Raw genomic sequence first — 72,089 nt, 5'->3', positions numbered from 1 at the left:
GATCTGCTTGGGGTTGGGGTTGGGGAGTGCAGAGAAATCATGATCCCTTTTCCACTCCACACTAGTAAGATGAGTTTCTGTAACTGGCAACCAAGAGTTCTGACTATTACCTCCTGAGATAATTCCTCAAATGTATTTGGGAATTTCCCCACCTCCACCCCACTGCCTATGTCATCAATATGTAGATTTCTTAACAAAGTTTAATGGTATTCTTTGATCAACCTCAAGTTTCACAAAACACACTGCACTTTCATAAGGGCTCCCCATGGCTGACAGATCAGCCGTGCAAAAGAAGGGAAGTGTCAGAGATGGCTCTGCTAGACTCACGTATTTTTCAGTAGAATCTGGGTCAGGATGTTGTGATCGGGAGATGCTTCTGGAGCTCTGGGACCCAAAAGCCTGCGTGTCATGGTGGAGTATTAGGACAACTTGAAAACATAGTGGAAGGAGGAGGCTTCCTCTCTCCCCTGCAGTTCATCCTCCACCACACCCAATGCGCTCAATAGATATTGGTTAAATGAATAATGGGGCCGGGCATGGTGGCTCACGCCTGTAATCCCAGCACTTTGGGAGGCTGAGGCAGGTGGATCACCTGAGGTCAGTTCAAGACCATCCTGGCCATAGAGGCAGAAGAAGCACTGGAACCTGGGAGGCAGAGTTTACAGCACGCTGAGATGGCACCATTGCACTCCAGCCTGGGTGACAGAGCAAGACTCAAAAAAAAAAAAAAGGATTTATTCCTTCCAAACTGCAACTCACCAAAAGAAGACCAACACGCATCACAATGTTGTGGCCATAATCACCACAGTGACAATAATAAATATAATCAACTGTCAAGCCGGCCACCTCCACTAAACCTAGTGGTTCACATCTGGTGTTTCACTTTGGGGATATTTTAGTGGTCATGATAGATTGTCGCCTGACTGCTGGCTGTTTCTACCATGTTTCAGGAATATAGAGATGTGTACAGATGACCCCTAAAATTAATTAGTATGCAATTCTCAAAGAGCCAAACTGTACCCCAAAAGCTACTGGAATGAAAAAAAAAAGTTTTACTTCTCAAAGAGACAAACTAGATAGTAGAAGCATTTATGTTCCCTTGGAGAATCTTCCCACCAAGGACTCAAAGTTGTCTCCAGACCACGGAATGCCTGGGGCCTTGGAGGTTCCCAATTCTGGTATCATCTCCCATTCTCCTTTAGGTCCAGTTTTCTCAGAGGGGCATGCATTGTTCATTGCCACCAAGGGTATCCAAGGACACAAACTGAAGATAATAGTGCCTTATTGTCTCTCAGTCATCTTTCTCTCCCACGTGCTGGAAAGAGAGCCAAGTCCAATTTATCCAATTACAAAATAGCAACATTGGCATCATGAGATCAGCTAACAAAACTTTCAGAGGCAATCTATCTTCCTACCAAAAGTAACCAACATCTGTGGAGCACTTACCATGACTAAGGGTCAACATAAGTGGTTTGCATGCTGCATGCATCAGGATGGACTAGGTTATGCTGCAGTAACAAATTAACGCCAGAGTCTCAGCAGCTTAGCAACCAAGTTTGATTTCTTACATTCCATGTCCACAATGGGTTGGCTGGGTATGATGTGCTCCATATGGCCACTCAAAGTCCTAGAATGATGGAAATTCTACCATCTTAATGCAAGGATTCTCCCATAGTTACTGCACTAGGAGATGAGAGAATGAGATAGTTATTCCCAAGCCCTCAAAAGCTGTAGACTAGAGGTGATGTCAGTGACTTCCAGTTGTAGAGCATTGGACCCTGGCATGGATCCATCTAACTACAGGGGGTCTGGGGAATACGGGGAGCACTGGAAATCCCATGAGCAGTAACCATTCCTGCCAGCATGCATTATTTCATCTGAACCTCACAACCCCATGGAATATAGAACAGAGGCTTGGAGAGTTATGAGACCTGCCCCAAGGCGTCATAGATAATGAATTTCAGAGCTGAGATATGACCCTCGGCCTGGCAGGATTCAAACCACTATGCTGCATACTCATCACAAAATTCTATGAAATTCCTCATACAGCAAAACACCACACCAAGTAAAAAGAAAGCCAAGTTGTGCAAATACAAAATAGAATTCCCCTGACACTTCACCTCCTCACCCACCCCACCCCCACCGAAAGAATCAACCTACGCAAATAACTGGAATGAAATTCCCAGGCAATTTCAGCAGGGGAAATGGGGTTATCTCATCTGGGTCTCACATCCGACCTCGTCAAGACAAGACCTTCCCTAAACTTCACGTGAACACCTGGACACACCATCATGTCTTGCCGCTTCTTGTTACTGGAAATCCAATGATGATGTCTTTATACAATTTATAGGTCGTTCTATAAGTGCCAAGATAAATGTCATCTCTGTACCTGCATATCATTCAGAGGTAGGCAAGCTTCTATGTAAAGTGCTAGATAGTAAATATTATAAACTTTGCAGGACTCATCTGATCTCCATCCTATATATTTTTTTGTTTTTGTTTTTGTTTTACATTTTTTTTTCTTTTTAGATAGCGTCTAAAAAGAAAATAAAACGTATCCATGTTGTGATACGGATGAACGTTAAAAACATGCTCAGTGAAAGAAGCAGACATGAAAGGTCATATATTGTACAATTCCATTTATATGCAATGTTCAGACTAAGCCAATCGACAGAGATAGAAAGTAGATGAGAGGTTTCCAGGGGCTGCAGGAGGGGGAGTGCAGAGTGACTGCTGAATGGATATGAGGCTTCCAATTGAGGTGTTGAAGAAGCCCTGAAACTAGGTAGTGGTGATAATTGCCCAACATGATAAATGTACAAAATGTCACTGAATTGTACACTTTCAGATACACAAAATGGTAAATGTTGCATATATTATACCACAATTTTATTCATTTATTTTAGAGATAGAGTCTCACTCCGTCACCCAGGCTGCAGTACAATGGCACAATCATAGCTCACTGCTGCCTTTACCGCCTGGGCTCAAGCAATCCTCACACCTAGTCTTCCAAGTTGCTGGGACTACATGTGAACCCTACCACGCCCAGCTTTTTAAATTTTTTTATAGTTGCATTCTCGCAATATTGCCCAGACTGGCCCAAACTCCTGGCTTCAAGTGATTCTCTCATCTCAGCCTCCCAAAGTGCTGGGATAACAGGTGTAAGCCATCAGGCCAGGCACTTTTTAATTCTTATGCGAAATTTTCAACTAATTCCTAGGATTAAAAAAATGTCGATCAACATGGGGATTAGAGGAAAAAATAATTTTAAGCAAGAGAAAAATTAAATGAGGTGATGTACATGGATACAGTGCCTGGCCTCATGATCACTGAGTCCACTGCAAATTTTTATATTTTTTCCATACAGGGTCTCACTCTGTCACCCAGGCTGAGTACAGTGGCATAATCGTGGCTTACTGCAGCCTCAACCTCCCGGGCACAAGGGATCCTCCCACCTCAGCCTCTCAAGTAGCTGGGACTACAGATGCACACAACCACACCTAGCTATTTTTGTTGTTGTTGTTGTATTTTTTGTTAGTGGCAGGGTCTCACCATGTTGCCCAGGCTGGCATCTTGAACTCCTGGGCTCAAGCGATCCTCCCACCTCAGCTTCCCAAAGTGCTGGGATTACAGGTGTGAGCCACCATGCCCATCCTGTTGTAGCTATTTTAACAGTGCTGGTGAACAATAATTTGCTCTCCCTATAAAAACAGAACATACTAAGCCAAGGAAAACACCAATCTAGTTTGTTCTCCCCAGATCTTCAAAATGTTGGAATTAGTATAAGAGTCCAAAATATTTCATGTGGTTTCATTTTTTTTTTTTTTGGAGATGCAGTCTCGTTCCATCGTCCAGGTTGGAATGCAGTGGCGCAATCTCGGCTCACTGCAACTTCCGCCTCCCGGGTTCAAGCAATTCCCCTGCCTCAGCCTCCCGAGTAGCTGGGATTACAGACATGTACCGCCACGCCTGGCTAATTTTTGCATTTTTAGTAGAGATGTGGTTTCTCCATGTTAGCCAGGCTGGTCTTGAAATCCTGATCTCAAATGATCTACCCGCCTTGGCCTCCCAAAGTGCTGGGATTACAGGTGTAAGCCACCATGCCCGGCCAGTTTGATTTTTTATTGTGGTAAAATACATACAAAATCTATTATTTTAGCCATTTTCAAAGGAAAAATTCAGTGGTTTTAAGTACATCCACCACATTGTACAGCCATGTCCCCCATCCATCTCCGGAACGCTTTCATACTGTCCTGCAAATATGCAGCTCCTTGCTACACTCCAGTTTGTTTGTCCCACAGCAAAGCTGGGCTGAATTATTAATGTGGACTTTGTTCAACAACGGACTAAAGAGGGAGAAGCCCATGAACTCTGTTAGGAGTGCATGACAGGTGCTCGTGGGATGACATGGCTCAAAGCCCTCTAGCTGCTGCTGCCGCTGCCTGTCCTGGGCGGCCACCCCATCCCAGGGAAGAAGAGAACTCACAACTGCTGCTGATCTCCTTCCAGGGCTTCCGCTGGGACTAGGATCAGGAATGTGGACACCCCCAACCTGGATCGTCTGGCCGGGGAGGGCGTCAAGGCCAAGTACCTCATGCCGCCCCTTGTCACAATGACCTCCCTGTCCCACTTCACTGCCATCCCTGGCAAGCGTCACTCTGCCCATTTCACCTGATGCCCATCAAAGCCCCAGTGTCCGTCATTCCCTGTGATAAGAAGCAAAAGCTCGGTCAGCTCTAGGGAGGCTGAGGCGGCTCCGGGGTCTCACTCTGTTGCCCAGGCTGTAGATCAGTGGCATAATCACAGCTCAGTGGAGCCTCAAACTCCTGGTCTCAAGCAGTCCTCCCTAGCTCAGCATCCCCAGTAGCTGGGGATACAGACAAGCTACCATGCCTAATTTTCTCATTTTCTTAGAAATTGGGGCAGGGGGTGTCTCACTATGTTGCCTGGGCTGGTTTTGAACTCCTGGCCTCAAGTGATCATCCCACCTCAGCCTCCCAAAGTGCTGAGATTGGAGACATGAGCTACTGTGACTTGCCTGTTCTTTTTTAAAAAAGTAAATAAGGCCGAGCATGTTGACTCACCCCTGTAATCCCAGCAGTTTGGGTGGCTGAGGCAGGTGGATCACCTGAGGTCAGGAGTTCAAGACCAGCTTGGCCAACATGGTGAAACGTCGCCTATCCTAAAAATACAAAAATAAGCTGGGCGTGGTGGCAGATGCCTATAACAACAGCTACTTGGGAGTCTGATACAGGAGAATCACTTGAACCCAGGAGGTGGAAGTTGAAGTGAGCCAAGATCATGCCATTGCACTCCAGTTTGGGCAACAGAGCAAGATTTTGTCTCAAAAAAAAAAATAAAAGTAATAAAAATAAAAAGGTAAATAACTAAAATCACTTTTAAATAACTGTATAAAAATAATAAAACATTGACATTTACAGAGCTCAGTTAGATGAGGTGACTCATACCCTCCAATGGTGTCCTGGTTCTCTTACATAAGAATTGAAATGTCTTTCTTTGGCCCAAAAGATTCCACACAGCCTGGCCCCTGGCCCATCTTCTGCCAGTCTCTCTCATCTCTCTCCCTCTCCTTCACTTCCTTCTGGATCACAAAGACCTTTTGCCTGTGCCTTCTGCCCTGCTCCTTCCAGCTCCAGGGCCTTGGCCTGTGCTAGTCCAGTCCCTCCAGCTCACCAGGAGCATGCAGTCCAGTTGGGGAGACAGACACCAGACACCCAAACAGGCACATACATCCCGTGACAACTCAGGAGGCATCAAGGAGGAAAACGAGTTTTCCAGGCACAGACTACAGGGCTAAACTGGCTTCAAACTAGAGAGGGAGAAAGGGGGTCTCTGAGCATGGGGCAGTTGAGCTGAAAGAGATCTCAGGGGACCACAGCAAGGAAAAGTGTTCCAGGCAGAGGGAGGAGCATGTGTGAGGTCTCTGAGACAAAGACCTGGTCATTTCAGAGTTCCAGTGGCCACTAAAATGGAGGGATTCCAACCTAAAAAGGAGGAAGGGGAGGCTGCTGGAAAGCAAAGGACTCTGTGTAAGAATCATAACAGCAGGGGTGGAGCCAAGATGGCCAAATAGGAACAGCTCCAGTCTACAACTCCTGGCGTGAGTCACGCAGAAGACAGGTGATTTCTGCATTTCCAACTGAGGTACTGGGTTCATCTCACTGGGGAGTGTCAGAAAGTGGGTGCAGGACACTTGGTGCAGCACACCAAGCATGAGCCCAAGCAGGGAGAGTCATTGCCTCAGCCGGGAAGTGCAAGGGGTCAGAGAATTCCCTTCCCTAGTCAAAGAAATGGGTGACAGATGGCACCTGGAAAATCGGGTCACTCCCACCCTAATACTGCACTTTTCCAATGGTCTTAGCAAATGGCACACCAGGAGATTATATCCTGCACCTGGCTCTGAGGGTCCTAAACCCATGGAGCCTCACTCATTGCTAGCACAGCACTCTGAGATCAAACTGCAAGGTGGCAGCAAGACTGGGAGAGGGGCGCCCACCATTGCCTAGGCTTCAGTAGGTAAACAAAGCAGCTGGGAAGCTCCAACTGGGTGGAGCCCACCACAGCTCAAGGAAGCCTGCCTGCCTCTGTAGGCTCCACCTCTGGGGGCAGGGCATTGGCAAACAAAAGGCAGCAGAATCCTCTGCAGACTTAAATATCCCTGTCTGACAGCTTTGAAGAGAACAGTGGTTCTCCCAGCATGCAGCTGGAGATCTGAGAATGGACAGACTGCCTCCTCAAGTGGGTCCCTGACCACTGAGTTGCCTAACTGGAGGCACCCCCCTTAGGGGCAGAGTGACACCTCACATGGCCGGGTACTCCTCTGAGACAAAACTTCCAGAGGAACAATCAGGCAGAAACATTTGCTGCTCACCAATATCTGCTGTTCTGCAGCTTCCACTGCTGACACCCAGGCAAACTCCAACAGACCTGCAGCTGAGGGTCCTGAGTCTTAGAAGGAAAACTAACAAACAGAAAAGGCATCCACACTAAAACCCCATCTGTACGTCACCATCATCAAAGACCAAAGGTAGATATAACCACAAAGATGGGGAAAAAACAGAGCAGAAAAACTGGAAACTCTAAAAATCAGAGTGCCTGTCCTCCTCCAAAGGAATGCAGCTCCTCACCAGCAATGGAACAAAGCTGGACAGAGAATGACTTTGACGAGTTGAGAGAAGAAGGCTTCAGACGATTAAATTACTCTGAGCTAAAGGAGGAAGTTTGAACCCATGGCAAGAAGTTAAAAACCTTGAAAAAAAATTAGATGAATGGCTAACTAGAATAACCAATGCAGAGAAGTCCTTAAAGGACCTGATGGAGCTGAAAACCAAGGCACGAGAACTACGTGACAAATGCACAAGCCTCAGTAGCCGATTCAATCAACTGGAAGAAAGGGTATCGGTGATGGAAGATGAAATGAATGAAATGAAGCAAGAAGAGAAGTTTAGAGAAAAAAGAATAAAAAGAAATGAACAAAGCCTCCAAGAAATATGGGACTATGTGAAAAGAGCAAATCTACGTCTGATTGGTGTACCTGAAAGTGACAGGGAGAATGGAACCAAGTTGGAAAACACTCTGCAGGATATTATGCAGGAGAACTTCCCCAATCTAGCAAGGCAGGCCAACATTCAAATTCAGGAAATACAGAGACCACCACAAAGATACTCCTCAAGAAGAGCAACTCCAAAACACATAATTGTCAGATTCACCAAAGTTAAAATGAAGGAAAAAATGTTAAGGGCAGCCAGAGAGAAAGGTCAGGTTACCCACAAAGGGAAGCCCATCAGAATAACAGCTGATCTCTCAGCAGAAACTCTACAAGCCAGAAGAGAGTGGGGGCCAATATTCAACATTTTTAAAGAAAAAAATTTTCAACTCAGAATTTCAAATCCAGCCAAACTAAGCTTCATAAGTGAAGGAGAAATAAAATCCTTTACAGACAAGCAAATGCTGAGAGATTTTGTCACCACCAGGCCTGCCTTACAAGAGCTCCTGAAGGAAGCACTAAACAGGGAAAGGAACAATCAGTACCAGCCACTGCAAAAACATGCCAAATTGTAAAGACCGTCAAGGCTAGGAAGAAACTGCATCAACCAATGAGCAAAATAACCAGCTAACATCATAATGACAGGATCAAATTCACATATAACTATATGAACCTTAAATGTCAATGGGCTAAATTCTCTGATTAAAACACAGACTGGCAAATTGGATAAAGAGTCAAGACCCATCAGTGTGCTGTATTCAGGAAACCCATCTCACGTGCAGAGACACACATAGGCTCAAAATAAAGGGATGGAGGAAGATCTACCAAGCAAATGGAAAACCAAAAAAAGGCAGGTGTTGCAATCCTAGTCTCTGATAAAACAGACTTTAAACCAACAAAGATCAAAAGAGACAAAGAAGGCCATTACATAATGGTAAAGGGATCAATTCAACAAGAAGAGCTAACTATCCTAAATATATATGCACCCAATACAGGAGCACCCAGATTTAAAAAGCAAGTCCTTAGAGACCTACAAAGAGACTTAGACTCCCACACAATGATAATGGGAGATTTTAACACCCCACTATCAACATTAGACAGATCAACAAGACAGAAAGTTAACAAGTATATTCAGGAATTGAACTCAGCTCTGCACCTAGCGGACCTAATAGACATCTACAGAACTCTCCACCCCAAATCAACAGAATATACATTCTTCTCAGCACCACACCACACTTATTCCAAAGTTGACCACATGTTTGGAAGTGAAGCACTCTTCAGCAAATGTGAAAGAACAGAAACTATAACAAACTGTCTCAGACCACAGTGCAATCAAACTAGAACTCGGGATTAAGAAACTCACTCAAAACTACTCAACTACATGAAAACTGAACAACCTGCTCCTGAATGACTACTGGATACATAATGAAATGAAGGCAGAAATAAAGGTGTTCTTTGAAACCAATGAGAACAAAGACACAACGTACCAGAATCTCTCGGACACATTCAAAGCAGTGTGTAGAGGGAAATTTATAGCACTAAATGCCCACAAGAGAAAACAGGAAAGATCTAAAATTGACACCCTAACATCACAATTAAAAGAACTAGAGAAGCAAAGAGCAAACACATTCAAAAGCTAGCAGAAGGCAAGAAATAACTAAGATCAGAGCAGAACTGTAGGAAATAGAGACACAAAAAACCCTTCAAAAGATCCATGAATCCAGAAGCTGGTTTTTTGAAAAGATCAACAAAATTGATAGACCACTAGCAAGACTAATAAAGAAGAAAAGAGAGAAGGATCAAATAGACACAATAAAAATTGATAAAGGGGATATCACCACCAATCCCAGAAAAATACAAACTACCATCAGAGAATAGTATAAACACCTCTATGCAAATAAACTAGAAAATCTAGAAGAAATGGATAAATTCCCTGACACGTACACCCTCCCAAGGCTAAACAAGGAAGAAGTTGAATCTCTGAATAGACCAATAACAGGCTCTGAAATTGAGGCAATAATTAATAGCTTACCAACCAAAAAAAGTCCAGGACCAGACGAATTCACAGCCGAATGCCACCAGAGGTACAAGGAGGAGCTGGTACCATTCCTTCTGAAACTATTCCAAACAATAGAAAAAGAGGGAATCCTACTTAACTCATTTTATGAGGCCAGCATCATCTTGATACCAAAGCCTGGCAGAGACACAACCAAAAAAGAAAATTTTAGACCAATATCCCTGATGAACATCGGTGCAAAAATCCTCTATAAAATACTGGCAAACCGAATCCAGCAGCACATCAAAAACTTATCCACCATGATCAAGTGAGCTTCCTCCCTGGGATGCAAGATTGGTTCAACATATTCAAATCAGTAAACATAATCCAGTATATAAACAGTAACAATGACAAAAACCATATGATTATCTCATTAGATGCAGAAAAGGCCTTTGACAAAATTCAACAACCTTCATGCTAGAAACTCTCAATAAATTAAGTATTGATGAGACGTATCTGAAAATAATAAGAGCTATCTATGACAAACCCACAGCCAATGTCATACTGAATGGGCAAAAACTGGAAGCATTCCCTTTGAAAACTGGAACAAGACAGGGATGCCCTCTCTCACCAGTCCTATTCAACATAGTGTTGGAAGTTCTGGCCAGGGCAATCAGGCAGGAGAAGGAAATAAAGGGTATTCAATTAAGAAAAGAGGAAGTCAAATTGTCCCTGTTTGCAGATGACATGATTGTATATCTAGAAAACCCGATTGTCTAAGCCCAAAATCTCCTTAAGCTGATAGGCAACTTCAGCGAAGTCTCAGGATACAAAATCAATGTGCAAAAATCAAAAGCATTCTTAAACACCAGTACAGACAAACAGAGAGCCAAATCATGAGTGAACTCCCATTCACAATTGCTTTGAAGAGAATAAAATACCTAGGAATCCAACTTACAAAGGATGTGAAGGACCTCTTCAAGGAGAACTATAAACCACTGCTCAATGAAATAAAAGAGGACACAAACAAATGGAAGAACATTCCATGCTCATGGCTAGGAAGAATCAATATCGTGAAAATGGCCATACTGCCCAAGGTAATTTATAGATTCAATGCCATCCCCATCAAGTTACAAATGACTTTCTTCACAGAATTGGAAAAAACTGTTTTAAAGTTCATATGGAACCAAAAAAAGAGCCCACATTGCCAAGTCAATCCCAAGCCAAATGAACAAACCTGGAGGCATCACACTACCTGACTTCAAACTATACTACAAGGCTACAGTAATCAAAACATCATGGTACTGGTACCAAAACAGAGATATAGACCAATGGAACAGAACAGAGCCCTCAGAAATAATGCCACATATCTACAACCATCTGATCTTTGACAAACCTGACAAAAACTAGAAATGGGGAAAGGATTCCCTATTTAATAAATGGTGCTGGGAAAACTGGCTAGCCATATGGAGAAAGCTGAAACTGAATCCCTTCCTTACACCTTATACAAAAATCAATTCAAGATGGATTAAAGACTTAAATGTTAGACCTAAAACCATAAAAACCCTAGAAGAAAACCTCAGCAATACCATTCAGGATATAGGCATGGGCAAGGACTTCATGTCTAAAACACCAAAAGCAATGGCAAGAAAAGCCAAAATTAACAAGTGGGATCTAATTAAACTAAAGAGCTTCTGCACAGCAAAAGAAACTACCATCAGAGTGAACAGGCAACCTACAGAATGGGAGAAAATTTTTGCAATCTCATCTGACAAAGGGCTAATATCAAGAATCTACAATGAGCTCCAATAAATTTACAAGAAAAAAACAAACAACCCATCAAAAAGTGGGCAAAGGATATGAACAGACTCTTCTCAAAAGAAGACATTTATGCAGCCAAAAGACACGTGAAAAAAATGCTCATCATCCCTGGCCAGAGAAATGCAAGTCAAAACAACAATGAGACACCATCTCACAGCAGTTAGAATGGCGATCATTAACAAGTCAGGAAACAACAGGTGCTGGAGAGGATGTGGAGAAATAGGAACACTTTTACACTGTTGGTGGGACTGTAAACTAGTTCAACAATTGTGGAATTCAGTGTGGCAATTCCTCAGGGATCTAGAACTAGAAATACCATTTGACCCAGCCATCCCATTACTGGGTATATACCCAAAGGATTATAAATCATGCTGCTATAAAGACACATGCACACGTATGTTTATAGTGGCACTATTCACAATAGCAAAGACTTGGAACCAAGCCAAATGTCCAACAACGATAGACTGGATTAAGAAAATGTGGCACATATACACCATGGAATACTATGCAGCCATAAAAAATGATGAATTCACGTCCTTTGTAGGGACATGGATTAAGCTGGAAACCATCATTCTCAGCAAACTATTGCGAGGACAAAAAACCAAACACCGCATGTTCTCACTCATAGGTAGGAATTAAACAATGAGAACACATGGACACAGGAAGGGGAACATCACACACTGGGGCCTGTTGTGGGGTCGGGGGAGGGAGGAGGGATAGCATTAAGAGATATACCTAATGTTAAATGACGAGTTAATGGGTACAGCACACCGACATGGCACATGTATACATATGTAAAAAACCTGCACGTTGTGCACATGTACCCTAAAACTTAAAGTATAATACAAAATAAATAATAAAATAAAAACTTTGGCTGTTGACTCCAAATATCCTGCTTCATCATCTCTCCACTCCAGAAACTTTTCACATGCTTACAAAGGGTGTTCGTTTCTCCTCTAAGTATTTGCTCGCCAGCCCGACCTGCAAGAAGGTGGAAGTAGGGCCTCTGCCTGGGATGGTAACTCTGAAATGTAAGGCAAGACCTGTCTCTCCAGCAGTATCCCCAGGACTGAAGGACTGTGAAAGTCTGCATATTGATCAAGCTTCTCCCTCCCTTATCTGAAGGGACTTACTCCTTCAAGACACTTTTCCTCTTCCCAGCTAGCTCCATGCCCCCATCCAGTCATCTTCCAACCCATCTCTCCCCACCTGCATGCCACACAAGAGGAACGTGACCAGAGCACCTGGAAGTTCCTTAAAATTGAATGGTGTGTCAGGCCGGGTGCGGTGGCTCATGTCAGTAACCCCAGCACTTTGGGATGCTGAGGCAGGCAGGTCCCTTGAGGACAGGAGTTCGAGACTAGCCTGGCCAAAATGGTGAAACTCCATCTCTACTAAAAATATAAAAATTAGCTGGGTGTGGTTGTGCTTGCCTGTAGGCCCAGCTACTTGGGGGGCTGAGGCAAGGGAATCACTTGAACCTGGGAGGCAGAGGTTACAGTGAGCCAAGATTGTGCCATTGCACTCCAGCCTGGGCGATAGAGTGAGAGTCTGTCTCAAAAAAAAAAAAAAAGAAAAAAGAAAAAAGAAATCGAATGGTGTGATTACCTTGTGATTTTCTAAAAATGGAATGATGTATTCATTTTCTAAGCTACATAACAAATCAGCACAAATTTAGCAGCTTAAAACACCCATCTATTCCCTCTCCTTTCCTGTGTATCAGGAGTCTGGGGGTGAAGCTCTAGCTGGGTCCTCTGCTGAGGTTCTTACAAGGTTGTGATCCAGCTGTCGGCTGGAATTAGTGTCTCCTATGGGGCTTGGGGTCTTCTCCCAACCTCACATGGTTACGGGCAGAATTTATTTCCATGCAACTGTAGAACTCATGTGGCTGGCTTCTTCAAAACCAGCCAGGCATGGTGGCTCACGCCTGTAATCCCAGCACTTTCGGAGGCCGAGGCAGGTGGATCACCTGAGGTCAGGAGTTCGAGACCAGCCTGGCCAATATGGTGAAACCCCGTCTCCACATAACTTAGCCGAGCATGATGGCGCACACCTGTAATCCCAGCTACTTGGGAGGCTGAGGCAGGAGAATCACTTGAACCCAGGAGGCAGAGGTTGCAGTAAGCCGAGATCGTGCCACTGCACTCCAGCCTGGGCAACAGAGTGAGACTCCATGTCAAAAACAAACAAACAAACAAAAACCAAAAACCAGGAGGAAGGAATCTCTCTCCTCCAGACCTTCATTGAAGATCTCACCTGAAGATGTCAGGCCCACCCTGAATAATCTCCCTTTTGATTAACTCAAAGTGAATGGATTAGCGGCTTAGTTACACCTGCAAAATCCCTTCATCTTTTTCATAGGTATAGATTAGAAGCAAGCCACGGGTCCTGCCTACACTCCAGGGGAGAGAAGGTTACACCTGGCATTTATCCAGGGCAAGAACCTAAGGGGTCATCTCAGAATTCTGCCTTCTAAATAGATCCTCGGTGGAGCTTACATGCCTGGGCGAGCACCAGCCTTTGTTTAAAGGCAACAGAGAATGGTGTCCTGGCTCAGATCTCCAGCAAGCCTCCACAATGATGGTCCAGTATCCGAAGCCAGGGCCAAGGCAGCAGGAGCTTTGGGTGCACATGGGGGCTTCCCCCACTTTGAAGTGAGTCATCACATCCGTATTAGACCCTAGCTGTTGCTTAGGAAAAATGATGATTTAGAAGAAGATGGAGAGAAGAGGAGAGTTAATTTAAAAGTACTTGTATTCAGCCAGGCGTGGTGGCTCATGCCTGTCATCCCAGCACTTCGGGAGGCTGAGGCAGGCGGATCATGAGGTCAGGAGATGGAGACCATCCTGGCTAACATGGTGAAACCTTGTCTCTATTAAAAATATAAAAAATTAGCTGGGTGTGGTGGCGGGAGCCTGTAGTCCCAGCTACTCAGGAGGCTGAGGCAGGAGAATGGCGTGAACCCAGGAGGCGGAGCCCGCAGGGAGCTAAGATCGCGCCACTGCACTCCAGCCTGGGAAAAAGAGCGAGACTCCATCTCAAAAAAAGAAAAAAAAGAGAAAGTACTTATATTCATTCCCTAGGGCTGCCACAACCAAGTACCAAAAGCTGGGTGACTTGAAACCAGGGAAATTGATTGTCTTGTGGCTCTGGTGGCCAGCAGTCTGAAACGGAGGTGCCAGCAGGGCCACGCTCCCTCCTGCACTTGTCGGGGAGTCCTGCCTTGCCTCTTCCTAGCTTCCTGTGGTCTCCTGGCAGTCTTCAGTGTTTCTTGGTTTGCATACGCATCAGTCCAATCTTCCGTCCAATCCATGGCCTTCTTCCCTGTGTCTCTGTGACTCGGCGTGTCCTCTCCTCTTTTATAAGGACACCAGTCATTGACTTAGGCCCTCCCTACTCCAGGATGACTTCATCCTAATCAATAGCATCTACAATAACCCTATTTCTTTCTTTCTTTCCTTCTTTTTTTTGAGACGGAGTTTCCTCTTGTTGCCCAGGCTGGAGTGCAATAGCGCCATCTCAGCTCAGTGCAACCTCCGCCTCCTGAATTCAAGCAATTCTCCTGCCTCAGCCTCCCGAGTAGCTGGGATTACAGGTATGCGCCACCACACCCAGGTAATTTTGAATTTTTAGTAGAGACGGGGTTTCTCCATGTTGGTCAGGCTGGTCTCAAACTCCTGACCTCAGGTGATCCGCCCGCCTTTGCCTCCCAAATTGCTGGGATTACAGGCGTGAGCCACCACGCCTGGCCCGCAATAACTCTATTTCTAAATAAGGTCACATTCTGAGCTACTAGAATTTAGGATTTCAACATGTTTTGAGGAGGACTCAATTTAACCCATAAGGATACTCTGTGGGCCACACATGCTGCTTCACATCTGTTATCCCAGCACTTTGGGAGGTTGAAGCAGGAGGATCATTGCTCAGGGCGTAGGGGGACACCAGGTGCATAAAACCACAGCGTTGACTGGTGTGGGGGCTCACACCTGTATGTTTGGGAAGCTAAGGCAGGGCGATCACTTGAGCCCAGGAGTTTGAGGCCAGCCTGGGGTACATAGTGAGATCTCACTTCTAAAAAAAAAAAAAAAAATTAATTAGCTGGGCATGTTGGTACCCACCTACAGTCCCAGCTACTCAAGAGGCTGAAGCAGGAGGGTCGCTTGAGTCCAGAAGATCAAGGCTGTGGCGAGCTGTGATTGCACCACTGCACTCCAGCCTGGGCAACAGAGCAAGCCCTGTCTCAAATAAACAAACAAAAAAAATCATCTCCCTTGTCTTCTGATTCCCTGAGCTGTCATAGAAAGGAAGTGAAGCAGTGAAAGCATCCCCCCAAAAGGGACTTTTCAAAACCAGCCTAAGCAACATAGCAAGACCTTGCCTTTAGAAAGTATTTAAATTTGAAGGAAAAAAAAAAAAAAGCAGTACTGTGGCACAGAGTTGACAGCTACAGGTGTGGCTACATCCAGGTCCTAAAACTGTATTATCAGAATGAACCCTCACCCTCCCCCCGCTTTCCATTTTACTTTCTTAAGCATGAACATGAAATTTCCAAGATTGTTTCTCCTTTGGCTAATCTGCTTCTCAGACACAATCACTGTGGCCAGGGTGGTGGAAGGATACTGACATCCAGGCTGGGACCACATGCCCCAGCTCCAGATCAGGGTGGGGAATGGCCAGTCGCACACATGTCGTGGGGGACTAGTGACTCCTCGGTGGAAAATCGGGGACTGTCATTGGAGAGGAGCGATAGAAGAAAGGCTGAAACAGTGCAATGTATCTCCTGCACCAGCCTGGGCCTCCATGTCTTGAGTACTGATGACCCAGTACTCAGTCTAGAGCAATCCCAACTCCATCTGTGGGGCTGCCACAGTACATGGCCCCCACCACTGGATTTGCTGACCACACGTGCAAACAGCCACTTCCCAGCCCCACTCCCCGCAGTCCCCCTGAACCCTGTCAAAATTCCCCTCAGTTCTCACCAAGATTAAAAGCAATTCTGAGGGTGAGCGGCTCATTCTGCTAGTTTAACTCTCTCGATTCCTTCCCTCTCCAGAACTCTGTACTTACTGCTCCGTCACTGGTAATGACAATGAACATCTTCACAATCTCAGGTTTTGTTGCAAAGTGATTGAGGACCAGTTAGAATAAGTTATGCTACAGAAACTAAAGAAATCCCATCAAACAAATGGTATGTAATAGAAAGTCTTAGGGCAGCCGTGTATATTTTCTCCCCCAATGAATCAGTTGAAAATGAGAAGCTGTTACCGCCATGTTCCGGGCAGAAGCTATCAAAAGTATAAGCCATGATATTATAATTTGATGATTTTTCGTCCTTCAAATGGATATGGCCCAGGGGTGAAAAGTGGATGCTCCGTAACTAGATGATGGTCAAGAGTTATAAAAATGAGGTCGCCTCTGTTCAACATTTCTCCTTTCTTGAAAGGATACTCAATGTCATGCTCAGGGCCTCTAATGGCCAGAAATAAAGTTCCTCCTAGTTCCAGAGCGCCCCAGGACAACCCCAAAACCAGAGCAACTGCTTATTGCCATGTAGACTATGTACTGTGCAATTCCTGGGGTGGCATTTTCATAAATATGTGGGTGGCGCCCCCTGGAGGTAGGCAATGCACAACTTGCACAAATGGTAAATCATCGTATCCCAAAGTCCACAAAGAAGAGGTAAACAAAATTCCCATCGATGTTGCCGTCAGTCATGAGTCTGCCTTTTCTTCATGGGACAGTAGCAAAACCAACTTGGGCAACTGTGCTTGGATGATCTCTAAGATGGAATCAGGGTCTGTCACTTTCAGCACTATTGACATTTGGGGCTGGATCATTATTTTGTCTTAGTGGGAGTTGTCCGGGGCATTGGAGGATGTTTAGCAGCATCCCTGGCCTCTACCCATTAGCTGCCAGTAGCACCACCTCCTCCAGCTGCAACAACCAAAATTGTCTCCAGACATGGCCACATGTTCTCTGGGGGGCAAAATCACCCCCGGTTGAGAAGCCCTGAAGTAAAGACATAATACGCAGATCACATGTAAGTAAGAGAGCCTAAGGGCCACACAGGTGATGCTGTACCCATGACAAAGACAGAGTCTTAAAGAGGTTAAAGAGGCGGAGAAAGAGAAAAGAAATGAAGTCCCAGCTGCCGAGAGAAACAGATGCTGACTAGATGTTGTTGATAGTCATCTTTAAACTGAGTTAAAAGATGCTGAGAAGCCATTAGCTCCCATCCTGCTCTCCAGGGACAACGCTGCTGAAAAAGGCCTGGAGATCAACAAAGCCCCAAACACAGGTACACTGAGCAAAGAAACCAGAGATTGAGACAAAAAAGACATTCCCTCAAAGACTACTCATTTCCAAGAGGGGAGAAAAAGTGGAGTCATGAAAAACAGTTGAGGCTGGGTAGAGTGACTCACACCTGTAATCCCAGCACTTTGGGATTACTCCCAGGCTGAGGTGGGAAGATTGCTTGAACTCAGGAGTTCAAGACCAGCCTGGGCAAAATAGCAAGACCTTGCCTCTAGAAAAAGGGAAAAAATTAGCCAGGTGTGGTGATACATGCCTGTGGTCTCAGCTACTCGGGAGGCTGAGGTGGGAGGATCGCTTGAACCCAGGAGGTAGAGGCTGCAGTGAGCCGGGATCGCATCACTGCACTGCAGCCTGGGCTACATATCCTGTCTCAAAAAAGAAAAAAATTAAACAAAATTAAGGCCGGGCACGATGGCTCATGCGTGTAATCCCAGCACTTTGGGAGGCCAAGGTGGGCAGATCACGAGGTCAGGAGATTGAGACCATCCTGGCTAACACGGTGAAACCCCATCTCTACTAAAAATACAAACAATTAGCCGGACATGGTGCTGGGTGCCTATAGTCCCAGCTACTCTGGAGGCTGAGGCAGAAGAATGGAGTGAACTCGGGAGGTGGAGCTTGCAGTGAGCCAAGATGTCACCACTACACTCCAGCCTGGGCAAAAGAGAAAGACTCCATCTCAAAAAACAAAAAAAGAAAATTAAAATTTATTTTGAGACCAAGTCTGACCCTGTCACCCAGGCTGGAGTGAAATGGTGTGATCTTGGCTCACTGCAACCTCCGCCTCCTGGGTTCAAGTGATTCTCATGTCTCAACCTTGTGCCTCAATATGACTACAGGCATGTTGTCACCATGCCTAATTTTTGCATTTTTAGTAGAGATGGGATTTCACCATGTTGTCCAGGATGGTCTTGAACTCCTAGGTTCAAGCAATCTACCCACCTCAGCCTCCCAAAATGCTGAGATTACAGGCATGAGCCACCGTGCCCGACCTCTAACTTTTCATTATGGAAATTTCCCATATGCACAAAAAGCAGGGAGAGAATTACACCATGAACCCCCACGCACCCATCATCCCACTGCAAGAACTTGTCAACATTTCTCCAATCTCATTCCAGTTCCCACTTTTCTTTTCCTTCTTGCTATTTTAGGATATTTTAAAGCAAATTCCAGACATTTCATTTCACCCACATCCATAACACACCAGGGTGCATTCTTGATGTAAGGATTTTGTTTTGTTTTATAATCCCCATGCCATTGCCACAGTTAATAGATTTAACATGAAGAAACTAAGATTCTTGCAGGTGGAGAAAAGATCTAATTACCACCTTAAAGCCTCTCTTACTAGCGCTTCTCAGATCTGAACGTGTATGCAAATCACCTGGGCATCTTGTTAAAATGCAGATTCTGGCCCAGGAGGTCCTTCCCGGTGAGCCCTGAGAGTCTTCAATTCCAAAAGCTCCCAGGTGATACAAAGCTGAGGGTCCATGAATCACACAAGAGGAAGGGTCGACCAAACACCCACAACAACTGGGTGCAAAGTCCTGACTGTTCCTGACTGCAGGGCCTTCAGTGAACGGGGAAGCTGGGGACCATTTGGGAAAGAAGGGAGGTTTTTCGTATTTGCTCCAGGCCTTGTAGAACTGCCAGGGAATAACAGACACAAGGTCAGCAAAGTCTAACCAACAGCACGAGTGCATTCATATTCCACAACCACTGCAGCAAAGAACCATGAAATGGGTGGCTTCAAACAATGTCTGGGCCGAGTGCAGTGGCTCACACCTAAATAATCTCAGGACTTTGGGAAGCTGAGGTGGGTGGATCACTTGAGGCCAGGAATTCGAGACCAGCCTGGCCAATATGGCAAAACCTCGTCTCTACTAAAAATACAAAAATTAGCCATGCATGGTGGCAGGCACCTGTATTCTCCACTTCTTGGGAGGCTGAGGCAAGAGAATGGCTTGACCCTGGGAGGTGGAGGTTGCAGTGAACTGAGATCGTGCCACTGCACTCCAGACTGGGCAACAGAGCAAGTCTCTGTCAAAAAAAAAAAAAAAAAAAGGTCTGGAGGCCAGAAGTCCAAAATCAATCACAGGTCAGCAGGAGCATGCTCCTTTCAGAGGTTCTAGGGGAGAATCCATTCCTTGCGTCTTCCAGCTTATAGAGGCTACTAGAATTCCTCAACTTGTGGTTGCATGATCCAATCTCTGCCTCTGTGATCACCTTGCCTCCTCCTCTTCTTTCTGGGTCTCCTCCTCTGGAGGAAGAGTGTCAGGACTCTGAGCCCAAGCTAAGCCATCATATCCCCTGTGACCTGCATGTACACATCCAGATGGCCGGTTCCTGCCTTAACTGATGACATTATCTTGTGAAATTCCTTCTCCTTGCTCATCCTGGCTCAAAAGCTCCCCTACTGAGCACCTTGTGACCCCCACTCCTGCCTGCCAGAGAACCCCCCTTTTCCTTTACCTACCCAAATCCTATAATATGGCCCCACCCAATCTCCCTTCACTGACTCTCTTTTTGGACTCAGCCCACCTGAACCCAGGTGAAATAAACAGCTTTATTGCTCACACAAAGCCTGTTTGGTGGTCTCTTCACACAGATGCATGTGAAATTTGGTGCTGTGACTCAGATTGGGGGACCTCCCTTGGGAGATCAATCCCCTGTCCTCCTGCTCTTTGCTCTGTGAGAAAGATCCACCTACGACCTCAGGTCCTCAGACTGACCAGCCCAAGATACATCTCACCAATTTCAAATCTGGGAAGCAGCTTCTTTTTACTCTCTTCTCCAACCTCCTTTACTATCCCTCAACCTCTTTCTCCTTTCAATCTTGGCACCACACTTCAATCTCTCCCTTCTCTTAATTTCAATTCCTTTCATTTTCTGGTAGAGACAAAGGAGACACATTTTATCCGTGGACCCAAAACTCCAGTGCCAGTCACAGACTAGGGAAGGCAGCCTTCCCTTGGTGTTTAATCATTGCAGGGGCGCCTCTCTGATTATTCACCCAGGTTTCAGAGGTGTCAGAACACGCAGGGATGCCTGCCTTGGTCCTTCACCCTTAGCAGCAAGTCCTGCTTTTCTGGGGGAGAAGCAAGAACCCCTCAACACCTTCTCCTTTACCCTTAGCAGCAAGTCCCGCTTTTCTGGGGGAGGCACAGGAACCCCGACCTCTTATCTCTGCACCCCGATCCCTTATTTCCATGCCCCACCCTCTTATCTCTGTGCCCTGATCCCTTATTTCCACAACCTGACCTCCTATCTCTGCACCCCAACCCTTTATTTCTGTGCCCCAACCCCTTTCCCACTTTTCTGGAAGGCAAGAACGCCCCACCCCTTCTCTCCATGTCTCTATTCTCTCTTTTCTCTAGGCTTGCCTCCTTCACTGTGGGCAAGCTTCCGCCCTCCATTCCCCCTTTCTTCTCCCTTAGGCTGTGTTCTTAAAAACCTAAAACCTCTTCAACTCACACCTGACCTAAAACCTAAATGCCTTCTTTTCTTCCACAATGCCCCTTGACCCCAATACAAACTCGACAGTAGTTCCAAATAGCCAGAAAATGGCACTTTCAATTTTTCCATCCTACAAGATCTAGATAATTCTTGTCATAAAATGGGCAAATGGTCGGAGGTGACTGACGTCCAGGCATTCTTTTACACATCAGTCGCTCCCTAGTCTGTTCCAGTGCACCTCATCCCAAATCTTCCTTCTTTCCATCCCACCTGTCCCCTCAGTCCCAACCCCAAGCGTCGCTGACTCTTTCTAATCTTCCTTTTCTACAGACCCATCTGACCTCTTCCCTCCTCGCCAGGCCGAGCTAGGCCCGAATTCTTCCTCAACCTCTGCTCTTCCACCCTATAATCCTTTTATCACCTCCCCTCCTCACACTGGGTCCGGCTTACTGTTTCATTCCATGACTAGCCCTCCCCAACCTGCCCAGCAATTTACTCTTAAAAAGGTGGCTGGAGCTAAAGGCATAGTCAAGGTTAATGCTCCTTTTTCTTTATCCCAAATCAGATAAGGTTAGGCTCTTTTTCATCAAATATAAAAATCCACCCCAGTTCTGGCTCGTTTGGCAGCAACCCTGAGATGCTTTAGAGCCCTAGACCCTAAAAGGTCAAAAGACCGTCTTATTCTTAATATACATTTTATTACCCAATCTGCTCCCGACATTAAATAAAACTCCAAAAATTAAATTCCGGCCCTTAAACCCCACAACAGGACTTAATTAACCTCGCCTTCAAGGTGTACAATAATAGAGTAGAGGCAGCCAAGTAGCAACATATTTCTCAGTTGCAATTCCTTGCCTGCACTGTGAGACAAACCCCAGCCACATCTCCAGCACACAAGAGCTTCCAAACGCCTAAAGCGCAGTGGCCAGGCATTCCTCCAGAACCGCCTACCCCAGGAGCTTGCTACAAGTGCCAGAAATCTGGCCACCAGGCCAAGGAATGCCTGCAGCCCGGGATTCCTCCTAAGCCATGTCCCATCTGTACGGGACCCCACTAGAAATCGCACTGTTCAACTCACCTGGCAGCCACTCCCAGAGCCCCTGGAACTCCAGCCCAAGGCTCTCTGACTGACCCCTTCCCAGATCTTCTTGGCTTAGCAGCTGCAGACTGACACTGCCTGATCGATCGCCTCGGAAGCCTACAGGATCATCACAGACGCTCTAGGTTACTCTCACAGTGAAGCATAAGTCCATCCCCTTCTTAATCAATACACAGGCTACCCACTCCACATTACCTTCTTTTCAAGGGCCTGTCTCCCTTGTCTCCATAACTGTTGTGGGTATTGACAGCCAGGCTTCTAAACCTCTTAAAACTCCCCAACTCTGGTGCCAACTTAGACAATACTCTTTTAAGCACTCCTTTTTAGTTATCCCCACCTGCCCAGTTCCCTTATTAGGACGAGACACTTCAACTAAACTATCTACTTCCCTGACTATTCCCAGACTACAGATACATCTCTTTGCCACCCACCTTAACCCACAAGTAGAAGATACCTCTACTCCCTCCTTGGTGACCTATCATGCACCCCTTACCATCTCATTAAAACCTAATCACCCTTACCCCGCTCAATGCCAATATCTCATCCCACAGCATGCTTTGAAAGGATTAAAGCCTGTTATCACTCACCTGCTACAGCATGGCCTTTTAAAGCCTATAAACTCTCCTTACAATTCCCCCATCTTACCTGTCCTAAAACCAGACAAGCCTTACAAGTTAGTTCAGGATCTATGACGTATCAACCAAATTGTTTTGCCTATCCACCCCAAGGTGCCAAATACATATACTCTCCTACCCTCAATTCCTCCCTCCACAACCCCTTATTCTCTTCTGGATCTCAAACATGCTTTCTTTACTATTCCTTTGCACCCTTCATCCCAGCCACTCTTCACTTTCACTTGGACTGACCCTGACACCCATCAGGCTCAGCAAATGACCTGGGCTGTACTGCTGCAAAGCTTCACAGACAGCCCCCATTACTTCAGTCAAGCCCAAATTTCTTCCTTATGTGTTACCTATCTCAGCATAATTCTCATAAAACCACACATGCTCTCCCTGCCAATCATGTGTGACTAATCTCTCAAACCCCAACCCCTTCTACAAAACAACAACTCCTTTCCTTCCTGGTCATGGTTGGATACTTTCATCTTTAGATGCCTGGTTTTGCCATCCTAACAGAACCATTATATAAACTCACAAAAGGAAACCTAGCTGACCCCATAGATCCTAAATCCTTTCCCCACTCCTCTTTCTGTTCCTTGAAGACAGCTTTAAAGACTGCCCCCACCCTAGTCTTGGTTCCCTGATCGGGAAGCGAGGTAATTGACGGAAAGTCGAGGCAGCCCGTTAGGAGGCTTAGGCCTGCCCTGTGGAGCATCCCTGCGGGGGACTCCGGCCAGCTTGAGTGACGCGGATCCTGAGAGCTCTCTCGGGTAGGCAATTGCCCCGGAGGAATGCCTCGTCAGAGCAGTGTGTGGTAGGCCCCCATGGAAGATCAACACAGTGGCTGAACACAGGGAAGGATGAGGCACTTGGAGTCCGGACATTTGAAACTTGGTAAGACTGGTCTTTGGAACTTGCCCACTCCATTTGAGTGGAAGCGTGGCCTCATCACCCACGGCGTGCCTGTACTGGCACTTTGGTTTTTGTTTTTGACTTGACTTGAATTGCTTGATACTTTGGTTTTGGTTTCACCTGGCTTGGATTTCTGGATACTCTGATTTTGGTTTTGATTCTGGTTTGGTGAAAACTGAAAAATGTGTGTGTGCCCTTTTTACCCATTCTTTGTTCTGTGGTGTGCGTGTGGTGTGAGCTTGGTGTTTTGTCTACTCCGCTAGGAACTATGTTGAAAAATTTTAAGAAAGGATTTAATGGAGACTTTGGGGAACTTAGAACTTTATGTGAAACAGATTGGCCAACATTAGAAGTAGGGTGGCCATCAGAAGGAAGCCTGGACAGGTCCCTTGTTTCTAAGGTATGACACAAGGTAACTGGTAAGTCAGGACACTCAGACCAGTTTCCATACATAGATACTTGGTTACAGCTGATGCTAAACCCCCCACAGTGGCTAAGACGGCAGGCAGCAGCAGTGCTAGTAGCAAAGTGACAGATAGCCAAGGAAGGATCCCGCTCCACCCGCCAAGGGAAATCAACTCCTGAAGTTCTGTTCGACCCAACATCAGAAGATCCATTGCTGGAGATGGCACCAGTGATCCCAGTGGTGCCCTCTCCTTACCAGGGAGGCAGGCTCCCCACTTTTGCGTCCACAGTGCTTGCGCCTCCACAAGACAAACATATCCCTAGGCCACCCAGAGTAGACAAGAGAGGAGGTGAGGACTCGGGAGAAACCCCTCCCTTGGCAGCTCGTTTAAGACCCAAAACGGGGACACAAATGCCCCTGAGAGAGCAGCGGTATATTGGGATAGATGAGGATGGTCACGTGGTGGGGAGGCGTGTTTTTGGGTACCAGCCCTTCACCTCTGCCCACCTTCTCAACTGGAAAAACAGTACCCCGTCCTGTACCGAAAAGCCACAAGCTCTGATTGATTTGCTCCAAACTATTATCCAGACCCATAACCCCACCTGGGCTGATTGCCACCAGTTGCTCATGTTCCTCTTTAACACAGATGAAAGGCAGAGAGTGCTCCAAGCAGCAACTAAGTGGCTAGAGGAACATGCACCAGCTGATTATCAAAACCCCCAAGAGTATCTAAGGACCCAGTTACCAGGAACCGACCCCCAGTGGGACCCACATGAAAGAGAGGATATGCAAAGTCTAAACCGAGACAGAGAAGCTCTCTTGGAAGGATTAAAGACGGGAGCCCAGAAGGCCACAAATGTTAACAAAGTCTCTGAGGTCATTCAGAGAAAAGAAGACAGTCCAGCACAACTGTAGGAGAGACTGTGTGATGCCTATGGTATGTATACTCCCTTTGATCCCGATAGCCCTGAAAATCAAGGCATGATTAACATGGCTTTAGTTAGTCAAAGCGCAGAAGACATTAGAAGAAAACTGCAGAAACAGGCTGAGTTTGCAGGGATGAACACATCACAGTTGTTAGAAATAGCTAACCCGTTGTTTGGAAACAGGGATGCAGTAAGCCGTAAGGAAAACCACAGAGACAATGAACGTCAGGCCCAGCGAAACACCGACCTGTTAGCGGCAACAATCAGAGGGGTCCCCCCAAAGAGGCAAGGGAAGGGGGGCCCCGGGAAGGAAACTCAGCCTGGCTGTCAGAGCTTGCAGTGTAATCAGTGTCCTTATTGTAAAGAAATAGGACATTGGAAAAACAAATGCCCTCACCTAAAAAGAAAACCAGGTGACTCAGAGCAGGAGGCCGCGGACAAGGATGAAGGGGCCCTGCTCAACCTGGCAGAAAGGTTATTGGACTGAGGGGGACTAGGCTCAAGGACCCCCAAAGAGCCTATGGTCAGGATGACAGTTAGGGGTAAAGACATTGATTTTCTTGTAGATACCGGTGCTAAACATTCGGTAATAACCTCCCCGGTCGCCCCCTTATCCAAAAAGATTATTGACATCATCGGAGCCATGGGAGTTTCAGCAAAGCAAGCTTTCTGCTTGTCTCAGACTTGTGCTGTAGGAGGACATAAAGTGATTCATCAGTTTTTGTACACTCCTGACTGTCCCTTGCGCTTGTTGGGAAGGGACTTGCTTAGCAAACTGAGAGCCACTATCTCTTACAGAGCATGGCTCTTTGCTGCTAAAGTTACCCAGAATGGGAGTCATTATGACCCTTACGGTCCCCCGAGAGGAAGAATGGAGACTTTTCTTAACTGAGCGGGGCCAAGAGATAAGACCAGCTCTGGCTAAGCGGTGGCCAAGAGTGTGGCCGGAAGACAACCCTCCAGGGTTGGCAGTCAACCAAGCCCCCGTACTTATAGAAGTTAAGTCTAGGGCCCAGCCGGTTAGGCAAAAACAGGAGCCGGTCCCCAGAGAAGCTCTTGAAGGTATCCAGGTCCATCTCAAGCACCTAAGAACTTTTGGAATTAGAGTTTCTTGTCAGTCTCCATGGAACACTCCCCTCCTGCCTGTTCCCAAGCCTAAGACCAAGGACTACTGGCCGGTACAGGATTTGCGCTTGGTTAATCAGGCTACAGTGACTTTACATCCAGCAGTACCTAACCCGTACACATTGCTGGGGTTGCTGCCAGCTGAGAACAGCTGCTTCACCTGCTTGGACCTGAAAGATGCTTTCTTTAGTATCAGATTAGCCCCTGACGGCCAGAAGCTGTTTGCCTTTCAGTGGGAAGATCCGGAGTCAGGTGTCACTACTCAGTACATTTGGACCGGGCTTCCCCAAGGGTTCAAGAACTCCCCCACCATCTTCGGGGAGGCATTGCCTCGAGACCTCCAGAAGTTTCCCACCAGAGACCTAGACTGCGTGTTGCTCCAGTACGTTGACGACCTTTTGCTGGGACACCCCACGGCAGTCGGGTGCACCAAAGGAACAGATGCTCTACTCCGGCACCTGGAGGACTATGGGTATAAGATGTCCAAGAAAAAAGCTTAGATCTGCTGACAGCAGGTACATTACTTAGGATTTACTATCCGAAAGGGGGAGACCAGCCTAGGATCAGAAAGTAAGTAGGTTATTTGAAATCTACCAGAGCCTAAGACCAGAAGGCAGGTGAGAGAATTCTTATGGGCTGTGGGGTTCTGCAGACTGTAGATCCCAAATTTGCAGTATTAGCCAAGCCTTTCTATGAGGTCACAAAGGGGGGGGGGAGGGGACAGGTAAAACTTTGAATGGGGATCCCAGCAACAGAACACTTTCATGAGATAAAGGAAAGATTTATATCAGCCCCAGCCCTGGGGCTACCCGATCTAACAAAGCCTTTTCCATCGTATGTGTCAGAGAGAGAAAAGATGGCAGTTGGAGTTTTAATCCAAACTGTGGGTCCCTGGCTGAGGCCGGTGGCCTACCTCTCTAAACAACTAGACGGGGTTTCTAAAGGATGGCCCCCGTGTTTAAGGGCCTTGGCAGCAACTGCCCTGCTAGTACAAGAAGAGATAAGCTGACTCTTGAACAAAACCTGAACATAAAGGCCCCCCATGCTGTGGTGACTTTAATGAATACTAAAGGACATCATTGGCTAATGAATGCTAGACTCACTAAGTACTAAAGTTTGCTCTGTGAAAATCCCCATATAACCATTGAAGTTTGTAACACCTTGAACCCCGCTACCTTGCTCCCAGTATCAGAGAGCCCTGTCGAGCACGACTGTGTAGAAGTGTTGGACTCAGTTTACTCTAGCAGACCTAACCTCCAGGACCAGCCTTAGGCATCAGTAGACTAGGAACTATACGTGGCTGGGAGCAGCTTCATCAACCCACAAGGAGAGAGATGTGCAAGATATGCGGTGGTAACTCTGGACACTGTTGCTGAAGCCAGATCGTTTCCCCAGGGCACTTCAGCTCAGAAAGCTGAACTCATTGCTTTAATTCGGGCCTTAGAACTCAGTGAAGCTAAGAATGTCAACATTTACACTGACTCTCAATATGCCTTTTCAACCCTTCAAGTGCGTGGAGCATTATATAAAGAAAAGGGCCTATTGAACTCTGGGGGAAAAGACATAAAATATCAACAAGAAATCTTGCAATTATTAAAAGCCGTATGGAGACCCCACAAGGTGGCAGTTATGCAATGCAGAGGACACCAGCGAGCTTCCACCTTGGTGGGTTTAGGGAATTCCCGCGCTGACTTAGGGGCTCGAAAAGCTTTTGCCAAAACGGTGAGGCAGTGGTGTGTTACCTGCCGACAGCATAATGCGAGGCAAGCTCCAGCCGTTCCACCCGGCATACAAGCTTATGGAGCAACTCCCTTTGAAGATCTCCAGGTGGACTTCACAGAGATGTCAAAGTGTAGAGGTAACAAGTATTTACTACTTCTTGGGCGTACCTACTCTGGGTAGGTGGAGGCTTATCCAACACGAACTGAGAAAGCTCGTGAAGTAACTCGTGTGCTTCTTCGAGATCTTATTCCTAGATTTGAACTGCCCTTACGGATCGGCTCAGATAACAGGCCGCCATTTTTGGCTGACTTAGTACAGAAGGCGGCAAAGATATTAGGGATCACATGGAAACTGCATGCTGCCTACTGGCCTCAGAGTTCCGGAAAGGTGGAGCGAATGAATAAACTATCAAAAATAGTTTAGGGAAAGTATGTCAGGAAACAGGATTAAAATGGATACAGGCTCTCCCTATGGTGTTATTTAAAATTAGATGTAGCACTTCTAAAAGGACAGGATATTCCCCTTATGAAATATTATATCGTAGGCCCCCTCCTATATTGCGGGGACTTCCAGGCACTCCCTGAGAGTTAGGTGAAATTGAGTTACAGCGACAGCTACAGGCCTTAGGAAAAATTACACAAACAATCTCAGCCCAGGTAAATGAGAGATGCCCTGTTAGCTTACTCTCCCCAGTTCACCCTTTCTCCCCAGATGATCGAGTGTGGATCAAGAACTGGAACAGAGTCTCTTTGTGTCCACTGTGGAAAGGACCCCAGACTGTCGTCCTGAGCACTCTCACCGCTGTGAAGGTAGAAAGAATTCCAGCCTGGATCCACCACAGCCATGTAAAACCTGCAGCGCCTGAAACCTGGGAGGCAAGACCAAGCCCAGACAACCCTTGCAGAGTGACCCTAAAGAAGACGACAAGCCCTGCTCCGGTCACACCCGGAAGCTGACTGGTCCACGCACGGCCGAAGCATGAGGAAGCTCATCGTGAGATTCATTTTTCTTAAATTTTGGACTTATACAGTAAGGGCTTCAACTGACCTTACTCAAACTGGGGCTGTTCCCAGTGTATTCAACAGGTCACTGAAGTAGGACAGCAAATTAAAACAATCTTTCTGTTCTATAGTTATTATGAATGTATGGAAACAATAAAAGAAACTTGTTTGTATAATGCCACTCAGTGCAAGGTATGTAGCCCGAGAAATGACCGACCTGATGTGTGTTATAACCCATCTGAGTCCCCTGCAACCCCCGTTTTTGAAATAAGAAGAAGAACTGGCCTTTTCCTAGGTGATATAAGTAAAATAATAACTAGAACAGAAGAAAAAGAAATCCCCAAGCAAATAACTTTAAGATTTGATGCTTGTGCAGCCATTAATAGTAAAAAGCTAGAAAAAGGATGTGGTTCTCTTAACTGAGAAAGGAGCTAAAGAGTAGAAAATAAATATGTTTGTCATGAGTCAGGGGTTTGTAAAAACTGTGCCTATTGGCCATGTGTTATTTAGGCTACTTAAAAAAAGAACAAAAAGGACCCGGTTTATCTTCAGAAGGGGGAAGCCAACCCCTCCTGTGCTGCCGGTCACTGTAACACACTAGAACTAATAATTACCAATCCCCTAGGTCCCCGTTGGAAAAAGGGAGAACGTGTAACCCTGGGGATCAATAGGACAGGGTTAAACCCTCAAGTTGCCATTTTAATTAGAGGAGAGGTCCACAAGTGCTCTCCCAAACCAGTATTTCAAACCTTTTATGAGGAGCTGAATCTGCCAGCACCAGAACTTCCGAAAAAGACAAAAAATTTGTTTCTCCAATTAGCAGAAAATGTAATTTTCTTACTTAATGTTACTTCTTGTTATGTATGCGGAGGAACCACTATCGGAGACAGATGGCCTTGGGAAGCCCGAGAGTTGGTGCCTACTGATCCAACTCCTGATATAATTCCAGTTAGAAGGCCGAAGCTAGCAATTCTAGGTCCTAAAAACCTCATTTATTAGACAATACTGTATAGCTAGAGAACGGAAAGACTTTATCATCCCTGTAGGAAAGCTTAATTGTATAGGACAGAAGTTGTATAACAGCAAAACAAAGACAATTACTTAGTAGGGCCTAAACCACACTGAAAAGAATCCATTTAGTCAATTTTCTAAATTAAAAACTGCTTAGGCTCATCCAGAATCTCATCAGGACTGGACGGTTCCCGCTGGACTATACTAGATATGTAGGCACAGAGCCTACCTTCAGTTACCTAATAAATGGGCAGGCAGTTGTGTTATTGGCACTATTAAGCCATCCTTTTTCTTATTACCCATAAAAATGGGTAAGCTCCTAGGTTTCCCTGTCTACGCCTCCCGAGAAAAGAAAGGCATAGTTATAGGAAACTGGAAAGATAATGAGTGGCCCCCTGAAAGGATCATTCAGTATTATGGGCCTGCCACATGGGCACAAGACGGCTCATGGGGATACCGAACCCGCATCTACATGCTCAATTGGATCATACGGTTGCAGGCCATCTTAGAAATAATTACTAATGAAACTGGCAGAGCTTTGACTGTTTTAGCTTGGCAAGAAACACAAATGAGGAATGCTATCTATCAGAATAGACTGGCCTTAGACTACTTGCTAGTAGCTGAAGGAGGAGTTTGTGGAAAATTTAACTTAACCAATTGCTGCCTACAAATAAATGATCAAGGACAGGTGGTAAAAAAACATAGTCAGGGACATGACAAAGGTGGCACATGTGCCTGTACAGGTTTGGCACGAGTTTAATCCTGAGTCTTTATTTGAAAAATGGTTTCCAGCTATAGGAGGATTTAAAACCCTCATTGTAGGTGTATTGCTAGTGATAGGAACTTGCTTGCTGCTCCCCTGTGTATTACTCTTGCTTTTTCAAATGATAAAACGTTTTGTAGCTACTTTGGTTCATCAGAAAACTTCAGCACACGTGTGTTATATAAATCACCATCGCTCTATCTCACAAATAGACTCAAAATGTAAAGATGAGAGTGAGAACTCCCACTAAAAAGTGAAAATGCTCAAAGGGGGGAAATATGGTATGAGACCACCACTTCTCCTGTTGTCCTTCCCAGTTTCTCCCCAACCTCCCCTTTTCCCTAGTTTGTAAGACAGCAAAAAAGGGAGAAAGCAAAAAGTTGGAAAAAACAGAAGTAAAATAAATAGCTAGACGACCTTGGCGCCACCACCTGGCCCTGGTGGTTAAAATGACAATAATATTAACCCCTGACCAAAACTACTGGTGTTATCTGTAAATCCCAGACATTGTATGAGAAAGCACTGTAAAGACTTTTTGTTCTGTTAGCTGATGTATGTAGCCCCCAGTCACGTTCCTCACGCTTACTTGATCTATTATGACTTTTTCACGTAGAACCCTTAGAGTTGTCAGCCCTTAAAAGGGCTAGGAATTTCTTTTTCAGGGAGCTCGGCTCTTAAGACACGAGTCTGGTGGCGCTCCCGGCCGAACAAAAAAACCTCTTCCTTCTTTAATCCGGTGTCTGAGGAGTTTTGTCTGCAGCTCGTCCTGCTACACTAGCTCTCCGTGACTCATCCCAACCCTTTTCATTACACACAGCCGAAGTGCAGCGCTGTGCAGTTGAAATTCTTACACAAGGACCAGGATCGCGTCCTGTAGCCTTTTTGTCCAAACAACTTGACCTTATTGTTTTAGGTTGGCTTTTATGTCTCTGTGCAGCAGCTGCTGCCACCCTAATACTTTTAAAGGCCCTTAAAATCACAAACTATGCTCAACTCACTCTCTACAGCTCTCATAATTTCCAAAATGTATTTTTTTCCTCACACCTGCCACATATACATTCTGCTCCCCGGCTCCTTCTGCTGTACTCTTTGTTGAGTCTCCCACAATTACCATTGTTCCTGGCCCGGACTTCAATCCGGCCTCCCACATTATTCCTGATACCACACCTGACCCTCATGACTGCATCTCTCAGATCCACCTGACATTCACCCCATTTCCCCACATTTCCTTCTTCCCTGTTTCTCACCCTGACCACACTTAGTTTATTGACGGCAGTTCCACCAGGCCTAATTGCCACACACCAGCAAAAGCAGGCTATGCTACAGTACAAGCCACTGGCCCGCCTCTTAGAACCTCTCATTTCCTTTCCATCGTGGAAATCTATCCTCAAGGAAATAACATCTCAGTGTTCCATCTGCTATTCTACTACTCCTCAGGGATTCTTCAGGCCCCCTCCCTTCCCTGCACATCAAGCTCAGGGATTTGCCCCCACCCAGGACTGGCAAATTAGCTTTACTCAATGTGCCCTGAGTCAGGAAACTAAAATAACTCTTGGTCTAGGTAGACACTTTCACTGGATAGGTAGAGGCCTTTCCCACAAGGACTAAGAAGGCCACCACGGTCATTTCTTCCCTTCTGTCAGACATAATTCCTCAGTTTGGCCTTCCCACCTCTATACAGTCCGATAGCAGACCGGACTTTATTCATCAAATCAGTCAAGCATTTGTTCAGGCTCTTAGTATTCAGTGAAACCTTTATATCCCTTTCAGTCCTCAGTCTTCAGGAAAGGTAGAACAGACTAATGGTCTTTTAAAAACACACCTTACCAAGCTCAGCCACCAACTTAAAAAGGACAGGACAATACTTTTACCACTTTCCCTTCTCAGAATTCAGGCCTGTCCTCGGAATGCTCCAAGGTACAACCCATTTGTTGCGGGAAGTCAGGGACCCCAAACGGAGGGACCGGCTGAAGCCATGGCAGAAGAACGTGGATTGTAAAGATGTTATGGACATTTATTAGTTCCCCAAATTAATACTTTTGTAATTTCTGATGCCTGTCTTTACTGCAATCTCTAAACATAAATTGTATAGATTTCATGGACACTTATCACTTCCCCAATCAATATCCTTGTGATTTCCTATGCCTATCTTTGCTTTAATCTCTTAATCCTGTCGGCCGAGAAGGATGTATATCGTCTCAGGACCCTGTAATAGTTGCGTTAACTACACAAATTGTACAGCATGTGTGTTTGAGCAATATGAAATGTGGGCATCCTGAAAAAAGAACAGGATAACAGCAATTGTTCAGGGAATAAGAGAGATAACCTTAAACTCTGACCGCCGGTGAGCCAGGCAGAACAGAACCATATTTCTCTTCTTTCAAAAGCAAATGGGAGAAATATCGCTGAATTCCTTTTCTCAGCATGGAACGTCCCAGAGAAAGAGAATGCGCACCTAGGGGTAGGTCTCTGAACTGGCCCCCCCGGGGCGTACCTGTCTCTTATGGTCGAGATTGCAGAGGTGAAATAAACTCCAGTCTCCCATAGCGCTCCTAGGCTTATTAGGAAGAGGAAATTCCCGCCTAATAAACTTTGGTCAGACCGGTTGATCTCAAAACCCTGTCTCCTTATAAGATGTTATCAATGACAATGGTGCCAAAACTTCATTAGCAATTTTAATTTCACTTCGGTCCTGTGGTCCTGTGATCTCGCCCTGTCTCCACTTGCCTTGTGATGTGCTATTACCTTGTTAAGTACTTGATGTCTGTCACCCACACCTATTCGTATACTCCCTCCCCTTTGGAAACTCCCTAATAAAATCTTGCTGGTTTTTGTGGCTTGTGGGGCATCACGGATCCTACCAATGTGTGATGTCTCCCCCGGACGCCCAGCTTTAAAATTTCTCTCTTTTGTACTCTGTCCTTTTATTTCTCAAGGCAGTCGACGCTTAGGAAAATAGAAAAGAACCTACGTGATTATCGGGGCAGTTCCCCCGATACCTATTGGATCTCCTGTATAGACCCTCCTTTTTATTAGGCCCCAGTCTCATTCCACACACAAGACCAACTTGGACTGTGCCCCAAAAAACTTGTCATCCCTACTATCTTCTATCTAGTCATACTGCGATTCACCGTTCTCAAGTACTCATATATGCCCTGCTCTTGTTTACACTGGTGGTTTACACTGTTTCTCCAAGGCATCACAGCTGATATCTCCTGGTGCTATCCCCAAACCACCACTCTTAACTCTTAAATAATCTTTGCTGGCAAGGCTATGCTGAACCTCCTTAGGCACTCTCTAATTAGATGTCCTAGGTCCTCCCAATTCTTAGTCCTTTAATACCTGTTTTTCTCCTTCTCTTATTCCGTTTAGTTTTTCAATTCATAGAAAACTGTATCCAGGCCATCACCAATAATTCTAAGTGACAAATGTTTCTTCTAACAACCCCACAATATCACCCCTTACCACAAAATCTTTCAGCTTAATCTCTCCTACTCTAGGTTCCCATGCCACCCCAATCCCGCTCGAAGCAGCCCTGAGAAACATCGCCCATTATCTCTTCATACCACCCCCAAAAAATTTTTACCATCCCAATACTTTACCACTAGTTCATTTTATTTTTCTTATTAATATAAGAAGACAGGAACGTCAGGCCTCTGAGCCCAAGCTAAGCCATCATATCCCCTGTGACCTGCATGTACACATCCAGATGGCCAGTTCCTGCCTTAATTGATGACATTCCACCACAAAATAAATGAAAATGTCCTGTTCCTGCCTTAACTGATGGCATTATCTTGTGAAATTCCTTCTCCTTGCTCATCCTGGCTCAAAAGCTCCCCTACTGAGTACCTTATGACCCCCACTCCTACCTGCCAGAGAACCCCCCTTTTTCCTTTACCTACTCAAATCCTAAAAAATGGCCCCACCTCTATCTCCCTTCGCTGAATCTCTTTTTGGACTCAGCCCACCTGCACCCAGGTGAAATAAACAGCTTTATTGCTCACAAAAAGCCTGTTTTGTGGTCTCTTCACACGGACAAGCATGAAAAACAGTGTCCTTTTTTTTTTTTTTTTTTGAGTTGGAGTTTCACTCTGTTGCCCAGGCTGGAGTGTAATGTCATGATCTCAGCTCATTGCCACCTCCTCCTCCTGGGTTCAAGCAACTCTCTTGCCTCAGCCTCCCCAGTAGCTGGGATTGCAGGCATGCGCCACCATGCCCGGCGAATTTTGTATTTTTAGTAGAGATGGGAATTCTCCATGTTGGTCAGGCTGGTCTCAAACTCCTGACCTGAGGTGATCCACCCGCCTCGGCCTCCCAAAGTGCTGGGATTACAGGCATGAGCCACTGCGCCTGGACAAAAGTGTCCTCTTATAAGGACACTTGTCTTTAGATGTACAGCCTACCTAAATTACTCCAGGAGAATCTCAAGATCCTTAACTTAATTACATCTGCAAAGACCCTTTTTCCAAATAATGCCACCTCCACAGATTCTAGGCACAAGGATCTGGATATATCTTGTGCAAAGCCACCATTCAGCTCACTACACTAGAAAGAGGAAAAACAACGAAGTAACAAAAGGCGCAGAAGAAAGAACAGATGCAGCTTGTGTGGCAGTGGCCATCAAGGCAGGCTGGGGTAAAACTGTGTTAACAGAACCCCCAGATGGAACGCAAGTGTGGCCGTCTACTCCCAGCTACTCACAGAGAACGTTTCTGTTTCTGACAGCAGAGTAAGAGAAAGGGTGGGAAGAGAGATAGCCCATTCTCTGTTGGCTTAATTCCTAAGGAATTGTGCCTCTGCCTTCGGGTCATTCTCAAGTCTTGTTCAAGGATAAAATGATTTATCGATGGCAGTAATTAAAAAGCAATGCCAACAGAAGCAGCCTCAGCATTTTTCATTTGTACTTACACATGAGCGAGAGCAGTTTAGGGAAACGGGTGTCTTCAGGTTCTGTTTTCTCCATCTAGAAAAGGGCTGCCTTCGTGGAATGCTGGTCCTGGGGAGAAACCTCATTTCTATAGCAGGAATTGATAGAGTTTTAAATTCCGATTGGTACACGGAGCTACCCGTCCTCATTTCAAGCACTTCTGGTTTGTTCTGGGTTCAGTGGGTGAGCAATGAGTAGAAATCTGGGGAGGAGGATTTGGAGTGAGCGTGGTTTTGATCCCCAGAGGGAGCTGTTTTTCCGTCAATGTCTTGACTGTGATTCAGAATGGGCTTCTCCGCTCGAGATGGGAGTACTGGGCTGATTTAAGGCAGGTGATTGACTTGATTTGGTGGCTACTTTTATACTAGCTGGTTAACGAGCTTTTTTCTTTATTAGTTTCAGGCATGTGAGCTTAATGAAACATTGGACCTCCCAAATTACAAGGAAAATACAGATATAGCTTATGTGATAGGTTCAAAGGAGTTAGTGAACAAACACAGTAGGGCCACAAATTATTGTTAAAGACATGAATGCATGAAAGTGTATCTATGTCCAAATGGACTCTCTGCAACCATACTGTTCCGCCTGAAAATTAGTACATAGAAATTCAGCAAATGCTTGGACAGGGGATACTCTCAGAAGTATTCTGACTAAATAGCATGGATTCTTTTCACATCACTGAAGTAATTTCTTCTCAAATTGACTCTGGACTAAATCTTATGATACCTACTTGTTCTGATTGTACTTAATCACCTGCAAATAAGGTGGGGGCAGTGGTAAGAGGAGCTGTTGAATGAAATTAAACATTTGTTGGATGCCGACTGAAGATAAAGCCCTGTGCTTTGTGCCAGGGAGATTCTAGAATAAACGAGGCACAGACCTACTCTCAGGAAGCTTTTGCAAACTAATGGAGAAAACACATCTGCAGGCAATGACTTATGGTATAAGAGGAAATGGGGCCAGGTACGGTGACTCACACCTGTAATCCCAGCACTTTGGGAGGCCCAGGTAGGTGGATCAATTGAGGTCAGGAGTTCAAGACCAGCCTGGCCAACATGGCGAAACCCTGTCTCTACTAAAAGTCCAAAAAAAAAAAAGAGCCAGGCTTGATGTTGTGCACCTGCAATCCCACCTACATGGCAGGCTGAGGCACAAGAATCAATTAAACCTGGGAGGTGGAGACTGTAGTGAGCCGAGATCCCACCACTGCACTCCAGCCTAGAAGACAGAGCGAGACTCTGTCAAAAAAAAAAAAAAAAAAAAAAAAAAAAAAAAAAGGAAATAAGATTAGTGTTGAATGGGAAATCTAAGCAGGATTGAATGACAGGAGAGCGCCCACTTGCCCAGCTCCAATAACAATTTTGACAGCCATGACAATATTTCAGGGACACCCATTCCTCATGGTATCTGAACTCCCATGAATGCTTGAGTCTGGAGGCTGGTTCAGTCTTGACTTTAAGATAAGGGGATACAAGGAATGATTTTCATCTATCCCAAGCCAATAGTCCAGCCAAAAATCTAGGTCTGAGATGATGAGAAAAAGCAAGTCATCAACTATGTCAGCAATTTCATCATCATCATCATCATCATCATCCTCATCATCATCATCATCATCAAAAACAAAAGACAGACCTGTAACCGTCTTGTGTGCCTGGCTCTCATCTTAGTTCAAAATATAGAAGTAAATTCTATGGCCAGAAAACAATGACCAGAATGGCTCTCATCACTCTTGTCTGCCACCATGTAAGACATTCCTTTTGCCTTCCACCATGATTTCGGGACTTCTTCAGCCACATAGAACTGTGAGCCCATTAAACCTTTTTTTCTTTATAAATTACCCAGTCTTGAGTAATAATATAGTGGTTTGTCCAGAACATCAATGAACGATGCTGTTACTTGTTCCAAACACATATCATTTAAGAGGTTTGGATAAACAACAACCTAAAATAAATAAGCACTAAGCAAACTCAGGGCTACATAATCTCTTTGGTGAGGTAACTGACAATGAGTACAACTGGGACACTTTACTGTTAAATCACCTCTATCTACATGTGCCCAAGCCGTGAGATACTTGGTTTTAATCCTAAAATATCATGGTGCACATTTACTTCTGCCTTCCAACTGGGCTCTAACGTCACCTCCTCAGAGAAGCCCGCTTTTCTGTGTTTCCACTCTGCTTTTTTTCAGCATTTAGTAGAGCATCAGTCACCATCCATATCTGGGAACAATGATTGTAAGAAACAGAAACCCATTTGCATGAGCTTGAAGACAAGGAACACACCTTATCTCTAACAGGCAAACTCATGGGCACAAGAAACAAATGAGAGGCCATGAGAGAATGGAAACTGCCGTTACAGAATCCAAAATTCCTCTTTCTTGCTCTCAGAAGCCCATGGTCTCTTTTTTTTCGTGTTTTTTTTTTTTTTTTTTTTTTTTTTTTTTTTGAGATGCAGTCTCGCTCTGTCGCCCAGGCTGGAGTGCAGTGGTGCGATCTCAGTTCACTGCAAGCTCCACCTCCTGGGGTTCACGCCATTCTCCCGCCTCAGCCTCCCAATTAGCTCGGGCTACAGGCACCCACCACCACACCCAGCTAATTTTTATATTTTTAGTAGAGATGGGGTTTCACCGTGTGAGCCAGGATGGTCTCGATCTCCTGACCTCGTGATCCGACCATCCTGGCCTCCCAAAGTGCTGGGATTACAGGCGTGAACCATCGTGCCCGGAAGCCCATGGTCTTTCTTATCAGCCCTGTGGACTTTCTTATCTCTTCTTCTCACTCACAACCAATTTTCCCTTTTTACTGGTGGCCCATCATGGCAGCCAGCAGAGCCCACCACGGCCAGCTGATCAGTCAGTTACTGGAAATCTTGGAGAGGGAGGGAGGGAGAGAGGGAGGGAGAGGGAGAGAGAAAGAGAGAGAATGACAATTGGGCTTCTGGCCAACCAATTGACTATAGGGAGGGGAAGTACCATGGTACAAATATGGCACAAAGACCTGCTTTCCAGCATGGCCAGTGAGTAGGGAAATTGAGGGAAGGTACCTGCAAACACAGCAGACATCTCAGAACATGCTCTCTGTTCTTAGTTCTCTCTCCCGCCTTCTCCTAGATTGTAAATATCACAAGACAATCTAGGATGGTACCTGGCTCAAAATATTTGAGAAAGAGAAAAAGGAAGGCATTAGATCAAACTGTGGACTTCATGGTTTCCTAAATTCACTCTGCAAGTTTTTGGGTTTTTTGTTTATTGAGAGAGAGTCTCGCTCTGCTGCCCAGGCTGGAGTGCAATGCCATAATCTTGGCTCACCGCAACCTCCACCTCCCAGGTTCAAGCAAATCCCCTGCCTCAGCCTCCTGAGTAGCTGGGATTAAAGGCACGCAAAGCTACACCAGTTAATTTTCGTATTTTTAGTAGAGACGGGGTTTCACCATGTTGGCCAGGCTGGTCTCGAACTCTTCACCTCGTGATCCACCCACCTCGGCTTCCCAAAGTGCTGGGATTACAGGTGTGAGCCACCACACCTGGCCGACTCTGCAAGTATTTAAGTGAATGAATGTCAGTCCCTGAGAATCAGAATTTCTTCTGATTTAACGGCATTAGATCTCCGTTAGGTTTAATCCTGGTCAGCAGCTGTGGGGTGTCCTGGGTTTGGGATCAGTGGGATGAGGAACAAGCAGGTTCTCCAAACCACCACGCAGGGATGGGAGGTATTAACTAGGCCAAAGATGATGGGTGGGGTACGTGCCTGTGTTTCAAACAGCTTATGCCAGGCCTAAAAACCGACGCCAAGGCAGAAACTGTATTAAGCAAATTGATGACACAATGGAGGGGGTCAAAAAGTTTAATATTGCTAAGAAGGATACAAATATTGATCATGCAATATGTTATGGTTATCACGCCATCTCCTGCTACACGCCAGGTTTCCTTTACCAGGAGATAGAAGAGATTTGTGGATCTGACCTAACCCTCCAAATTATAAGGTCCCTGAGAGTGGGCTCAAGACATTCATGTTTTATAAATGTGGCATAAAGCCTCATGCTCGCTGCCATGTGACCCAATGCCAGTTCGATGCTACATTCAAAGAACCATCATTCCAGCACTCAAGCATACTTAAAGGCAATCGAAATGTTTACCGCCGTCCCTCAAGACGAACACCAAAGAAATATTATTTTCAAAATGCATAGCAACACTTCTTAAAATCTTATTTTCCCATCTCTTTCTCTCTCTCTACCACATTCCCAGGAGTTTCCCAGAAGCAAAACTATCATAAAGACCCAGGAGCAAAATGATTAATGACTTCACTATATCTGATTCTGATTTAGTTGGTTTAGAATGGTGTCCGGGTATACGTATTTTTTAAAATATTGCTGGGCACAGTGGCACACACCTGTAGTCTCAGCTACTCAGGAGGCTGAGGCAGAAGAATCACTTGAGCCCAGGAGTTTGAGTCCAGCCTGGGCAACATAGAAAGACCCTGTCTCTGAAAAAAAAAAAAAAAGGCAAAAACAAATCTCTCTCAGCTGCAATCAGGTTTGATAACTAATTGATCAAAAAATTGTGGTAGCCATCCTTCACAATGGACCTTAATATTCCCACCTCCTGGTGTTATTCATTGTGGAATCTGTCTTAGCTAGTCCTCAATTGGTTCTGGTATCCAGGCCCCACCTTGAGAGGCTAGTCCCACCTCCTACCCCACACATGGTTTTACACTTACTTTCAAGACTGGCCTAAAAATGTAAAATGTATTTGTTTTGACCTTGTTTCCAATGAAACAACTATTCTAAACACTCATTTAGGATGGTTAGGGAAATTTGAACACCGGCTAAATATTAGAAGATATTTGCTTCAAAATAACCCAGCTTGGTAATGAGATGATGGCGGCTGAGGCTGGTGATAGGCACAGAGGGCTTCATTATCAAATAGAAACAAGTGGAAAAAACAGAATTTTTCCATAATACAAATGTAACGTAAACACGAAAATGTACTGAGTGCATAAAAAGAATCTATGGTCTCACAGGCATTAGATTATAATTTGAACATCAAAAATAAAAGTGACGGCCAGGTGCAGTGGCTGATACCTGTAATCCCAGCACTTTGGGAGACCGAGGTGGGTGGATCACTTGAGCCCAGGAGTTTGAGACCAGCCTGAGCAACATAGTGAGACCCCCATCTCTAAAATGAATAAATATCAATAAAAGTGACTGGAATTGATTATAGAACATCAACTCGATTTGAGTCTATAAAGATTACTGGTGGAGGGGGGCAATGGGGAGAAGGAGGAAGAGAATATATTTGTGACCTAGATTATTTTCCTTAGTTTTGAGAGAATCTTCGGGTCTCCTGGGTCTTCTAGCCCAGTATTTATGTTATTTATTTATTTATTATTTATTTATTTATTTTTTATTTTTTTAGATGGAGTCTCACTCTGCCACCAGACTGGAGTGCAGTGGTGCGATCTCGGGCCACTGCAACTTCCGCCTCCCAGGTTCAATCTATTCTCCTGTCTCAGCCCCCCAAGTAGCTGGGACTAGAGGTGACTGCCACTTCACCCAGATAATTTTTTTTTTTTTTTTTTTTTTTGAGACAGAGTCTGGCTCTGTTGCCCAGGCTGGAGTGCAGTGTTGCAATCTCGGCTCACTGCAAGCACCACCTCCCAGGTTCATGCCATTCTCCTCCCTCAGCCTCCCGAGTAGTTGGGACTACAGGCACCTGCCACCACGCCCGGCTAATTTTTTTGTATTTTTAGTAGAGACGGGGTTTCACCGTGTTAGCCAGGATGGTCTCGATCTCCTGACCTCGTGATCTGCCCGCCTCAGCCTCCCAAAGTGCTGGGATTACAGGCATGAGCCACTGTGCCCGGCCGCACCCAGCTAATTTTTGTATTTTTCGTAGAGATGGTGTTTCACCGTGTTGATCCAGGCTGGTCTCAAACTCCTGACCTTAGGTGATCCGCCCGCCTTGGCATCCCAAAATACAAGGATTACAGGCATGAGCCACCACACCCTGCCTATTTTCCTTAGTTTTCAGAGAACCTTTGTGTCCCCTGGGTGTTCTAGCCCAGTATATCTCAAACTTTGCTGCACCGAGGACCTTGTTGAAATGCAGGTTCTCATCTGCGAGGCTCAGTGGGCCGGCAAATCTGCATTGGTTTAGGAAGCTCACCCTGAGTACCAAGCTTCTGAGAGGACCAGGCAGGCCACTGCCTGCCAACGCCCTCTCAGCTGGGCTTAACTCTGGCTCTCTGCTGCCAGGGTTCCTCCCCTCAAAATAGGAGCTATTTTTAAAAAGTCTCTTGGAAAAAAGGCCCTGTTTTAAAATCGGGGTGTTCAGGATTGGCCATCTGCTCACCATGGGGTTTTAAGACCTTTGCCCAGACCCCTGCAACCAACTTAGAACTGACATGTTTAGTTTTGAAGGCCCCACTCCACACCATATTAAATTCATTAAAATCAACCCCATTACAGGCATATCTCAGGCATCACGCCCTCAGAACGGAGTTGCAGCTGATCACTGGACAGTGTTGTAAAGCATTAAACATGCATTCATTTCAGCCTTGCAGTTTGCACATTTAGGAGCCAATTGTCTTAGGTCTAAAGCATTCATGCCGAAGCATTTTTATGGGCCCCAGACACTATGCTTCCCAGCCTTAATGGCCTCTGCAATGCTGGTTCCTACTGCCCCACCCCTGGGTTCTGGCCTGCTAGCCCGCGCCACCTCACTGCTCCCCCATTCAAGTGTGCCTTAAATGTGTGGTTTCCAAACTCATCTACACTTTAGGGTCACCTGGGATTTTTTTTTTTAATCTTGCAAAACCCAGGCCACACCCAAGAACAATTAAACCTCAACCTCTGGAATGGGACATAGCATCCGTTTTTTGTTTTGTTTTTGAGACAGGGCCTCGCTCTGTTACCCAGGCTGGAGTGCAGTGGCACAATCATAGCTCATTACAGCCTCCAACTCCTGGGCTCAAGAAACCCTCCCACTTCAACCTCCACGGTAGCTGGGATCACAGGCGGGCACCACCACACCTGGCTAATTTTTAAATTTTTTATAGAGACAGTATCTCCCTGTGTTCTCCAGGCTGGTCTCAAACTCCTGGGCTCAAGCGATACTCCCGCCTCAGCCTCCCAAACTGCTGGGATTATAGGCATGGGCCACCATGCCTGGACATCAGCATCTGTATTTTTTGAAGCACAGACGAGTTTGGGAACTACCGTACTAGACTGAGCTCGGTTTCCTAGCCCTGTCTGACCATAGGATTCGGCTGGGCTGCTTCTGAAAACAGAGCTCCCCAGGCTCCTTCCCAGGTAATTCTGATTCATTAGGTCTGGGGTGGGCCCCGGAATGTGCATTTTTTATGAGATCCCTCTGGGTCAATCAGGTTAAAGCCAGTTTGGGATCTGAGACCTTGGAGATCATTCCCCAGCTTCCCTCCTAACCCAGTTCCCAGCTTGGCCCACCTCACCCAGGCTGTGTCACGTCTGACTTCGCAGATTACACCTGAGAGGGAAGCCCCAGCCATCACAATGTGAGAACATTTTACAATGACCAGGATATGCCAAATACATTTTAAAACTCATTCAGGATTAGCGTTCACCTTAAAACTGACAGACTCTGAGAACGGGCTGGCCACGTGCTGTGCACAATCCTTAGTGCTCTCCTGTGACTAATATTTGGATAATTGATTGTTGGAAGATCAGGAAGCCTCTCTCTCTCAGAGGGGTCGAAGATAACTTCTTTATTTCTGAGGTAGGGAAGAAAATGAGGATGCTCTGCCTTTTGCTAGACTGAATACTGTCCTCCAAAAATTCACATTTACCAGGAATCCCAGAATGTGACCTTATTAGAAAATAGGGGCAGGGCATGGTGGCTCATGCTTGTAATCTTAGCACTTTGGGAGGCTGAGGCAGGAGGATCACTTGAGGTCAGGAGCTCGAGACCAGCCTGGCTAGCATGGCAAAACGCTGTTTCTGCTAAAAACACAAAAATTAGCTAGGCATGGTGGCATGCACCTGTAATCCCAGCTACTTTGGAGGCTGAGGCTGAAGAATCACTTGAACCCAGAGGCAGAGTTGCAGCGAGCTGAGATTGTGTCACTGAACTCCAGCCTGGGCAACACAGCAAGACTCCATCGCAAAAAAAAGGAAAGAAAATAGGGTCTCTGCAGATCTAATTACAAAGAGGTCATATTGGAATAGCATGGACCTTAAATCGAGTAATAATGGCATCCTCATGGGAAGAGAAGAAGAGACAGAGACACACAGGGGAGAAGGCCACATGAGAATGAAGGAGGAGAATGCAGTGATGTGGCCACAAGCCAAGGAATGCCAGCGACCACCAGAAGCCAGAAGAGGCAAGGAAGGATTCATCCCTAGAGCCTTCAGAGGGAGCACTGCCCTGCCCGTTTCAGACATCAAGCTTCTGGAACTGGAGAGAATGGCTTTCGGTTGTCCTGAGCCACCCATTTGGGGAACTTTGTTAGAAGAGTCACAGCCAGGTCATGTGCTCCTGAATGCATCTCAGGCATTAATAAGCACTGTCTTGGCCAGTCAGGGTGGCTCACCCCTGTAATCCCAGCACTTTGGGAGGCTGAGGTGGGTAGATCACCTGAGGTCAGGAGTTCGAGACCAGCCTGACCAACATGGAGAAACCCCATCTCTACTAAAAATACAAAAATTAGCTGGGCGTGGTGTTGCGCACCTGTAATCCCAGCTACTTGGGAGGCTGAGGCAAGAGAATCACTTGAACCCTGGAGGCAGAGGTTGCAGTGAGCCGAGATTGCGCCATTGCACTCCAGCCTGGGCAACAAGAGTGAAACTCCGTCTGAAAAAAAATAATAAGTACTGTCTTGACTGTGATCATCAAAAATATTTGTTTAAGGGTTAGCTAGAAAGCCTGACCCTTTCACAGATGGACGGAAGGGCCAAAAGAAAATAGATTGTTTGCAGTAGGGCAAGAAGGATAAGAATCCTATGGAAAAAAAAAAAAAAAAACAGAGGGATTTGTTTAGTGAGCTCTGGGGAGAGGCATTTGTTTTCTTCCTTAAAAAAGAAACACAGGTTGGGTGCGGTGGCTCAAGCCTTAATCCCAGTACTCTGGGAGGCGAAGGTGGGTGGATCACCTAAGGTCACGAGTTCGAGACCAGCCTGGCCAACACTGTGAAACCCCATCTCTACTAAAAAGACAAAAACAAAAGAAAAAGAAATTAGCCAGGCATGGTGTTGAGCGCCTGCAATCCCAGCTACTCGGGTGGCTGAGGCAGAGAATCACTTGAACCTGGGAGGCAGAGGTTGCAGTAAGCCAAGATGGCATCATTGCACTCCAGCCTAGGCAACAAGAGTGAAACTCTGTCTCAAAGAAAAAAAGAAAGAAAGAAAGAAAAAACATAGTTTTAAGTCCACTCAGTGGAGTTTAAAAATACATTCCCATTGCACAGTGCTTTTGGAATCTTTTCTAAACTTCTGTTGCATATGATCTAATTTGATCTTCATAGCAACTCCCTGAGGTGGATAGGGCAGGCCTTTCTGGACACCTATTTTCTAGTTTGCATTAAAAGAACCGAATTGGCTGGGACCAGTGGCTCATGCCTATAATCCCAGCACTTTGTGATACAGAAGGGAAGGGCTCAGAAGGGAAGAATGTGGTCCCTTTAAATGATATGGAAGTGAGGAAGGGAAGTACTGGGTAGAGGAGGGTGTGGTCCCTGGGTAGGGCTCCACCCCAGGGCCTGTGCCCACGGACCTAGGTGAGGACAGGCATTTTTGTTTTCCTGCCCAAATGTTGCATTTCCCAAGACCACCCTGGCTGCCACACCCCCATTCTGTGCCTATAAAAACCCTGAGACCCTAGCAGGCAGACACACAGGCAGCTGGACTTCGAGAGGAGCACATCAGCGGAGGAACACAGGGTACTGGACGTCAAGAGGAACGCACCAATGGGCACCGGCACACCGCAGGCCACTGACTGGCAGAACAACCCAGAGTTTGGCTGGGACAGTCGGAGAAGGGTCAGGCCACTCACCCGACTCCAGCGGTAAACCATCTCCCTTCTGGCTCCCCCATCTGCTGAGAGATACTTCCACTCGATAAAACCTTACACTCTCAAGCCTGTAATCCCAGCCCTTTCGGAGGCCGAGGCGGGCAGATCACGAGGTCAGGAGATCCAGACCATCCTGGCTAACACAATGAAACCCCATCTCTACTAAAAATACAAAAAAATTAGCCGGGGGTGGTGGCGGGAGCCTGTCGTCCCAGCTACTCGGGAGGCTGAGGCATGAGAATGGCGTGAACCCAGGAGTCGGAGCTTGCAGTGAGCTGAGATCGCACCACTTCCGGTACACCAAGGCAAGAACCCTGGGACAAAGAGAGCCCTCTGTCCTTGCAGTAAGGCAGGGGTCTAATTGAGCCGACTAACACAAGCTACCTACAGACGGCTAAACTAAAAGAGCACCCTGTAACACACGCCCACTGGGGCTTCAACTATAAACATTCACCCCTGGACACTGCCATGGGGCTCCCTGCCTGTCTGCATGCTCCCCTAGAGGTTTGAGCAGTGGGACACTGAAGAAGCAAACCACACCCGCATCGCATGCCCTTCAAGGGGGACAATGGAACTTTTCCCACTTCATCTGAGAGGCCAAGGCAGGAGGATCACTTGAGCCCATGAGTGTGAGACCAGCCTGCACAACATAGCAAGACCCCATCTCTACAAAAAAAAGTAAACGAACAAAAAAAAACCTTAAAAATTAGCGAGCTGTGGTGGCACACACCTGTAGTCTCAGCTACTCAGGAGGCTGATGTGGAAGGATTGCTTGAGCCCAGGAGGTTGAGGCTGCAGTGAGCCAAGATTGAACCACTGCTCTCCAGCCTGGGCGACAGAGTGACACCCTGTTTCGATAATAATAAAAGGAATGGAACAAAATAAATTCTCAAATAGCTAGCAGAGGCAGATCTCGTTCTCAAATGCAGGTTCTCCAGGTTTCAATTCTTATTTCTAGCAGTATTATGGAGAAACATGATCACTAATACATGAAGGAGAGGAGGTTTCAAGTTCTGATGAATAGATGGTAAAGAGAGGAGTTGGTTGACTAGGAGTGACTAGGAATGGGAAGAAAACGCATGACACCACTTAGAGGAAAGAAGAAAAATAAGCATAGAGGTGACTGAGCAGACAGAAACGACTTGGAATAAGCGTGTCTGGCCCCGTCTCTGCATTTTTTCCCTTGCATTAGTAACTTCCCTGATGACTTGGATGAATCTTCTCTTCAGGGCACCTAGTGTTCCCTTTCTGTCCACTTCTCCTTTCCCAGGGCCCATACAGTCTGGGAAAGCATGCTCTGCAGGCTTCTCATATCTTTCCTTCCTTAATCAGCCCCTAGCATCTCTACATAACCCATATACACCTGGAGTTCCACATGTCCCAGTCTTTGCACTGCAGTGAATTCAAAGAATGGTAGACGCTAGCTCGGCACAGGGGCTCACACCTGTAATCCCAGCACTTTGGGGGGCTGAGGCAGATGGATCACTTGAGCCCAGGAGTTCAAGACCAGGTCTGGCCAACATGGTGAAAGCCCATCTCTACTAAAAATACAAAACTTAGCTGGGCTTGGTGGTACATGCCCTGTAGTCCCAGCTACTGGGGAGGCTGAGGCAGAAGAATTGCTTGAACTCAGGAGGCAGAGGTTGCAGTGAGCTGAGATCGTGCCACTGCACTCCAGCAGCCTGGGCAACAGAACAAGGCCCAGTCTCAAAAAAACACAAAGACAAAACTAAACCAAAGAAAACAAAAAACAAAAAAACACGCACACACACACAAAGAAACAAAGGTAGACTCCAATAGGAAAAATTCACTCAAAAGCAATTCAAATAATTATTCAGTCAACCCAGTTCTATCTCAGTTCTTTATTGTATATATAAACTTATTCTGTCCAGATTCCCTAGTTTTCTTTTTCTTATCTTTTTTGTTTTCTTTTGAGACAGATCCTCACTCTGTCAGCCAGGCTGGAGTATAGAGGCACAATCATGGCTCACTGCAGCCTCAACCTCCTGGGCTGAAGTAGTTCTCTCACCTCAGCCTCCCAAGTAACTGGGACTACAGGTGCATGCCACCATGCTCCGTAAGTTTTCATATTTTTTGTAGAAACGGGGTCTCACTATGTGGGCCAGGCTGTTCTTGAACTCCTGGACTCAAGAAGTCCACCTGCCTCAGCCTCCCAAAGTGCCAAGATTACAAGCATGAGCCACTGCATCTGGCTGACTCCTTCGTTTTCTTTTCCTCTTTGCCCATTGCCTGGATTCCATAAGCAGAAGGAAAACCCAGGGGCTGACTTTGTAGGCAAGACTCTTTCCTTTTCAAAACATAAATTGGTTCAAGTGGTACCAAAACTGAAACATGTTTACAACTTAACATCTTTTCTTCCTACCCCTTCAATCTCTTCAGCAATGAGAGAAGACACTGGGCTCTTTATCTGTGTAGGGAAAAGAGAGATCAAACTGTCACTGTGTCTATGTAGAAACGGAAGGCATAAGAGTCTCCATTTTGAAAAAGACCTGTATTTTAAACAATTGCTTTGCTGAGATGTTGTTCATTTGTAGCTTTGCCCCAGCCACTTTGCCCCAACCACTTTGACCCAACTTGGAGCTCACAAAAACATGTATTGTATAAAATCTAGGTTTAGGGGATCTAGGGCTGTGCAGGACGTGCCTTGTGAACAAAATGTTTACAAGCAGTATACTCGGTAAAAGTCATTGCCATTCTCTAGTCTCAATAAACCAGGGGCACAATGCACCATGCAAAGCCGAAGGGACCTCTGCCCTTGAAAGCAGGGTATTGTCCAAGGTTTCTCCCCATGTGATAGTCTGAAATATAGCCTCGTGGGATGAGAAAGACCTGACTGTCCCCCAGCCTGACACCCGTAAAGCGTCTGTGCTGAGTGGATTAGTAAAAGAGGAAAGCCTCTTGCAGTTGAGATGGAGGAAGGCCACTATCTCCTGCTTGCCCTTGGGAAATGAATGTCTCAGTGTAAAACCCGATTGTACATTTGTTCAACTCTGAGATAGGAGAAAAGCTGCCCTGTGGCGGGAGGGGAGACATGTTTGCAGTAATGCTGCCTTGTTATTCTTTGCTCCGCTGAGATGTTTAGGTGGAGAGAAACATAAATCTGGCCTACGTGCACGTCCAGTCATAGTACCTTCCCTTGAACTTAATTATGATATAGATTCCTTTGCTAACATGTTTTTTGTTGACCTTCTCCTTATTATCACCCTGCTTTCCTACTACATTCCTTTTTGCTGAAATAATGAAAATCATGATCAACAAAAACTGAGGGAACTCAGAGGCCGGTGCCGGTGCAGGTCCTTGGTGTTCTGAGTGCCGGTCCCCTGGACCCACTGTTGTTTCTCTATACTTTGTCTCTGTGTCTTATTTCTTTTCTCCGTCTCTCATCCCACCCGACTAGAAATACCCACAAGTGTGGAGGGGCAGGCCACCGCTTCAATTTGGTGACACATAGACTGTGCCCTCAAAGAACACTGACACCCCGGTAACATCCATTCGAAGAGCTTTCTCCATACCTCCCCTCCTTTATCCCCAAGGACACTGGGTCAGAGATCACGGAGTCATTCAGAACATGATGTTTAACACCGAGACGCTCTGCAATTGCTCCTTCAGGACGACTCAGAAGAAGACCCAGTGCTGAGACAATCGTGTTCTCTCTCTGGATCGCCGCCTAGAGACAAGGACTGTCAGAGACCCTGGCTTCCCCGGCTGCTGCCTCTCATACCTGCGCCGTGGGAGGAGAGTTCGAAGCTGTGTGACCTTGACCAAGTTACTTACCCTCTCTAAGCATATGTTTCCCTAAATGTGAAATAGGGATGTTGGTGATGTGTTTATTTCACAGATTTGATAGAAGGATTAAATGAGAGATGCATCAAAAGCAGTGGGCACAGGGTCAATGCTCAGTGAGCTTTCTCTTTTCTTATCAATAGATAGGTCTTCATGAGGATAGAGACTGGCTTCATCTCGACTGTAGCCTCAGGGCTGGCCACAGTGTCTGCACCCAGCAGGACTTCAGTAAATATCTGTTTATACACTAACCGCAGACTTAGACATAAAAGCCCTTTGGAAGAAAGTTGACAATTTCATGCACCTTCAGACTATGAAGAGCAATGATGACAACTTTAGCTCGAGAGGGTCTGAGTGCCCATTCATCACCACTGTGAAAAGGCAGAAACGAGAGCTGTGTGTTTAACTCCCAGCCCCAAAACCTGTTGGCTTTGCTTTATCACTATTAGCTTCCAATGGCATCTCTTTAGAATGGGGCCTCTCTCTTCTTCCCCAAGGCACCAGCCTTCACTCCAGACCTATCCTTATTAGCTGGTGTCTCCTCTCTGTACTCTGAGCCCATGCTGTGCTCATCAGATAGCAACATGGGAGAATACACAGGCCAGAATGCAGGCTGCAGAGTTAGATCCCCAGAACAGGATCTCAGCCGGCTCCATCCTTCCTCAGCTGGGCGATCGTGGCCATTGACTTCCTCTCTGTGCCTGAGTTGCTCCATCTGTGAAATGAAGATTGTCATAGTCCCTGCTTCAGAGTCACTGGAAGGATTAACTGAGAAAATGCAGGGAAGGTGCTTGGAACTAAATGCTCAAAAAAAGTCCATCTGTCCAGGCACGGTGTCTCACGCCTGTAATCCCAGCACTTCGGGAGACCGAGGCAGGTGGATCACTTGAGGTCAGGAATTCAAGACCAGCCTGGTCAACATGGTAAAACCCCGACTCTACTCAAAATACAAAAGTTAGCCAGGCATGGTGGCAGGCACCTGTAATCCCAGCTACTTGGGAGGCTGAGGCATGAGAATCTCTTGAACCTGGGAGGCAGAGGTTGCAGTGAGCCGAGATGGTGCCACTGCACTCCAGCATGGGCAACAAGAGCAAAACTCTGTCTCAAAAAAAAAAAAAAAAAGAAAAGAAAAGAAAATCATTCTTACTAATGGAGGCCAAATCATCTCAGTGCTTCTTTGGCTGATCAGTACCCTCCAAGCCAGTGTTATCCAATAGACCAGAGGTCCCCATCCCCCAGACCACAGACCAGTAGCAGTCTGTGGCCTGTTAGGAACTGGGCTGCACAGAAGGAGGTGAGCAGTGGGCTAGTGAGTGAAGCTTCATCTGTATTTACAGCTGCTCCCCATGGCTAGCGTTACCGCCTGAGCTCTGTCTCCTGTTAGATCAGCAGCGGCATTAGATTCTGACGGGAGCACCAACCCTATTGTGAACTGCATGTGGAAGGGATCTAGGTTGTGTGCTCCTTATGAGAATCTAATGCCTGATGATCTGTCACTGTCTCCCACCACCCAGAGAAGGGGTTATCTAGTTGCAGGAAAACAAGCTCAGGGCTCCCACTGATTCTACATTATGGTGAGTTTTATAATGATTTCATTATATATTATAATGTTAATAACAATAGAAATAAAGTACACAATAAATGTAATGCACTTGAATCATCCTGAAACTCCCCCCAACAAATACATGGAAACTGGTCCTTGGTGCTAAAAAAAAATTGGGGACCACTGCAATAGACTATTCAGTCACGGTCCAATCAAACATTCTGCAATGGCAGACTTGCTCTACTCTGCACTATCCAACATGGGAGCTGCTAGCCACCCACATGGGACGTTGAGCCCTTGAAATGTAGCTGGTGAGAATGAAGAACTGAATTTTCAATTTTCTCTTAACTGATTTTTTTTTGAGACAGAGTCTCACTCTATCCTCCAGGCTGGAATGCCGTGGTGCAATCTCATCTCACTGCAACCTCCATCTCCCAGGTTCAAGCAACTCTCCTGCTTCAGCCTCCTGGGTAGCCAGGATTGCAAGAACCCACCATCATGCCCGGCTAATTTTTGTATTTTTGTAGAGACGAGACTTCACCATGTTGGCCAGGCTGATCTTGAACGCCTGACCTCAGGTGATCTGCCCAACTTGGCTTCCCAAAATGCTGGGATTACAGGTGTGCCACCATGCCCGGCCTTAATTCATTTCTAAATCACAAAATCTAAACAACAAGTGGCTAGGAGCTACCATAGTGTACAAGGCAGCTGTAGAATCACAGGAAATTGTCAATGACCCTGTCCTGCTTCAAGTTGACTTTTCCCCCTCATGGTGAGACTCTAGATTCTTTCCTCTTCTCTCACATTTTTTAGACTTTCAGGATTAGACCATGAAAATAAGTTCTGTCCTTCCAAGAAAATAACGTTCATAACACTTACTGTATACCAGGCTGATTTCAGTGCTTTACATGAATTAAGTTACAACAACTCTGAGGCAGGAGCTGTGATTATGCCCATTTAACAGATGACAAAACCGAGGTACAAAGCAGTGCTGGAACTTCTCAAAGTCACACAGGTAGCAGGAGGCAGAGCTCGGATTTGAACTCACTTTGGTTTCAGCAACTCACAGCTCACACCTATGACATAATATTACTTCTGTGGTCAAAACACTGAGACCTGGATTTCACAGGAATCTTGTGCTTGCCTGGCTGCTAGGGAGGTTTTCATCATCTTCCTTATCTCACGGTTCAAAACCCACGGCCTCCCTGCTCTTGCTATGGTGGCCGTTCACTGGCAGGAGGCTTCTGGGAAGGTTCTCCTTTTCTGTCATTTATCTTATTCGTGGTTTTTTGTCTCATTGGTGTTTATCTGCAGAACTTTGTTTCCTTCTGCTCAATTCATAATCAGAGTGCTTTTCCTCCTGGCTCAATTCATAAGTGTTTGTGCAAAAAGAGGTTGGCGCAGAGCCAGGCGACTGACGACACCCGGCTCGTCTGGCAAGTGGATATCAAATTGTTGTATCTCGTTCTGCCATTCACAGCTCCTGCTGTGGGGCTGGGTCATCTGCCAGCTCTCCAAGGAGCTGGTGGGAAACAGCTGCAACCAGAGCGAACCGCCGCCCGGGTGAGCCCGCCTCAGCACAGCATTCCAGCTGCCCCCAGTGCCTTTTGGGGACACATCTGCATTGCCAGGCAGGGCTGTGGGAGGGTCGCCTGCCTCCTGTCCATCACAGGGAAAACCTACCCTTGTCCCGCATCCCTTCCAGGCAGGCTGTGTGGGGATTGCTGCGATCACCTTTAATATGGCTAAAATGTTTTCCTTCAATGACAGTAATGCTGCCAGAACCCATCAAGACACCCAGGAACTGATGTGCCTTGGCAGATGATGCTGGAAAGATGGGATTCCCGGCAGCCTTTGCATCTTTTGCTCACAGCCCATGAGCATCTCCACTGTCCAGCAGGTCAGGACAAGGTCTCTCTCTCTCTGATGGTCTCTCTCATGGTTTCTCTCTCTCACGGTCTCTCTCTCTCACGGTCTCTCTCACAGTCAGGGCAGAAAGAGAGAGTCCATCTGGAGCAGACTTGCATTTTAAATGAGTGTCCCCGATAATTTAATATGATCGATGGCTGAGATATTTCACCAAGTTCAGGAGTCCCAGTTCTCAGAGAGAGGCAGCCAGCCATGACTGTAAGACCTGGGCAAACCGTACAAACCAGACAGCAGGTCTCACCCCTCCCCAGAGAGCTCCAGAGAGTATCAAAGAGTGAAACAGCAGAGGGATGATCTGGGTGGGGTCATCGTGGCTGGCAAGGGTCTGTGACAGCACCTTGTTAGGCTATTCCCAAGAGGAAATTTGGAGAGGGGTTGGGAGGGCAGCTCTCAGTGCAAGCTAAGTCTCCTGGAAAGTAACTTCCAAATTTTGGAGGATTGTGGGCAAGATGGGACCAGCAACTTCTACCTAAAAAATGTTCAGAGCAAGATAACTCATCCTAATATTGGTCCAAACTAGGTCTTTATTATGTATCATATAGGCTCTGAGAATAACAACGTAACCTCCAAAAGGGCTGCAGGCTTTGAGGAATCTCAGGCAACTCGCTTCCTTCTGCTCAGTGACTCCCCTGGAGCACAGCAAAGCAAGGAAACACTTAGAGCCAAGCTTGAGTTCTGAATTTCAAATACAGGGAGTCCATCTCTTTCTACCCAATTGTTCCCTAGAATCAGTAACTAACTCCTTCCCCTTAACGGCACGTACTTCCTACCAAAGCACAAGCGCGATGGGCTGTCCATAGCCTCCCCAAAACATGTACACCTTGTGATATAAATTCTGTCACCGAAAGAGACCAGACAAAATGCAAAACCAAAGTGGAGCCTTTCCTTGAATTATAGGTTCTAAAGAGTTTAGGACCCTCTACAAAACCCAACAGTTAGGAATTGCCTGGAAGAAGCACCAGCTCTTGTTTTAAAGCGGCAATTTAAGAATAATAGCCATGCTGATGCCACACTACGCTAAGGGAGAATAATGAACCTAATAAAACTATCGATTTTCCAATTGCTTTTGCTGCTGGAAACACTGATTATGCTAACTAAAGGGTAGAATAGTAAATAGCCACTCTTTTGCATCCAGTTAAGTGTTCAGATTATTTCTCAGAAGTATTTGTTGAAAATAGCACTTCTGATAATCATGGGTCCCAAATAAACAGAGTCAAGTGTGGTGTGGTACATGTGTGAGTGTGTGTGTGCGCACACATGTGTCTTTCTGGAGCTCATTTTATGGAGATCCCCCATAACTCCCCAAATTCCTATGAGACAAAATAAGAAAAATCACAGTTTCCTAAGACTACAGCTTGGGATATCTTTGGAAATGGTGTGTAATGAGAACACAGCATATGGAAACTATTTCACGTTGGCAATATCTGTGATTTAACATTGCAAACATTAGAAATGCAACTGGTTCTTCAGAGCCACCTAAGTCCCTCATAATGGCAATATTAGCTTCTTCTAAATAATAAATTAGCCAGTCAAACTATGTTCTACAGAATGTTAGAAGTTTCATCCTTCTAGTGAATGGTGAATGTCACATTTCAAGACAAAGTCGATTTATATGTAAGTTAAACGAAGTGATGTCACTAAAAATTGAGAATTATGTCTAATGCCAATCAGAAATGGAATAACTAAGTATTAGGGGATTTGAAAGTTAAAGCAACTATAGAAATATTATCATCAGGAAGGAAAATGTATTACCTGCAGAGGTTACACATAAGACGCTAGAACCCAGAAGAGAAAGAATCTCTGTAAATAGTTCCATTAAGTTAATCAAGAGAGGCTGGGTACGGTGGCTCATGCCTGTAATCCCAGGACTTTCGGAGGCCCAAGTGTGTGGATCACGAGGTCAGGGGTTCGAGACCAGCCTGGCAAACATGGTGAAACCCTGTCTCTATTAAAAATACAAAACATTAGCCGGGTGTTGTGGCATGCACCTGTAATCCCAGCTACCCAGGAGGCTGAGGCAGGAGAATTGTTTTAATCCAGAAGGCAGAGGTTGCAGCAAGCCATCACACCATTGCACTCCAGGCTGGGTGACAGATCAAGGATCCATTTTGAAAAAAAAAAAAAAAACCAAAAGAAAGGAAGTTAATCAGGGTGAGAATAGGATGAGTTTTTCACCCAGAAAAGGAGATGAGATTCGTGCATTCTTTCAACATGCATTCCATCAATAGTGAGCACCTGCTCTGAGCTAGGCCCGTTCTAGGTCCCAGGAAATGGGTAACCAACCAGACATGGCCCTTGATTTGGAGCTCACATTTTAGAGCAGCTAAATGGACAATAAACAAGTAAGCAAATTAAGATCGTCTTAAATTGGGGGAAGTTCTTTAGAGAAGCACTTCCATAAAGCTGAATCGCATCATAGACTATGACTGCCAGGTGGTAGGGAAGGTAATATCTCACCTGCTTGTGGATAGCAGAGCTTCTGAGGCCTTGCAAAGTGTTTAGTACTAAGATTTCTGTCTTAGGTCAAGTTCCCTAAAAGCAGAGCCTGAGGCAGGGATTGAGTGCATGTAATTCATTCAGGACTCTCAGGAGATAGGAGTAAGGAAAACAGGATATGGCAGGGAAGGAGCTAAGTGAGATGTGGTCTCAGCTGGAGACCGGCTCCAGTCTGATCTCACAGGGAACTCCAGAGGATGAACTGCACCACCATGTTATCCCAGCCTAAGGTCTTTTGTTCTCCTGTGTCAGCCAGTCCCTGGCCAAGGCTGCAGACTCTCTTGGGGCCCCAGCAGACCGGAGGAGAAGGAGCATGGTCTGTGGTCTACTCTTTTGTGCACACCCACCCACCTCTTCCCCAGCTGACACTGCTGGAGGAGGAGAGGAAGAGATGTCAACTCCTCCTATGGCAACCTGTGGGATGGCAATGGCCCTTTTCCTGTTGGGAGGAATCTGCTGCCATTTCTTGCTGTCTGCAGCCTGACACAGAAGGGAGAACGTCACCAGGTTCCACTGACAGGGGTTTTTGTCTCAAGCAGCAACCCTAGGACCGCGTGTCCCTTGCAAGATTCAGCCACATTTCATGACTGTCTGCAACACACCCCATGCGTCTGATGGAAGGAACACAATGCCCCATGCTGCACCCATTTCTGCCAGACTGGGGTCCCTGATCTCAATTTCCCTCTGCAGTCCCCAACTCTGGGGTCTGCAGACACATTTCAGATCCCTCCTTAGTACCCCCCAGGAGGCAGAAGCCAGAGGAAATAATCCTTGTCCCAATGCACCTGACCATGCCACCTCACTGCATGCTCTTTCTCCCTCTCCAGGAAAAATCAAGCTGGTTGAATACTTACCAATATGCCCACATGCCTTTAGTCCCCATAACCACTTCTTGGGGTAGCATTACCATCCCCAAGTTACAGACGAGGAAACTGAGGAGAGCATTTATCTAACATGCATCTAAGTGGTGGACAAAGGATCTAACCAGGCAGTGCGGCACCAGAACACACAATTTTGTTGTTCAGAGAGATGGGGTCTCTCTCTGTCCCTCAAACTGGAGTGCAGTGGCCTGATCATAGCTCACTGCAGCCTTGAACTCCAGAGCTCCAGCAATCTTCCCGCCTCAGCCTCCCGAGTATCTGAGACTAGAGGCATTCACCACCAACCCAGCTAATTTTTAAAAAACATTTTTCTAGAGATAGGGTCTGATCCCAAACTCCTGACTTCAGGTGATCCTCCTGCCTCAGCCTCCCAAAGTGCTGGGATTACAGTTGCGAGCCCCCGGGCCCAGCCCAGAGCACACATTTTTATTTTTATTTTTTTGAGATGGGGTCTCACTCTGTCGCGCAGGCTGGAGTACAGTGGCAAAATGTCATCCCAGAGCACACTTTTGACCCCATATCATTCTGCCTCTGGGTAGGTTAGTCAAGCTCTGTAGCTGATCAGATGTCTGTAGAGAGAAAGGGACATCAGCTTCCCCTTCGTCCAAACACCCCCAAATTTTACAAGTGATTTTCTCAGATCCCTCAGCATCAGGAATGGGGATGAGCAGGGCAGCCTATCCCCTTCCCAACAGCGCAGCATATATCCCAAGATTACATCTCATTGGCTCTGACTAGGACAGGAGCCCAAAGCTGAACCAGTTGCTGTAGCCATGGCATGCAGCATCCTCGGTCCTCTGGCCAGGCCACAGCTACATCCCACCTCTGGATCCTCAGGTTGAGTCAATATATCTTGAACCAGGCGCGGACTGAAGCTCAAGGAGGAGTCAGAGTAATGTGACCCAGCCCACCAGGAAGTGGGTGCTGAGCAGGCAAGCATTCATCACCTACTGCACACACCAGGGAAGGCTTGTGGTGGCTTAGTCCAACTTAGGGGCAAAGAAAAGAGTGCCTGTTCCGTGCCAAAATGTGTGCCCAACACTGTATCTTAAAGCTAGCTGGCTTTGTAATCCCAGCTACGTGGGAGGCTGAGGCAGGAGAGCCACTTGAATCCAGGAGGCGGAGGTTGCAGTGAGCCAAGATCACGCCATTGCACTCCAGACTGGGTGACAAGAGAGAAATTCTGTCTCCAAAAAAAAAAAAAATAAAAATAAAAAAATAAAAAGCTAGCCTGCTTAATCCTCACAAAGATGCCATCTACATTTTGGCATTCCACAGGTAGGAACACTGAGACACTGAGACATTGAGAGATTTTAAAACTCACCACCAGCTGGGCACGGTGTCTCATGCCGGTAATCTCAGCACTTTGAGAGGCTGAGGCAAGAGAATTACTTGAACCCAGGAGTTCAGGACCAGCCTGGGCAAATTAGTGAGACCTCATCTCTACAAACATTAAAAAAAAAAAAAAATTAGGGCTTGATGCAGTGGCTCACACAAGTAATCCTAGCCCGTTGGGAGGCCAAGGCAAGTGGATCACTTCAGCCCAGGGATTCGAAACCAGCCTGGCAAACACGACAAAACTCTATCTCAACTAAAAATACAAAACTTAGCTGGGCATAGTGGCACATGTCTATAATCCCAGCTACTTGGGAGGCTGAGGAACGAAAATTGATTGAACCCAGGAGTCAGAGTTTGCAGTGAGCTGAGATTGTGCCACTGCACTCCAATCTAGGTGACAGAGTGAGACCGTGTATCAAAAAAAAAAAAAAAAAAAAAAAAATAGGTATGGTGGCACATGCCTGTGGCCCCAGCTACTCAAGAGGCTGAGGTGGCAGGATCACTTCAGCCCAGGAGTTCAAGGGTGCAATGAGCTATGATTGTACTACCGCACCACTACATATGCATATATATATATATATATATATATGTATATATGTATGTGTATATATACACATATACACATGTATACATATGTATGTATGTGTATATATACACATATACACATGTATACGTATATATGTATGTGTATATATACACATATACACATGTATACGTATATATGTATGTGTATATATACACATATATACGTATACATGTATGTGTATATATACACATATACATGTATACGTATATATGTATGTGTATATATACACATATATACATGTATACGCATATATGTATTGTATATATATACACATATATACATGTATATGTATATATGTATGTGTATATATATACACATATATACATGTATACGTATATATGTATGTGTATATATATACACATATATACATGTATACGTATATATGTATGTGTATATATATACACATATACACATGTATACGTATATATGTATGTGTATATACATACACATATATACATGTACACGTATATATGTGTGTGTATATACACATATATACATGTATACGTATATATGTATGTATATATATACACATATATACATGTATATGTATGTATGTGTATATATAACATATATACATGTATATGTATATATGTGTATATATACACATATATACACATATATACATGTATGTGCATATATACACATATATACATGTATGTGTGTATATACACATATATACATGTATATGTATATATGTATGTGTATATATACACATATATGCATGTATATATGTATGTGTATATATACACATATATGCATGTATATATGTATGTGTATATATACACATATATGCATGTATATATGAATGTGTATATATACATATATGCATGTATATATGTATGTGTATATATACACATATATACATGTATATATGTATGTGTATATATACACATATATACATGTATGTAAGTGTATATATACACATATATACATGTGTATATTTATGTATGTTTACGTATACACATATATACATGTATATGTATACATGTATATACATGTATACATATACATGTATGTGTATATATGCACATATATACATGTATACGTATATATGCACATATATACATGTATACGTATATATGTATATATGTACATATATACATGTATACGTATATATGTATGTGTGTTTGTAAACATATACACATGTATATGTATACATGTATATATATGTGTGTATATATACACCTATATAAATATGTATATGTATATATGTACGGGTATATACGCACATACACACACATATACACATATACATGTATATGTATATATGTATGTGTATATACACACATACATGTATATGTATATGTATATATGTATGCATATACACACATATATATACATGTATGAGTATATATGTGTGTGTATATATATGTGTATATATATAAGAAATACACATGCACAAATTCACCACCACCAACTCAGAAATTACCGTCTCCCTCTATTCTAAGGAATTATTTTTCATTTTGCCATCTCTGAAGTTGGAATACACCTTACAATCACTGGAATGTCACGGTCTCTTTGGCAGCATTTTTCTGCTTAGTAGCCCATAAAATAATAGCACATCTTGTAACTAACAGTGTTGTAGATGCTATGAGATCCTGGGGAAGCCCAGAATCTAACTCCACCCTGTCTGACTCCAAGGACCACATATTTCCTATGCCTTTGGACTGGGGCACAGATGTAGACAACTCGAGCTTTGCTGATTGTGAGAAACGTATGAGAAATGGCCCCGATGGAATTTTCTTCTTGTAGTTGCAGGGGAACAAAGCGGCATCATTCCACTATTCCAAGGGAGGTGCTAAATACGAGGGTGAGGCTGTCAAGCGGTCCCTGGTGGAGTCCTACACTCACCCAAACAGCAACGAGACAGAGCGGAGGGAGAACATCGATACCGTCATGAACTGGTTCACCAAGGAAGACTTTGACTTTGTGACTCTGTGCTACAGAGAGCCAGATAACGTGGGACACCGTTTCGGGCCAGAGGGAGAGAATAGGAAGTTGATGATTCAGCAAATCGACAGGACCATCGGGTATCTGGTGGGAGCCAAGGAGAAGCACAGCCTGCAGAGCACCTCGGCGTCATCATCACATGAGACCATGCGATGACCACCGTGAAGAAGTGACCCAATGTCAACAAGATCCCTTGTCCAACTACATCAAGTTCTGGGACTTGGTCAAGTTTGATATTGTGGGCTACGGTGGCTTTGGGATGCCCCTGCCCAAATTGGGGCAAGAGGAAGCCCTTTATGAGGCACTGAAGAATGCGTACCCTCACCTCCACATCTGCACGAAGGAGGAGTTTCCAGAACACTTCCATCTCGCTAAACATGACCGGGTTCTGCCAATCGCGATGTATGCCAACTCTGGTTACAGTATCAATGGGGTAAGTTCATTCTAAAATGAATAAAGTCACCTTGGATCTAGGAGACAACCATTAGGGAAGGGTGGTTCTGCAAAAATCAAAACATAAGTGCACAGCCGGGCACGGTGGCTCACGCCTATAATCCCAGCACTTTGGGAGGCTGAGGCAGGTGTATCACCTGAGGTCAGGAGTTTGAGACCAGCCTGGCCAACATGGTGAAACTCCATCTCTACTAAAAATACAAAGATTAGCTGGGCGTGGTGGTGCACATCTGTAGTTCCAGCTACTCTGGAGGCTGAGGCAGGAGAATCGCTTGAAGCTGGGAGGCAGGGGTTGCAGTGAGCCAAGATCATGCTACTGCACTCCAGTCTGGGCAACAGAGTGAGACCCTGTCTCAAAAAAAATAATATAATATAATATAATATAATATAATACAATAAACAAAACAAAACAAAATAAAATAAGTGCACACACTGCGAGTTGTAGCCCACAGGGTCCTAAATGTTTCCCACCCTCCGCCCAACCAATGCTGCCCCAAATTACCGTTATACAAGATTAATGACCAATTCAACTTGATAAGGCTGATTAAAGATAAAAATAAGGCTGGCCATGGTGGTTCACACTTGTAATCTCAGTGTTTTGGGAGGCCAAGACAGGAGGATTCCTTAAGGCGAGGAGTTCAAGACCAGCCCGGGCAACATAGGGAGACCCCATCTCTACAAAAAACAAACAAATAAATAAATAGCCAGACACGGCGATGCATGCCTGTAGTCCCAGCTACTCAGGAGGCTGAGGTGGCAGGATTTCTTGAGCCCAGGGGGTCAAGGCTGCACTAAGCTGTGGTTGCACTACTACACTCCAGCTTGAGCAACAGAGCAAGACCCCGTCTCTAAAAAATAAACAAATAATGAAAAATAAACACCAACTTCATTATTCAAAATTGTGCATAACGCTTCACTAAACATTGAATAGCGGTTCTTTCATTTTTGTCTTCCCAACAACCCTATAAAATAGATGCTCTTAGTTCCACCACTTTAAAGAAGAAATCAAAACCTAGAGAGAAGTGACTTGAGATGAAAAATGTAAGGTTGGGGCCAGGCGCCGTGGCTCACGCCTGTAATCCCAGCACTTTGGGAGGCTGAGGCGGGCGGACCAAGAGGTCAGGAGATCGAGACAATCCTGGCTAACACGGTGAAACCCCGTCTCTACTAAAAATACAAAAAATTAGCTGAGCGAGGTGGCGGGCACCTGTAGTCCCAGCTACTCGGGAGGCTGAGGCAGGAGAATGGCGTGAACCCCGGGGGCGGAGCCTGCAGTGAGCCGAGATCGCACCTCTGCACTCCAGCCTGGGCAACAGCGAGACTCCGTCTCAAAAAAAAAAAAAAAAAAAAAAAAAAAAAGAAAAATGTAAGGTTGGGCTGGGTGCAGTGGCTCACACCTGTAATCCCAGCACTTTAGAAGGCTAAAGTAGGTAGATTGCTTGAGCCCAGGAGTTTGAGACCAGCCTAGGCAACACAGTGAAACACCATCTCTACAAAAAATGCAAAAAATGTGGCTGGGTGTAGTGGCACTTGCCTGTGGTCCCAGCAACTTAGGAGGCTGAGGTGGGAGAACTGCTTGAGCCCGGGGGTGTTGAGTGTGCAGTGAGCCATGATCACGCCACTGTGAGATAGGAGGCAGGACTTGACTCCACAGGCAGGGCTTGGACACCAGACAAAATTGAGGACTACCTAAAACAGGGCTGGGGCAGAAGCAGCTTTCCATCAGACATGCCCACCAGTGTGCCATGTGAGTATACTATTGCCAAGGTAACACCCTGGAGTTACTGCCCCTTTCCATGGCAATGACCCAATGACTCAAAAGTTACTACCAATTTTCTAGAAATTCCTGCATAAACTGCCCTTTAATCTGCATGCAATTAAAAGTGGGTATAAATGTGATTGCAAACTCTCTGCTGCTACTCTCTGCCTCTAGGGTAACTCTGCCCTACAGGAGCAGTCACAGGGCTGTAATGCTGCCTCTTCAATAAAGCTGGTTTCTTCTATACCTCCGGCTTGCCCTTGAATTCTTTCCTGGGTAAAGACAAGAACCCTCACGTGCTATTGAGAGGTGACAGCATGCTGGCAACCCTCGAGCTCACTCTCGGCGCCTCCTCTGCCTGGGCTCCCACTTTGGTGGCACTTGTGGAGCCCTTCAGCCCGCCGCTGCACTGTGGGAGCCCCTTCCTGGGCTGGCCGAGGCTGGATCCAGCTCCCTCAGCTTGCGGGGAGGTGTAGAGGGAGAGGCGCGGGCAGGAACTGGGGCTGGGCGTGGCGGTTGCGGGCCAGCGCGAGTTCCGGGTGGTCATGGGCTCACTGGGCCCCACACTCAGACTGGCCTGCCAGCCCCGCTGGACCCAGACAGTGAGGGGCTTAGCACCTGGGCCAGCAGCTGCTTTGCTCAATTTCTCGCAGGGCCTTAGCTGCTTCCCTGCAGGGCAGGGCTCGGGACATGCAGCCCACCATGCCTGAGGCTCCCCCCAATCCTCCGTGGGCTTCTTCGCGGCCTGAGCCTCCCCGATGAGTGCCGAGCCTCCCCAGTGGGCACCGTCCCCTGCTCCAGGGCACCCAGTACCATCGACCACCCAAGGGCTGAGGAGTGCCAGTGCAGGGCACGGGACTGGCAGGCAGCTCCACCTGCGGCCCCCGTGTGGGACCCACTTGGTGAAGCCAGCTGGGCTCCTGAGTCTGGTGGGGGCTTTGAGAACCTTTATGTCTATCTAAGGGATTGTAAATACACCAATCGACACTCTGTATCTAGCTCAAGATTTGTAAACACACCAGTCAGCACCCTATGTCTAGCTCAGTGTTTGTGAATGCACCAATTGACACTCTGTATCTAGCTAATCTAGTAGGGACTTGGAGAACTTTTGTGTCTAGCTCAGGGATTGTAAATGCACCAATCAGCATCCTGTCAAAACAGACCACTCAGCTCTCTGTAAAACAGACCAATTGGCTCTCTGTAAAATGGACCAATCAGCAGGATGTGGGTGGGGCCAGATAAGGGAATAAAAGCTGGCTGCCCCAGCCAGCAGTGGCAACCCACTGGGGTCCCTTTCCACAGTGTGGAAGCTTTGTTCTTTTGTTCTTTGTAATAAATCTTTCTGCTGCTCACTCTTTGGGTCCACATTGCCTTTATGAGCTGTAACACTCACTTCGAAGGTCTGCAGCTTCACTCCTGAAGCCAGCGAGACTATGAACCCACCGGGAGGAACAAACAACTCCAGACGCGCCACCTTAAGAGCTGTAACACTCACCTTGAAGGTCCGCAGCTTCACTCCTGAAGCCAGCGAGACCACAAACCCACCAGAAGGAAGAAACTCTGAACACATCCGAGCATTAGAAGGAAAAAACTCCAGACATGCCGCCTTTAAAAACAGTGACACTCACCCCGAGGGTCCGTGGCTTCATTCTTGAAGTCAGTGAGACCAAGAACCCACCAGTTCCGGACACACTATGCTCCACTTCGGGTCTCCCCTGCCCTGCGTCAACTGCACTCTGGCCTGGGTGGCAGAGAGAGAGACCCTATCTTAAAAAAAGAAAGAAATACAAGGTTAAGTGCTGCCCCCCAAGCCTGAGTGGCTGATCATTATACAGAGTACACAAAGATCACCAAAAAATTCACCGCAGAGGCCCCCCGCCGCTGGTTCTCATTTGCCCATATCAAAAAATATGCAAGCCTGTTCCTACAAAGACACACACAGATGCTCGTAGCAAAATTATTCATAATTGTCAAAAGGTGGCAACAACACAAATGCCTATCAACAACAGACGAATGGACAAACAAGTACAGTCCACCCGTGTGATGGAACATTAATCAGCCACAATATGGAATGAAGGGCTGATTCATGCTACAACCTGGATACACCTTGAAACCATTAGGCTAAGTGAGAGAAGCCAGACAAATATTAGATGATTATATATATATATATATATATATATATATATGCTCAGAATATGAAAATCCAAAGAAACAGAAAGTAGATTAATGGTTGCCAGGAGCCAGGGGTGGGGATAATAGGGGGGAAATAAGGGGTGACTGCTAATGGATACAGGGTTTCTTCTGGGGTAATTAAAATTTCTAAAATTGATGGTGATGATGGCTGCAAATCTCTGTGAATATATTAAAAACCACTGAATTATACACTTGATTTATTTATTTAGAGACAGGGTCTGGCTCTGTTGCCCAGGCTGGAGTGCCGTGGTGCAATCTCAACTCACTGCACCATCCACCTCCCGGGCTCAAACCATCCTCCCACTTCAGCCTCCTGAGTAGCTGGGACTGCAGACACACACCACCATGCCCAGCTAATTTTTTTGTATTTTTGGTCGAGACAGGGTTTTGCCATGTTGCTCGCGTTCATCTCAAACTCTTGGGTTCAAGCGATCCTCCAACCTCAGCCTCCCAAAGTGCTGGGATTACAAGTGTGAGCCACCATGCCTGGCCAAATGGTACACTTTAAATGGGTAAATTGTATGGTATATGAATTATCTTTCAATAAAGCTGTTATTTAAAAGCATCTTTAAGGGCCAGACATAAGGGCCATGCCTGTAATCCCAGCATTTTGGGAGGCCAGGGCAGAATGATCACTTGAGCCCAGGAGTTCAAGACCAGCTTAGACAACATGGCAAAACCTGGTCTCTACAAAAAATTTAAAACTTAGGCTTGGCGTGGTGGCTCACGCCTGTAATCCCAGCACTTTGGGAGGCTGAGGTAGGTGGATCACTTGACGTCAGGAGTTCAAGACCAGACTGGCCAACATGCTGAAACCCTGTCGCTACTAAAAACATTTTTTTAAAATTAGCCAGGCATGGTGGTGGATGCCGAGGCTGAGGCAGAAGAATGGCTTGAACCCGAGAGGTGGAGGTTGCAGTGAGCCGAGATTACGCCACTGCACTCCAACCTGCTGGGTGACAGAGCGAAACTCCATTTCAAAAAAAAAAAAAAAAATTAAAAATTAAAAATTAGCCAGCGGTGGTGGCTCGTGTTTGTAGTCCCAGCTACTCAGGAGGCTAAAGTGGGAGGATTGCTTGAGCCCAGGAGGTTGAGGCTGCAGCGAGCCAAGATTGTGTCACTGCACTCTGGCCTCAGCAACAGAACAAGACCCTGTTTCACAATTTCAAAAACAATTAAAAAACGAGCCTAAAGAAAACACAAAAACCAATGCTAACTGTGAGACATAAATGAGGTGGTCTATTTTTTGTTAACTACCAACTAGCAATTCATGGCAGAAACAAAGCTGAAATGATGCTATAGCCGGGCGCTGTGGCTCACACCAGTAATCCCAACACTTTGGGAGGCTGAGGCGGGTGGATCACCTGAAGGGAGGAGTTTGAGACCAGCCCTGTCAACATGGTGAAACCCCGTCTCTACTAAAAATACAAAAATTAGCCAGGTGTGGTGGCGGGTGCCTATAATCCCAGCTACTCGGGAGGCTGAGACAGGAGAATCGCTTGAACCCCGGGGGGTCGGAGGTTGCAGTGAGCCAAGATAGCGCCATAGCACTCCAGCCTGGGCGAAAGAGCAAAACACCGTCTCAAAAAATAAATAAATAATGAAATAGATGATGCTATAAACGTCATGTGAGGGAAGACTGTCCCAGGTACAGCTTGAAGAACCCTTGCTGTGAATAGGAGCCAAATGCGATAATTATGTTTGCAACTTGCTTTATGTCAACTTGTTGCAACTCCAGAGTGTAACAGGTATGAGAAAACTCATGGGGTTACTGTTTAATGTTGGTGGAAATATTCACATTAAAATACAACAGTTTATCACCTAAGGTATATTTTATCCCTCAAGTGGCCTGGAACACTGTGATTATTGCACACCAATCACACTCCCATAGCTAAGCCCTTGCCACGGAGAAATTCCACAATCACCTGGCCTATTTGTAAACCTGGTTTATGACGTTTTGTAACAGGATATCTTGACAGTAGCATGAGGACATTTAACGAGACAAGAACATTCCCCACTGACCAACCAGATGGTTTCAGGGAACAGGATGCTGTGCTCAGTTTAATCTTCTGCTGAACTGACCATTAGGCAGAAAATCCTTTGGGTCAATGCCTCTCACTGAATCCACTTCTCAGATTCCTGTCCACCTGCCTGCTTTGCAGTGCAGAGTAAAGTGGGCCTTCCTTGACTCTCTTCAGGGACCAATGTGCTTGAGGCCATCATGAGGACTTTTTTTTTTTTTTTGAGAGAGTCTCGCTCTGTCGCCCAGCTTGGAATGCAGTGGTGTGATCTCAGCTCCCCACTGCAACCTCTGCCTCCCAAGTTCAAGTGATTCTCCTGCCTCAGCCTCCTGAGTAGCTGGGATTACAGGCACGCATCAACAGGCCCAGCTAATTTTTCAATTTTTTGTAGAGACAGGGTTTCACCATGTTGGCCATGCTGGTGTTGAACTCCTGACTTGAAGTGATCCACCTGCCTCGGCCTCCCAAAGTGCTGGTATTACAGGTGTGAGCCAACGTGCCTGGCAGAGGGCTTTCATTCTTGATGGACAGCTCCATAGCCTCAGAGACAGTCGGACTGGTTTCTTCAACCAGAGTGGAACAGACAGGCAATTTCTGTATCCACCAGGACAAATATTAGACCAACTCTTCAATGTACAGAGAGCATCACATTTCTTATATGCTAGAATATCTGTTGGTCCAAAATATAAATAAATAGTATTGTAGCCAGCCACAGTGGCTCACACCTATAATTCCAGAGCTTTGTGGGGCTGAGGAAGGAGGTTCACTTGAGGTCAAGAGTTCGAGACCAGCCTGGGCAACATAGAGAGACACCCCCACACCGCCACCTGCCATCTCTACAAAAATTAAAATAATTAGCTGGGCATAGCAGTGTGGGCCTGTAGTCCCAACTACTTGGGAAGCTGATGTGGATGGATCGCTTGAGCCCAGGAATTTGAGGCTGCAGTGGGCTACGACTGCATCACTCTACTCCAGCTAGACCTTGTCTCAAAAACACACAAACAAAAAAAGTGCTGTAATTGACATTACTTTATCATTTGAAAAGAGGGACAGACAAGAAAGGTATTTGGCATTTACCAAGCAATTACCCAGAATCCTCATCCCATCCTACCCCCACCCTTCCCCTAAAAATGTATGTATATGTTTTTATGTCATAAAAAATACATCTGTTTGGCTCTGGAAGCAGATTGCTTGGGTTCAATTACCTGATCTAGCATTTGCTCCTGATGACTCAGTGCAGAAAAGCTCTGTAACTCAGTTTCCCCAGCTGTAAAATGGGGAATGGCGCCTTTACTGGGCTGCCATGAGGGTAAAGGAGGGAACAATATTTATGAAGCATTCAGAACAATTCATGATACATAGTAAGCTCTATATATTTGAGCTTATTATTACTGTCAGTACGATTATCATCATCTTGCTGTTTCCAATGGGTACGGTTTCTACATTCTCTTTCTTAAAGACCTTTAAATCCTTGGTATTCTCTCCATCACCACAGAGAGCAGTGTCCTTGTAGTTTAAATTGTCAAAGACTTCATGGATCCAATAAGCATGACATTAACTAAGGGACAGTTTTCTTTCAGTGGATTAGAATCGAAAATGGCTTCTATATTGTTACTATTGGCCAGGCTGGTCTCGAACTCCTGACTTCAAGTGATCCCCCCACCTCACCCTCCCAAAGTGTGCTGAGATTACAGGCATGAGCCACCATGCCCAGCCCTCATTCTCTTCTTTTATAAGGACACCAGTCATTGCATCTGCCCCCTCACCAGCAGCCCCCAATCCAGGATGACTCATCGTTACTTGATTACATCTAGAAAGACCGTATTTCCAAATAAGGTCACATTCCTGGGTACCGAGGATTAAGATTTCCAATTTTTTCCCTGACTCAATTTTTTTTTTAGTCAGGGCCTCACCCTGTCACCCAGGCTGGAGTACAGTTATGCAATTATAGCTCACTGCAGCCTCAAACTCCTGGGCTCAAGGGATCCCCTGACCTCAGCCTTCCAAGTGGCTGAGACTACAGGTGCACACCATCATGCCCAACCATTTTTTTTGTTTTTTTGTGTTTTTTCTTTTTTTGTACAGGTTAGGTCTCACTCTGTTGACCAGGCTGGTCTGACCTCAAGCGATCCTCTTGCCTTGGCCTCCCAAAGAACTGGGATTACAGGCGTTATCCCATGCCTGGCCCTCTTTCTACATCTCAATCATTGTATCATTAGCCTGAGCTGCCCATATTCCTTATTCTGCCCATCCCTGACCAACCTCCTCCTTTAACATAACTTCCATCTCGATATAATGGGGCCTGCTGGGCACTGCAAACAGCCTAAGGAAAGTGGAAACTTTACTTAACCTTAAATTCTATTACAAAGTCTACATTGAACATAATTTATATTTGAACTATAAAAATTTTCTGTAAGTTGACACATGACCTATAAAGGATTCCACACCCTGAAGCAACGTTTTAGAAAGAAATCAATTGGTCCTTTTCTGCAGACACCATTAACCATAGGAGAGATAAAGGAAAAACTTCAATGTACTGATTGAACTTCCATGCCCATAGCTTAACTTCTAAAAGGCAACCATTCCATACTGTTAAACTGACTTAGGTTGCTATTACTGTTATTAAAGAGACCCTGAAAGCCAGAAGTTGAATCTTGACTGTAGTTTTTGCACGTACACGCACACTCTTGCAACTGAAACCACTCAGATTGTCCTAATCCTGCTCCCCATAGCAACACCACCTGGAATTTTACGTTTGTTTTTAAGCATCAGTCGTAATCTTCACTTGCACCCGAACACACCGCACCTGTGAGAGCCACGTGACATTAAGAAAATCCCTTCAGTGAGGCCGGGCATGGTGGCTCACGCCTGTAATCCCAGCCCTTTGGGAGGCCAAGGCAGGTGGATCATGATGTCAAGAGATTGAGACCATCCTGGCCAACATGGTAAAACCCTGTCTCTACTAAAAATACAAAAATTAGCTGGGCGTGGTGACGCGTGCCTGTAGTCCCAGCTACTTGAGAGGCTGAGGCAGGAGAATCGCTTGAACACAGGAGGCAGAGGTTTCAGTGAGCTGAGATCGTGCCACTGCACTCCAGCCTGGCAACAGAAGGAGACTGTCTGAAACAAAAAAATCCCTTCATTGCCTTGATCCTTCCAGATTCAGATCCAAGAGAGATGACATTTGTCCGTCACCAAAAACTGCACACCAAGATAGAGATTTCTTCTGGCCAGGCGCGGTGGCTCACGCCTGTAATCCCAGCACTTTGGGAGGCAGAGGCGGGTGGATCACCTGAGGTCAGGAATTTGAGACCAGCCTGGCCAACGTGTTCAAACCCTGTCTCTACTAAAAATACAAAAATGGCCTGGCATAGGGGCTCAAGCCTGTAATCCCAGCTACTCAGGAGGCTGAGGCAGGAGAATCGCTTGAACCTGGGAGGTGGAGGTTGCAGTGAGCCGAGATCGCGCCATTGCACTCCTGCCTGGGCAACAAGAGAGCAAAACTCCGTCTTCAAAAAAAAAAAAAAAAAAAAAAGATTTCTTCTGTGTGCATGGCTCAGCTCTGTGGTCCACTAGCCTCCTTCTTCAATCCGCTTCCAATCTATGGAATCAGGAAAGACTGAACAAACCTAGATTAATATTTTAGTATAACATAATACAGTGTTACTATGGCTTTTACCGTATATGCCCTTTTGCTCCTTGGAGGAAAGACAATTAATAACTATTATGTGAGTTAATAAAATAATCCCAGGATTTATGAGTATAACTAACCTGTTCCCATTGATTTTCCTTGTCTCCTGCAGGCAGAGAGCTGATCAAAACAGCAAAAGCAAAGCAGTGCCCCTGGCCCAGTTCTGAAGCCAACCTTCCTTAATCACCCACACCCATCCCTGGTTAGGACTTGCTGTGGATTCTAGGTGACTCCATCTCAGGATACAGGGACTGAGAGGGTGTATGCAACATCTCAGACCCAGAAACCGTTGATTCTGCCGAAAAACACAGCAATAACCACATCCCATCCTCTTGATTTAAATGAAAGGGTTTGGGGGAATAAAAGATGAACCTTTTTTTTTTCTTTGTCAGATCTTGCGCTCATTTGGTTCTGGTGTGGAACAACAGCTATAAGAGAACAAGTGTATTCAATTAGAATTAATTTCCCTCTCTTATGCTCATAGCTGAGCAGGGCTCAAGTGCCTCTCATCTGAAAGAGGTAATAAGATTTTATCTGTCTCCTCATCTATCTTTTGCAAGTATACTTAACAAATTAGCTCTCGGGACTCTTCCAAATGGAGTTTTATGAGGAATTTGCTAAGGAAAAGGTTTTAGACTTTGAACACAGTTCAGATTTCAGGGGCAGTACTGAAATCTGAACTGTGTTGCTAACTGCCCTGCCTTTCAACTCAAGACACAATAACTTTGAACTAAAATAATTATATTTTTGTTGTTTTCCACTCTGTCCCCACGTCTATATCACCACCACCCCCAATCCCAACCCGCAGGAGCTAACTCCTCCTTCCTGTCCCTGCAAGATCAAAACTCCTCCTGCAAGCCCCGCTAGCTCTGTCTGCTCACCTTCGTGGCAGATATCGCTATTGTACTTTTATACTCATTTGTGTGATAAATACTTCAATGTCCACTTCTTCCACGAGCCCCTGAGCCCCTGGAGGGCCTGGACCACACCTAGTTTTTCTCACCGTTACATCTCCGTTGTCAGGCACATGGTAGGCGCTTAATAACTATTTGGTGAACGAATGGCTTGTTTGGTGACAGTCCAAAGGCTGGGGGACAGAGGGAAAGCTCCCTCCTTTCGGGCCGCAGACGGGTGGCGCTGATGGAGAGGAGGCTAGGATAAGGTCTCCAGGACCGAAGCGCGCACCCGTAAGGCCCCTGCTAAAAAGACCTTCCTGAAGGCGGAGGAACTGCGAGAATGCCTACGTTAGCCCAAGGCCTGACCCGACGATCCCAGGGACCCTCGCCCTAACTGGCCCCGCCTCCCGGGCCCCAAACCCAGACTCGGCGCCGTCCGAAGCTCCGGATTCTGGGGCCCGCCCCTGGCCCCGCTTCGGCAGACCATGGGCTCGCTCCTGGACCTGCCTCAAACCTTCCGCAGGTAACGGCTCCCGAACTTGAGCCACATTCCGATCCCCTCCTCAAACCCCTCCCCGTTTCCCACACCCTGGACCCCTCGCTCCGTCTCGGCCCCGCCCCAAGACCAGCTAGGTCTCGGCCCCTGAGCCCAGCCCCGACCGGCCTCCCAGTCCCTGGGTCCCTCCCGACACCGGCCCCTCCCTAAGCTCCGCCTCCCAGGGCCCGCCTCCTGAGCGCAGCCCGCAGCCCGAACTCGGCACCGCCTCCCGGACCCTGGGCCCCTCCCCACGTCAGCCAGTCCTAAGCTCCGCCTCCCAGAGTCCGCGCACCGCCTGGCCATGTGCTACGACATAGTCAACGCCCCGCCCCGGCCCCGCCTCCTGAGCCCTTCGCTGGGTCTGGCCTT

At 46.0% G+C, this 72,089-nt stretch overlaps 1 protein-coding gene and 1 long non-coding RNA gene across 2 annotated transcripts; one reads left to right on the top strand and one right to left on the bottom strand.

Moving 5' to 3' along the window:
• Positions 1 to 20,899: 20,899 nt before the first annotated feature.
• On the bottom strand, positions 20,900 to 70,455 carry LOC134807033 (uncharacterized). Its single transcript, XR_010146578.1, has 3 exons — positions 70,367 to 70,455; positions 64,010 to 64,148; positions 20,900 to 48,070 (listed from the first exon to the last, which is right to left on the bottom strand). It is a non-coding gene; the product is annotated as an uncharacterized LOC134807033 (long non-coding RNA).
• Positions 51,550 to 70,662, top strand: LOC107976922 (ectonucleotide pyrophosphatase/phosphodiesterase family member 7). Its single transcript, XM_016962699.3, has 3 exons — positions 51,550 to 52,889; positions 59,972 to 60,602; positions 70,399 to 70,662. Exons 1-2 carry the CDS (start codon positions 52,866 to 52,868, stop codon positions 60,323 to 60,325), a joined length of 378 nt encoding a protein of 125 aa, XP_016818188.1. The 5' UTR covers positions 51,550 to 52,865; the 3' UTR covers positions 60,326 to 60,602; positions 70,399 to 70,662.
• The last annotated feature ends 1,427 nt before the right edge of the window (positions 70,663 to 72,089 follow it).

Source organism: Pan troglodytes, chromosome 8 (genome assembly GCF_028858775.2).
Source record: "Pan troglodytes isolate AG18354 chromosome 8, NHGRI_mPanTro3-v2.0_pri, whole genome shotgun sequence".
Lineage (NCBI taxonomy): Eukaryota > Metazoa > Chordata > Mammalia > Primates > Hominidae > Pan > Pan troglodytes.
The sequence above is the reverse complement of the archived record's forward strand: the minus strand, read 5'-3'. Positions and strand labels throughout refer to the sequence as shown.

Coding starts and splice junctions, on each gene's coding strand:
- LOC107976922 (XM_016962699.3), top strand. CDS start 52,866: ATGAGCATCTCCACTGTCCAGCAG. Junction 52,890..59,971: donor GCATCTCCACTGTCCAGCAG/GTCAGGACAAGG, acceptor TTCTTCTTGTAG/TTGCAGGGGAACAAAGCGGC.